We start from the raw sequence: 61,670 nt of genomic DNA, 5'->3' as shown, positions 1-61,670 counted from the left end.
CGTGCTTAACAGTAACATTGGCAAAGCAGAAATAAGTATATAGGCCTACCAAAATATTGTTCATATTTCCATAATAGTCCCTCTACTGGCTATATTTCTTCGTGGATTCTTTTCAATGTTATTTTGTAGGACCCCTATTGACGTTGATCGAATACCTTTTTCGTTCCAGTACCAGGTCGTACGTAGATGCATTTTTGTCATTTGTTCGTTTTATTAATTTGGCAAACCGAAGCCACTGGAAATCCTTCCTTGACCGCTCACGGGGGTCTATTGGTGCCAGTCGTTAATTTAGTGATTTACCTCATATTATTATTATGTTAAAGATCCACTCTGCAATACAATTATGAACAAGTGTTTGGCTATGAAAACTATGGTAAATGAAAAAAAAAACAAGAATGTCAACATTTTCTACGCTGTGGAAGCCTTTTTAACGAACGCGATGGAAACCTTTATTAATGAGATATTTTAATGGTCGTATTATTAGAAACTTCAGTGATGGGGTTTCAATGGATTCTTTCATTACGCCTATAGGCTTCCAAAGAAAAAGTCACAGCATATATTGCCATAAATGAGTCATTATTTATTGTAATATTATGACAGTACATATTATGATTTGGGTTTTTGTATAATCTAATTGGAAACAAGTTTCTAAAAAAACAACAATTTTCTTTCATAAATATACAAAAAAAAAAAAAAAAAAATGTGCATAAACAAATTTCATTTTTTTCCACGAAGCTGTGTATTCTGACAGCCGATCCAACTGAAGTTAGCCTGATAGGCCGACCCCACTTTTGATTTTCATTTCTTAAAATCGCCAACCAAAATTCGTGACCTTGACCTGCTTGGGGCACTGGAAATAGTTCGGTTTTAGCCCACTGATCTATGGACTGGATAACCTGCTCTAAATGACGTCAGGCTGGTTCATACGTCACTACGCTTAGACTGGATAACCTGCTCTAATACGTCAGACTCGCTCCTACGTCACTCCTTTTCTGACAGCGCTATTCTGACTTCAATAGCGCAGTGACGTAGGAACAAGCCTGACGTCATTTAGTCTACACTGGGCTATTCTGCAAGTCAGAAAAGGAGTGACGTAGGAGCACTGATCTTTATAATAATTTTTACGCGACATAACGACATTTAATGTCGTAGTGTCGGGTTAAAATGTCGTTTGTCGTGATGTCGGGTTGTCGTAGTGTCGGGTTAAAATGTCGTGATGACTTCGGGCAGCGGCGAACGGCAAAAATAGCATTGTGGCACAATGCTAAAATATTCACTAAAGTAAAATGAATTGATTTCTGCAAAATAGACTGGTATTATTATTTTTATAGCTAAACATTACATTTTGTTTGAATGTTTTACGTTTTTTTTTTTTTTTTTGTTTTGTTTGTTTTGTTTTGTTTTTTTTTGTTTTTCAGTTTAATTGATGTAGGCTATTAATTTTGTTACGTGTGCTTTTATGTATGGAATCTGTATATTGTTTAATAAAAACCTTAAATCACTGCATGTGCCTATATCCTATTTTCCTCTTTTAAAAAACCTACTAATGTTATAGGCCTATATCATATTCTTTAAATATACTACTTATATTATAGGCCTGCATCCCATTTTCTCCTTTACAATTCCTATGTTTCAGTGTTAATTTCAGAGAAAATTGCACAAATTTGTCTTTTTTAAAATATAGGATTATATTATATAACTCTATTTTACAAGCCTATATCCCACATTCTTCTTTACAATTTAAAATTCTGTATTTCAATGTTAAATAAATACAAAACTGTCCAAATTTATTCTTTAAAATATATAGGCCTTACTCTGTTTTAAGAGGAAATAAATCAAGATGTGTCGTCGAGTAGTTTTTGTTTCTTTCGTCTTGTGGTCAGTATAATCTGTAATTTTAAAGTCTTTATTTTATTTTATTTTTTTAAAAAGGGCTATTCACATATAGGCCTTTATTTGCATCCAATTTCTATTAATTTTAGAAAAGTTCAAAGATATATAAGTAAATTTTTTTGTGGGGTCTTATATTATTTTCCTTTAATTTTGGAGTCTTTATATTGTTTAATAAACACCTGTCATTGCATAGGCCTAAATCCTTTTTTCTTCTTTAAAAAAAAGCTACTTATATTATAGGCTATAGGCCTATATTATATATATTTTTTAAATCCCTATAGTATGGGCCTATATCCTATTTTCAGAGAGAAAAAAGCACAAATTTATTTGTAAAAAGAATATAGGGTTTACATTATATAACTATATTTTATAGGCCTATATCCAAATTTTAAATTCTGTATTTTAAATACAAAATAGTCAAAAAAATTTCGTTCACATATATATAGGCCTACATTATATATATATATTATAGGCTTTATACCTTTCTCCTTCCTCCCGCTATGATGTGAAAGGTTTCTTTAAAATAATAGGCCCGATTTACGTCTATTATAGTATTATTAGTATTATCATGCGACCTTATGCCATGGTTATGAATGCCAAGAAAGACCAAGGCATGTCCAAGTAAACGGCAATGTTCACGTTTTATTTTTTTTTTTATTTTCATAAACTGTCGCACATTTCATGCAGAATTACATTTATTTAATTTTGAAAATTTATGATTATTTTAAAATTTATAACGGCATTACTTTATCGATGTTTACCTTGAGGTAAATACAACTACGTCAACCACACAACCCAATGTTTTGCGAGTGGTAACATGGCGGAATTCGTACTTCCGGTGACTTCACACTTCTCAGCCAATGAGCTATCCAGTTATTATGAGGGGCGGATCTAGGAATTTTGAAAGGGGGGGGGGGAGGCGCCGCAAAATGAGGACACTGACCGCGGAGACGGTCCAAGAGCTATTTGGCTCATATTTTCGTCTAAGTAAACGTTCGGAAATCGTTGAAAAAGCCTTAAAATCGAGCAAAAAAGCCAGTTGAACATGCGACTCGAAAATTGTCAAGGCGAGCGAAGCATTATGGTGGGAAAAAAGACGAATCTATTCCCTAGCCACTTCACTATTAAGCCTTGTAACTTGTAATGTGTACTGTCCACACATGAAACAATGCTACATCAAGTTGCACTCATGCGCGTCGGTGATGGGCATGAGTGTATGTGATACGCCGCCGATTCCACAAGATGCTATCATTGATGTCTGTCTATAGTCACTCTATATGATTAGGGCAACGTCAGCTAAACAAGAATTCGTTTGAAAGTGGTAGCATTAATTAGACCAGACTGGTGTGTTTGAGTCGATGGTTTGAGGCATGGGATCCCTGCCACGGGTTGGGAACGGACATATTTGGGTCTGAGAAAAGGCACTTTCTGCAGTAAAAAAGGGCACTGTCGAAAATTAGCCCCCCCCCCCCCCGGATCCGCCTCTGATTATATAGATCAGTGTTTTAGTAGCCACTGACGTCTAGTATACGTCATTGGTTTTAGCCAGTAGCGGTCCACGAAATTCCTCCACGGCCACTGAACCATAACCCTCGGACCTGTCATCGCGGCCTGGGTGACCCAGGTAGGTAAGGTCATCTGAATCTGAAACGTGATAACGTTACGACCAATATAATTACATTTTTTTGACTGAGTAGGCCTGAGTGTTGTATTCTGTTAAGTGTTGCGTTAGGTGCTTCTAATGAAAAATCTCATTAAGAGGAGGTTAAGTATTATGCCTAAAGTCAATAGGCCTAACGTTCATATTCATAAGCGAGATTATCAAATTCAGGGGCAAATTACTCGTAAAATAGATTCGATGGAACCAGGTTCCGGTTATTTTTGTGCTTTAAACGTCAAAAATAACAGATGATGGAGACACACCAGGTTAAGGATTTGCGTGAAAGAAAATTAGTCTGATCTTGACCAGTCATTGTCGAACTGGCAACACTTATTTCATGAGGTTTGCATCAAATTTTGAGCTTTGTAGTTATCAGCCCCTGATTGCGGTTGTTTATTGCAGACGCCTTCAATACGCATACCAGCAGCAAAGTCGTCCGTGCTGGCTATAAAATTAGTTACGGTATTTCGTTTACAAGATGTAAAATGTCGAAATGTACGATCCGAAAATTGTATAATTCGACTGGGTTTCTTGTATACTTGACTGAACATTCCCATCAAGTAAAATCTGCAATTTTGCGTCTAAAAACTTCTGAATTTCGATCAAATGAATAATCCCTGCTAATATGAAAACAATTCGACAAAAACTGAAGTCAGTGAAGTATTTATAAGAAAAGTTGGGCGGGCCACGGACAGCGGATTAACAGACACGTAATCAACGCAACCTATTCGAAATATCTTACATCCACAAATAACGTGTTATGTATGCGTAACGCCGTAAAACATAATATTCAAACATCCATTTATTAGGTTAATGAAACTGAAACAGTAGTTATATGTCTCTCAAATACGAAATTAAATTTGGCCGACGAATTAAAAGCTTTACTTATTTGAATTTCCATTTTCTATATGTTATACATTTTCAACGTACAGGGTATTTTTATTGAATAATCTATGTCAGTATATTTGCTAATTTCATTTTGCTCCATATAGGCCTACGTATGAAATGTCGTAGATATTTTATTTAAAGGTATGTTGTGATAATGGTGCCTGTAACTCTAGGGATGGTAGTTCTTTATAAAATCCATCCTTTCCAACCAGGAAGAAAGTTGATATTGTACCTTTACCCTGAAAGTATTAATTGTACAAACATGTCATTATTTATTTCCTCCTTGTAATACTAGCCTATATAAAACATATAACGAGTCTAAGGATATACCCAACCAATAATAAACTTTCCAAAACAAGTGCCTGACGTGGACTTAATCGCACTATATTGGGTAAACAATCTGACCCAGGTTTCAAGTTTTCTGACGATGTTATTATTGTCATATTCTTGGTTACTTACAGCAAACGGCCAATGGAAACACAATAAAGTTTGGTTAGCCGTCTAAACAGTGACCTGACAACACAGTTACACTTGGCATATTTAAATTAGCTCGCATGACAGAGTTGAGATAAATTTGCCTTGCCATTGCTGGCATTAAATGAGATTAAAATATGCCACGTTTAGCTTTTTGGCCCAAGTCGTGAAGTGGAGAAACGGGAATGTGTCTTTAGAAAATGGTAATCAAGAAGATATTGTTTCCGGAACGGAGAATATGATTTGATTATGCAGAATAAACATAATAAATGTTTACCTTCATTGTAACTTCTCCCCTACTCTCTAAATGAAATCCACCTAATTCATCCAATACCCCTTTACATTCTGGACTGACGTGGATACGTAAAGCTATACAAACAAACGGCACAATAATCAAAGGAATACAAGCATTTCTAAATATTAATAAATACATGTTACAAGAACTTCTGTTATTATTTTAATCATAGAATAGGCCAATATTGTAGGTTTTTAAAATGGTGATTGCATCAGGACCAGGTGGCCAGATAATCCTCCTAAAAAACAAGCACCCAGTTTTTGATGACCTTGAGTGTGTGGGAGCAATCCACATGTTAAGGTAAGCGTTGGATCAGGAAGGCACAGTCAAAACATGTACGTTTATTTGGATTTGATTCCGTCACATTGCATATTCCTGGAGTAGTGTGAATTAAAATTCATAATTTGTATATTAGGCAACAATATTTTTTAGTTCCTACAATATGATTATCATGTCGACAATACAAATTGACTTACCTAGACCAGAAGATTCCATTCTGCTAGCATAATTAACAGTATCACCAAATAAACAATATCTAGGCATTTTCTGACCTACAACCCCGGCTGCTACGGGACCTAAAAACAACATGTAAGGAACACGCCTTTATAAATGTCTAAATTAAGGGGGACTTTTCACTTAATTATATATTTTAACAGTAGAGAGACAGCTACTATAATAGTAAGTCGAGGAGGACCGCACTACACGCAAAACGAAGAATCAACTTTTAAAAACTTTCTGGATGCCCCCTTTTAACTGTTGAAACTAAACTAACAGTTAAGTCAATTTCGATTGATAAACGCACCGCTATGCCCGTTTTCTGGCACATTTGACCAATTTCCCAAAATCGGGTCGCAGCTCACCAACTAAAATTTTTTCCAGGCAATCTGGCAACAGGGCTGCCAGGTGTGGCTATTTTCGGGTATTAATCAATTACAATTGTGAAGTAAAGCATAGCTGGCCTTAAATATGAATGAATACAAGCCTAGTTAAAGTTATTCATATCCTGCAATGTATTCATATTCTGTAACATGATCCCCGCATCTACAACCAGCTCTGTGCACTACCATCTATGTGCAGCTGTAATGTCTTTTGACATATTAGATGTGAAAATGACTAACATTGATGCTACTAGTCTACTCTTGGATTCAGGGTCGGAGGTAAAATTAGAACAACGCCTATCTAAATGATCACACTACTAAGCAAACTATTTGGTTGTCTAATCATATTAAAATCAGCTGTCAACGACGTTTCGTTTAGCTTTATCGTTCTAAACTCTATTGTCTATTGACATGTTTTGGTTACATGAAGTGACTGACCAATAAAAGTGTCTTTGCGGGCATTTTATGTTGCATGGGGTTAGGTGGAATTATGGGGATTTTTAACGAGTCTTAATCTAATTTTAAATTGTATGTATATCTTGATGTAGGCCTACGTCACTGGCTCAGCGAGTAAGACGTTGGCACGCTAACCTGGAGGTCTCGTGTTCGATCCCAATATTGGCTGAGGAAGTTCATCGGAATTTTGCGGCATTGTTACCCGTGGTGCAGTACGGATGGTCGTTCTTGTGGGACGGAAAACCGAGGTTCAGTGTACACAATGACGTGCACGTAAAAGAGCCTTTGACTGTTGGAATTCGAAATAAAAGTAGGCCGTAGTGCCGTTGTCTGGGCAACATAGCGTATTCCCGTCTTCATTAGCCCAGTCGGTGCAGAAGGGTAGCACGTTAAAGTTTTAAAAAGAGGTCCTATGGATAGGACGCGCGGCGGCTTTTTGTGTTACCTGAATGCATGCCAGTTCTAAGTTGTAGAGTTTTATCTGGTCGATGTTTGATAGTAAATATAGACATAGAAGCTAGTAAATCTAACGCCATTGTTGCTATTTCACCAGCATGTCGGTTACCATTACGTACCGGAAGTCCACTAGCCACCATATAAGCATCGCCTATTGTTTCAACCTGCCAATAAAAGTAGGCGAAGGTATTATGTAAATTATTACATACATGTATTATGCATATTTGTAACTGCTTATTATTTAGCATTACACCGTAATAGCATATGTTTTTGAGGGTGTTTTCCTTCTTCCCAACATTAATTTTATTATATTTTGCTTAAAACTAAAAACTAAATATGACCATATCACTATTTTAAAGCTTAATTATTTAATGAGTGTTACTTTTCCAACTTATTACCGTACTGCTATATATTTTTGAAATAAAGGTTTTTAATGGTGTCGTGGCTCGTTGAGTAAGCCACTTGCTCGCTAACCAGGAGGTGTCGATTTCGATCCCAGAACGACGGGCCGCGTAAAGAACCGTGTCCAGTCGTTCGGGTGGGACGAAAAACCGAGGTACAGTGTAAACGTTGGCATGCATGTAAAGGAAGCCATGACAATTTGAATTCGAACCAAGAGAAGGCGGTAGAGCTGCTGCCTGGGAACAATCTACCTCATAACACACCGTGTGCCTGTCTTCATTAACCCGGATGGGGTAGAAAAGTTGGACGTTAAACCTCATTTCATCGATAATATATAATTATTGCTTTAACTGTGTTCATATTTAAGCAGATTTCAAGATACCATAACGACAAAAATAAATATTTTGTATATTGTAAGCGTCATATAATTAAATAACTTGTAGATGTGATCATAATTATAATATATTTGTAATCTATAATAGTTAAATATATTCTACCTTATATACGTCATATAAATCTATAATGGTATCGAAACACGTGTACAGATCATTTAAGAATTCAACAATCTAAAAGAAAAAGAAAAATTAATATGCAAATAACTCTTTATAAAAAGTGGTAATACACCCACACAGCAGCTATGTCTAAAAAGAACGTAGCTATAGACAGCAGCTGATCCGAAAGGAATACTTGAATGTCATCAATATGATATGAATGTTTTATGGCTTCAGGAACTATCTCTGGAACAGAAATTCCTAGAATACTGATAATCAACACGGTTAATCCTCTCCGATACAATCCCAATTCTTCACGTCAAATAATGCATTAAACCCTAGCTTCTATCATGTTCACAATGTTTTCGGAACGCTGAATTTTGATAGACTTCGTTCTCTCCTGACCCAAATCCTTAAGACCTAATTTGAAAAACGGACAGGGTGACGGCATAATACGCCGGCGTACAAAACAAAAAATAAATGAGGTAAGCAATTTGTAATCACTGAACTAATAGTGTAAAATATTACGTTTAACCAAATGGCATGGGCGCACTTCTCTGAATATACAATTACTTTATGGTTTTTTTAGTAACGCTATGACTAGGTTTTTTTCTGTTTTTATTAAGCAATTAGTGATAAAATACATGATCCACGTATATAAAATTACCTCTAAAGGAGAACTACTTGCTGCTAATGTTGTAAACCCAACGATATCACTAAAGAAGACTGTACAAGCTTCATAATTTTCTGGTTCTACAGTATTTCCTTGCTTTAAATCATTGGCGATTGTTCTGAAATAAATTAAGATATATTCTACCTTATCCTTTTGAGGTAGTATAAATCCATAACTTCACCAATTATAGATCAAAATGTTAAATATTAATTTTCTTAACTCCAATCCAATGCGGTGATATAATTATTAACAATTCTTTTATTACTATATATTTTAAAATGTATAATGCCGTCAAAAATCTACAATTTTTCAACTTACGCGGGAAGCATTCTACACAAGAGTTCGTCTGTTTTTCTCTGTTCGTCTTCTAATTGCTTTGTTCTGTCGGCCACGAGATCTTCTAGATGATCAGCATAATTAGATAGCATATGTATCATCTGATCTATAATATTAGTTGTTCTGAAATAAACATAATTGTATTATAAACTACAAGATCTACATTATCAGCATGTTTAGAACATCTATGACCCCCCAAAAAAGGTCTTTTGAATTTTGAAAATAAAATACATCATATGATCTACTTCCGGTGTATTAATTGTTCTGATATAGACTTATAGACTCTTCCAGATCAGCCGTTCTGAATAACATACGTTGTATATGTAGTAACATTACAGGTTGTATAAACTACAAAATCTGCCAGGCTGTGGGCTCACATTACATTATATATATATCATTAGCAAAAGCTAATTATGACTATTGCAGGTCTTTTTTCCGGCTTCAAATGTTAAATAAACTAAATTATTTATTCACATGAACGCAAGTCCATAAAAAATGCTATAGACTATCCGATATTGAGTTGATTAGACAATGCAAACCATATCTTTGTTAAACAATAAGACTGGCGCGACGAACAGAGATTGACGATTGAGGGATTTAAAATAGGGACTTAAATACTTGACTATCGAAAATATAAACTGCCAATCGGCTATATAATTTAGGCCATTTGTTGTCAAAACTTTAAACATTCATAACTTTGCTCAGAATAAAGTAATTTGATTGAAATTTTCAATAATATATTCATTTTTCATGAACTATTTTTAAACTATTATAGCAAGAACGGCCAACTCTTTATTTAAATAAATCAAAAATAATGCCTATTGCACTCAATTTAATGATCGGTGAAGAATAATTATTTGCCTTACAATTTGAATATATACATATTGAATACAAAATCTAAATATTCATATTGTGAGCTTGTCTTAATTCAAATGATAAATAAATAAATTAGATACTAAGCGTATCCTGGATTTAGAAGTTCGAGAGTTAAACAAAATATAGAAACGAAATAATTATTCACATACTTGCCCTTGTTTACTTTTTTCCTCACAATTTCGCCTATCATCTGAAAACTTGGTCTTGCAGTCGGATTCTCTTCCCAACAGTTTCTCATGATATCTGTTACAACATCTGGCACCAAGCCATTGGGTACATGTGGACGATATGGTGGACATTCTCCGAATTTTACTCTTTCAATGATTTCTGAATTAAAATGAATAACGATGTTGTAAATGTTCCATACTTTGTATTATCACAATATCAAAGTTCATTTCACTTTCAATATCTCAACATTGTCTAGTCACGACTATTCCGGTCTATATATATTGTCTAAGCTTCGATTACACCGAGCATAATAACAAAATAGCAGCCATTGTGTATGGTAACTGACCAGACTTAACGGAAATGTTACTTTAAACAAATACATTTTGTTCATTTAAAATACAAGGTGGTGGTGGTGGGGGGGGGGGGTCATTTCTTCTCTCAATAATCTTAAGACATACGAGTACCTCCGTGCGACCTTTAACACTGTTACAAATCTAGCGGTTTTTGTCCAGTCTATACTCCTTTTACAGGCGATACGTTTCAAGTCAGTAGCTTGAAGCGTATATATGGTATTAGTGTCAGTGGCCTGTGGCACGAAGTAACAGTATATTGTCGCATACATAATATATTATGTCAACGCTTGGGCGATATAATATATTATGTCAACGCTTGGAACTAGGATGGAGGTGACTAGGCATGAACTTGCAACGATAGATTTAATTGGCGCTTTGATAACCAATGAATGCTTTGGAGACATATTTTGGCGGTATTTTCCATCATGGAATCGGTAAGTTTCGATTGTTTTTTTCTTTTCTGTTTTTTCTCTCTTTTCTGTGTCCTAACCCTAACCCTAACCCTAATCCGAAAGAAAAGTGCCCTTTTTTGAAATTCTGACATCACAGGTGCCCTTTTTCTGATAAGGATGCCCTCTTTTATTTACAGGGACACTTTCTATGGCTCTGATGACGCGTACATTCCACTGAGTCTACAGGTCTAATATGCTAACACGCTTGGAGCGTCAACACAATATATTATGTCGCCCAAGCGTTGACATAATATATTATGTATGCGACAATATACTGTTACTTCGTGCCACAAGCCACTGACACTAATACCATATATACGCTTCAAGCTACTGACTTGAAACGTGCAGGGTGCCGTTTATTCGAAGCGAAGAAGACAATATAATATCGCCTGGAATGGGTAAGTCTAAACAATTTATTGATGTCCAAAGAAAGAATGAGTGGTACCGTAGGCAGCAATAATATTTTGCCACAACATTCCTATAGTGGGGACTCACGGTGGATAAGTGAGTAGTGCCGCTGTCCGGGGAAAATTTCCCTCATAGCACACTGTATGGCGTATGCCCGTCTTCATTAGCCCAGTTCGAAGCAGAACAGTAGGACGTTAAACCCCATTTCATTTCTTTCATTTCATTTCATTTCCTATAGTGTGCGCAGGGGAGTTGGGGGAGGGAGGGGGCGGGGTAGATGGCCGAATAGTTAGCGCGTGCGCGCTGTGTCATAAGGTCTGCCATTGGTGTGATTCCCCGGTTGTAATTGACAAGGAGTATGGTTACCTGTCCAACCTCGTGGGTTTTCTCCGGGTCCTCCGGTTTCGTCCCACTGCTAAAGACCCCTATGCGCAAGCGAATTATTGAAATCAAATTGAACCGTATGCAAATCCCGATATGACCTTGTTTGTGACCGAGATGTTTGGTCACATCCAGTTTCTTCATTGCACTATGCCCTCGGGAGCGCAGTAGCGACTAGTCATGTCGCGTACCGGCTTGTTCAGGATTTTTTGTCCACGTAGTGAAAAATGAAACGTGCTGACTGGAGCGAATGAGATAAGGAATATATGTCGCCGTGTTCGTTTGTCGACTGAGTTCTGCCGTTCATTGGCTCGCTCGAGTGGTAACGGTTTTGATGGTTCGCCAAGAGCGACGCCGGTTTTTGGGTTTACCTCGTATTTGATTTTGAGCCCTACCTCGTCCCTGTTAAAAAAAACGAAGAGTGCTTATTATACCCCCTACCTTCCGGATCTGTAGCTTCGTTACCATATGGTCCCGTTCTTAATATAATCTCTTGAAGAATAAGAGCGAAGGAATACACGTCACCTTTCCGAGAACCCCGAATATATGCTTTTGGATCACGTAAAATTTCAGGGGCTGTCCATAATTTCTCTGAAATACACCAGATCAATCCAATAGTTTAGACCAAATCATACAGGACTTTCTCCCTTCTAAATTCGAGACAAGGCTTTACCAAGAAAACAAAATATGTGCACCGATGTATCATATTACATGGGTGTGGCTTATCGATATCTAGTATCATTGTAGATCTGTTCAACCAAAGCTTTCCTGATCACTTTGGTGGCAAATGCGCGTGATAAATAGTTTTTTTTCGGGGCTAATTTGCTTAAAGGCTTTTGATTTTGCCATACTTGGGCAGTGAGACCCAGGTATTAAAATACCAAATCTTATCATTTCGTAAATTTAATTGTATGTTAAATATCCTTTAAATATGTCCCCTTTAAGCATTAAGCAAGTAACCATGTTCAACGAGCATGACACGACAACAGCAACTATCTAAGGTACCATCAAATAAATATAGTACTTACTGCAATTCTGTTGATATTGACCTAAAACCGTCGTACTTTCCGCGGCTCTAAAAAACGGCATCGAAATATCATCTATTTTACAACACCAGTGATTATCTACTAGAACATTTGACGACTTCAATCGACCATGACATTCAACCGGCGAGTCATGTAAAAATGTCATACCCTAAAACAAATTTTTATAACAATAAATGTCTTGACTGAAGATGAGGCATGTAGTATATGATTTTTCATAAGAATAGACGTGTTCTAGGAAATGTATCATAATAGAATAATGTGTAAGAATGTCGTGTTTAGGTATCCATTACTGGATAGCAATCTGTATTTTGAAAAGAGCAAAGTTAGAAACAAATAACAAGACCTAGAATTATGATTATAGAAAACGAAAATTATAGATTTAATCATATAATAAAAATAAGAAAAACTAGTCGTATACAGTTATAAAAATAAGAAAAAACGAGTCGTATACAGTTATAAAAGTAAGAAAAACGAGTGTATACAGTTATACGAAAGCAACAATACGCAAATTAGGATTATCATAGCCCGATATTCATAAAATATTGGTATTTGTGATTTTTTATCACCACGTCATTACTACTTAAATTCGCATTTCTTCTTATTGTTCTTTATTACTTACCCTAACGATATCACTTATAAATGAAACTTTAAAGATCCAATCTAACTTGATATTGTCATTCTGTAATACATCTTGTAAGCTTCCTTTAGCACAGTAAGTGGCTATTAAACTTATTTTCTGTGGCTCCACGCATGCTCCTATCAGCTGGTTTATGGTCTTATATTTTAAATTGCGTATCTATAAGAAAAGGCAATTATTAATTGTTCTATTATCTAACATTTGCTTTAGGGTGGAATAAAAGGTGACAACAATCCTCTCTTCTGTAAAACAATTGCAATAATTCCATTAGTAACACAGCTCTGAATAGCAATTCATGCTTAAAATCATAAATTTGTAAAACTAATTAAGGTCCAAAATCTACTAGTTTGTATAAAATCAAACTTTATTCTTCTGCGGAAGAAAATTCTACGCGAACGTTTACATAATATATTTCTTCCTACCGTCACACCGTTACTATGGTTTCCTTTCAGGTTTCACAAACTCATCTTTATCTCGAGCTTTCCCTGGGATAAATTGCTAATAAATTCAATATAACTTAAAATGAAATGAATTTGGATGTAACGTAATTTTCTGCTCCGACTCGGCTAATGAAGGCGGATATAACTACGAAATGTACCTGATTAATTTCCATAATGACGTCTTTAGTAACAGCTACGCATGCTTTATGTATAGGTTTTATAGCTACTAGCTGTCCGTCTAATACAGCTACTTGTGTAAAGATTTGTCCTGATAATGACAACATTGTACCATTACTGGCGTCAGTCTTTGTTGATATTGCACAACTAGAACCACTTTTACCGCCCTGAAACAGGTAATAAAATTAATATGGACAGGCCTACACTAATGGGATAATCGTTATTAACGTTCCGAGAAGTATCTGTAATCTGGACTGACCGGTAAGTGTTATCTAGTCGCTTGGATGGGACAAAAATAAAGAGGTCCACCCGTGAACACGTAAAAGTACCCCAACAGTTGGAATTCAATGAAGTGCAGGTGTAAATGCCGCGGTTCGGGTAACTGCAAACCTGGCCTTAGAAAAAAAAACATGTTAGTCTCAAAATAAACAAACACCCGTTCCATTTCCAATTAAAAATTCGAAATGAATAATAATTTACGATCCAAATATATTGATAGCCATAGAAACTCTATGAAATTAAAACTTCTTTCGAGAACTCTATCCTGTATCGTGTAACTAAGAAATGAGGAGATAATTCTCAAATATACGGCCGAAAATATTTGACTAAGTAAACAATCCCTACAAATTTGAAAAGAAAATTGAGAAACTTAATCAGTTTATAACTATTTAATTACTGTATCATCCAGATATTCGAGACTAAACACGGCTCCATTACAATCTCTTATAGTACTTCCGGGATGAGGCCAATCGTCTGTCGAGTTAATCACGACTCCAAGTTGGACTATAGCACGCCTGTATTGGTAAAGCTAATTTTAACGGACTGAGAAGATTTTACCGTGGTTGTGATTTAATTCGGATATTTTCCCGAATGAAAGTACACAGGATCTGGATGTAAAATAATTTCAATATCCAACTTGTATTTACCACGACCGTCTTTTAATCATACTTACCAAACTTTTAAAACTTCTATCTGATAATAATTTTAATTCTCTAATTTGCAGTCTACTGGAAGGAATCTTCCAATCCATCCTGTGCAGCAGGTCATTTTCCATTCTGCGTCTATATTGTCCATTCATGTGAAATAAAATATAATAATCGTAAATACATCATCCAACGTGTCATCAATTTTTTGAAAATATTTCAATGAACTAAACACGTTCTACAATATTGAATAAATTGTATTTCATAAAAGGTGTGGTGCATATTTATTTTGATGCTCCTTGCGTGAAAGAGTGCAGAAATGCTTGGCTAGAATTTTTACATTTTAACTGTAAATGAGTAAGTAAACAAAAACAAACACAACTCGCATTGCCCCTTAGCTCATCCTCGGTAAATATAAGTTTATAGGCTTTTTACCATTTGTTTAAAACATTATCAAAAATATTTTAGTTTTGGATTTCTGCTCCTTTCGCTAAAGAAGTCACCAGATTCAAGGAGCGATCCTATGCTACGATACCGTTTTTGCCCTTTTTGAGAACCATCTTACCTTAAAGATACATTATGGGAGATAAGATAACGAGATGGCAGTTCTCGCTATAATAGTTAAAAACTAGATAGTGTAAAGGTAATTTGCTGAAAATTTCAGTCAAATTGATCCACTATGAGCCGAGAAAGAAGCGGGTGAAATTTTGGCATAGTCTCGGTCATCATTACTAAAATCATTAATATAAACAGCTTAGTCTCGATTATCCACTTTTATTGATTTAATTATCAACGGCCGTTAGCGGCATATAAGAATCTAATCCAGCCAACATCGAAGGCTAGCCTTGACATCGAGAGTTTATTATGGTCTGGATAAGTTAATTAATGTCTAATTGATAATTTAGATAACATTTCAGGCCTAAAGAAAAACTTGTAATAAGCAGATTTTGCTCTTGCATAATGCATGTTTAACTAATTGGATGGTTGCGTTATTGAACCATGTAATATTAAATAAACAATACTTATTTTACGATATATAAAAAAAAAATACATTTTGTTTTATTGGCACCTTTAATGGACACTGTGGCCTAATAAACAATGCTTATTTTAGGATTTAAAAAATTACATTTTATTGACACCTTTAATGGACACTGTGGCCTAATAAAGAGAATGAGTTATGTAGTTATATAAATCAGAATACCAACCTTCTATATAAAACGTAAACCACTATTATGAATATTAATAACACAAAAACTAAGCTAACTCCAATAGTTATATAGATATCTGAAAGAAATTAAACTGGCTAAAATATGCATCTATCAATGACAATTATCACAAATATACAGCGAACGTGTTCTTGTTAAGTAAATCGTTGTGTTCAAACATAAATATACTCCGATGGCGTTAATGTTGAAATTAGAGTAACTGTGAAGATGAAGGAATATTCGAAGTTTTATCCAAATGCATTCACTAGAAGTAAAGTTATTGCGTTTCAAAGAATCGTCCAATCAGTTTACCCATACAACTCACGAAGATGGCGTTGATGTTCGAGCTAAGGCGTACCAAACATTTTACCGTGACTCCGGACAACGATATTTTGACTATGGTCGCTCACCTTAATATTTATAGAATTTAAGCTAAAATTCATTTGAGTAATAGCACCTACCACATGCTTAACGGTAAGTGTCTCTAAAGGACTCCCATATTTCTGAATAAATATACCACTTACCATTGTTGTGACACAATGAACCATCCCAGCCACATTCTGGATAACCTGTAGGTATCTTCGTGCCACCACCAGGCCAATATATAGTTACATTAGGGAAGAACTCAAGTTTATCACTACTGAAAATGATTAAACGATAGTGATTAAAGCTATTGTCATTGTTGTGTTACTTATCTGAAACCTTAAAGGAGCACCACCCCCTTGTTTTACTTTTATGTCGAAATAAAATATTAAATTTCGACTTTTAGTTTCATTTTAGACTATCTTAACACGGGCTTCACCTATAGAAGTTAAATTTTCAAACAAAACAGATTACTACCCCACAAAACAAATCAACGGACAAAAAACCAATGAAATCGAACATTTTATTTTTGACCCGAATCAAAGGGGTTTAGTCATTTTAAGTTACAAAGCCAAAGCTGGTTCAGGTCCAGACGAATTACTTGCTATGTAAGTGCTTTTTACATCGATCCAAAGAAGAAAACTAGTCTGTGATATATGAGGATGAACCAATGTCTTAAGCAACCATATTTATGATCATCCTCATCTGAATTATACTTACCCCAAACGACTTCTAGCTATCATGTGGTAAGTTGAATTTCTTATATTATGAAGTAGAAATGGTGTATTACGAATTCCATCGCTCCGTATGTGAATCTCACCAGAAATGCCTTTATAATGTAATAATATAGATTTAGATTGACAGAAAACGAAACACACACATTCCAAAAGGTCTTTGAAAAAGGGGAGCCACGGTGGCTAAGTGGGCAAGACCCTGGCTCGCTAGTCTGGAGGTCGGGTATTCGATGGCTGGGAAAGTTTATCGGGACTTTCCGACGTGGTTTCCCCTTGTCATTGGTGTAGGGCGGAGGGCCTGGCAAAGATAGCTGTCTAGTCGTTAAGATGGGACGAAAGACCGAGGTCCTGTGTATACATTGACATGCACGTAAAAGATCCCTTGGCAGTTGGGATTCTATATAAGAGTAGGCCATAGTGCTGCTGCCCGGGCAAAATTAGCCCAGTCGGAGCAGAACAGTGGGACGTTAAACCCCATTTCATTTCATTTCATTTTATGTTGAAAAAAATTCATAGTGGATACTCTTAACAAGATTATATAGACATACCCATCAGTGCTTCACTTCGCGTGATATTGAATAGAATGTTGCAGAGGATTGTTGACGTTTCAAAATGTGTCTGTTAATAACTTACCTTGTACTCTAGTACCATATAGATGATAAGCTACGTTCTGACCATCATGTGGTGATACATTATTAGCTATTGTAGCGTTCACAGCTACAGCATACAACAAAATGGCGTCAGCTAACAACGCAGCATGAATAAAATGCTTAAATCGAAATATATATATATGTGTTCATTCAATTAAAACATATGCCATATAAGAAGCTGATAAACAAATATCTTTAATAAAATGGCGATCATTAATGTTAAAGAGTTTATTTACATATCCAAATGGTCTATATAAAAAAAAATAGTAACTCACGCTATAATGCTCAATTCTTTATCCGTTATTTTTGTGAGTAAATAAAAGCCCCAGGGGTGACTCAATCTGAGATTATTTTTAAAAATATACAAAACCTAGAACTCGTTCGATTCGATAATTTATAAAAACTTTGTCCAATATGTTTAAAACTAGAATCGATTTATTTTCGATAAGTTATCCTATAAATGACTTACACAGGATAAAACATTTCATCAATAATAATGTTTTTTACTAACTTGATATGACATCAAATAACCATGGGAACCATCATCAAGGGATTTAATATTTCTGATAAATTCTTTATATTCTGGTTGTTCTGGTTTAACATCTATTGAAATGTCTAAAATACCTAATAAATAAAAAAATTAGATCTGATAAATAATCAATTAAAAACCTCATAAAATCGAAATCGCTATAAAAAAAAGTGCGAAACCAGACACAAACACTGCACCTGAATTAGGTTCCGGCTCATAGTTGATAAATTCACTAGCAGAGTTCTCATTGGAAGAACATTTAAATTTTCTGTTAAATCAATTGAAACGGGATATAGGGGCACCAAGGCGTTTAGATTAAGATCCCCATCATCAATGTCATTTGCATTAAGAACGACAGTTGTACCTGACAACGGACGTTTGAAATATATGCGAACAATCTACTCACCACCAAAGATACTAGCTTTGCTCACCCACTCAGATTCATTTAAATTTAGCGTTTGTGCCATATCCAAATAATCTAAGGTGATAAATGCATAATCTCCGTTATTTAAACCAAGTTGATTGACTGCATACATAAACGTTATAACATCATCCCCATAGGCACATAAAATAAACACTGGAATATAAAATAAACACAGGAATATAAAATATATAATGCACACTAAATGTATCATGAATACTAAAATATATACTGAAATATGATATAAAAACTGGAATAAAAAATGAAAAATGAAATATACTCCGACGTAATGAAACAAACACTAAAATGTAAAATATACGCTGATATATAGAATAAACACTGGAATATAAAATAAAAACAAGAATATACTGAATACTCAAATATACTCTTCAAAAAAGTAAGGGATATTGAAATGCAAATACCTATGCAGGTTGTGATATGATAAATAGTCATGGATACTTGACATGCTTTGAGAGTATGTTCACAGATGAAGAACTTATCGCCCCAACAGAACCACCGAGCTGCACATGCGACACGCAATAGCGCCATACACGTGGGAGGGGTTCATTGTCAAATTTGACACTTCAAGGAAGGGTTGATGAAAACTGCCGCGTGCTGGTTTATCTATCCATGTTTATTTTCCTATCGGTTCTTGCATAAGATTTACTGTTTAGTGTATCTTTGCTTTAGTGGGTTGTGTTTAATTTGATCGGGAGACGTGTTCGTCAACCGACAACACTGCAAGAATTGGCCGTGGTACTGCCCCAAATCGTGATTGGACGTGATAGGAGCATGCCACGGCGAATTCCTGAATGTCTGAGGATTGGTGTAGCAATTACTCATTATTAAGACAAAAATCAAAAACGTCCATTTTCACTTTTGACGGTGTATCTCTTTGCGGGTGAAATGGGGCCGTCAGATAAGTCGCCCATATGAACTGTTTATGTTCATGTGAAGGAAATTGGCCTGTTATTAACATACACTGGTTACCTCTAATAAAAACAGTAATGCATTTCCGCAGTTTTGTATTGTTTCTGAATATCCCCTACTTTTTTTTTGAAGAGAATATAATACTGAAATTATGACATAAAAACTGAAAAATAAAATATACACCGAATTTAAAATAAACACTGATATAAAATAAAAACTGAAAACAATAAACACTTAAATATTAAATAAATACTGGAATATAAAATAAAATATACACTAAAATAAAAAAATAAAATAAAATATAAAATAAATTAAACATTAGCATATAAAATAAAAACTGAAAAATATAATATACACAGAAATATAAAATAAACACTGGAGTGTACAATAAAATATACAGGGGAATTTGGGGTAATTCTTCTGAAAGTTGTTCTTTAAACCTGTAGCGGGTTATTCGTCCAGTGTAGATTTTTTTTTCTATAAGAAAACATGATATAGGGTTTTTTTTTACTGGACTTCTGAGATATTTTCATTTTACGTACATGCGAACTTAGACGGTTTATAAGCAAGATAAAGTCCTCGACTTCGGTTATGCTGGGGAAGAAAGACTTCAGAAAAAACCCTCAGTCTCGTGCTTTATCCTACACATAAAACATTGATAATGACCAGTCCTACTAATAACCAACAAGCGCGAGTTGTTCGGGTGTTTTGTCAGTTACGCCCAAAGTGTTAAAAAAAAGTGACCGAAAAGGAAAGATGTGTTATAGATATGCACATTTTCACAACCAATTCCATCATTGTAGCGAATATCCGCGTTTATCAGGTCTAGTCACTCAATGAAAATTTGGAAGTGTGGACTCTAAAAGAGTTAAGTAACCCATGTAAATTGTTTTGGCAATCATTTCCACACAGTTTGAGATTTTGAGAACTAAAATCTTTAGACACGGTGAACATGTGTATACTTGTTTACTTCTCCTATAAGTAGCTTTCTCAAAGGTTAGGTTCGGTGGTATTTGATTGTTTTGAAGACATGAACACTCCCAGGATTTGAGGGGGCGGGGGTTATTTTTTTTAAAAAAAAAGTGTATAAAATTAATATCCACCCCTTGTTAACAGTGCTTCTCGCAACAGTCTGGTTTTAAGAGTAGCATTATTTCTCATAAACCATGCTCTAACATCAATACCAGCTTCAGTAAACATTTCCTGAAAAATAGAATTTAAGGTATTGGTCGGTTGTAGCGCTTAAATGGTGACATACGCTTTCAATTGAAAAATTATCAGGATTTATAAGTTGCTCTGTGTATGTATAACAATTACAGAGTGAATCATGATGATAATTGGTGTAGCACCATGAGTCTTCTGTCTGACGTGGAGAGCGTCTATGGGAAACCGGTCGCCACATCCTACATACAACCCATGCATCTTTTCTTACTACATATTTCTGTAGCCTTGTGATCGTCTAGAATTTGTCTCTAGCTGTCTTTACTTCTGCTTCACGTTGTGTATTTACTTCTCACAGTTTCTTAAGACGTCTGTCTTACCAGGAATAATAATGCATAGTTCGCTTCTACATTTTATATAGCATATAACTGAATACAGGTATACAAGCATAGCACAAATTACAATACTATATAGCTTAAACCACTTCTCCACCCTATCCAGCCTCTCGGCTGTCTAGGAACTCAGATGTACCCTCGATCTCTGGAATCTAATGCTAGTCTGACTTACAGGGTTCCCCGGTTTCTTTTAAAGGTAAGTGAATATCATGCACAATAACGCGTGATCATGGCCCTGAACTTGTGTAATTAACAAAATGATTGGTTACTTTAAATCAAGTGATGCAATTAGAATAATTCCACTCACGTGTAATTCGGTGGTAAATGAGTGACATATGTTTTCGATAAATCGCTCTTTTTTATGTGACAACTATCAATTACAGACTAAGTTGATTTAAGTATTTTAAGTACATATCACATATTATGCGAATATGTTATTTCTCGAGCAAAAATTCTAGCAATATTATTACATTGGCTCCAGCATGTTGAATGCTTAATTACTGTTATGTGTTAGTTTTATTGGCGTTATATCACTTTGTGGTAATGGGAGAAACCACTTCGCCTTTAATATAACACATCGGTTGTGATGTTATGAGAGGAACTGTCAGACACTGTAAACAAATAACGGCATGTGTTAGCAATAACTGTTTGGTTTTCACCGCGTGATGCTAGCATCATACGGGATCCAGTCACCACCAGTGTTCTCTTCGATCATCTTGTGAACCGCAATCAATCGTGAATGGCGGTAATTTTGTAAGCTCGCAGGAAACCATGGAATTGTTCTCATAACGCCATAACTGGCGTGTTAATTGTTTACTGAAGATGAAATTTTTGCATTTCGATTTATTTATGGCGAGCTTAAAGAATCTAATACTTATAAACTCTGAAAAATATTTGAACAACCAGAAACAGAAAATGCTTCCCTGTAACATGGGCGTTTTATGGGTGTGTTGAATGTTCTCGTGTTTAATTATCTAAAATACACGACTACGTTATATCAATTTTACATAAAAATGAAAGTGCCATCGCGTTACCAAGAGTAACCATAACTCTCCTCGCACACAAGACCTATCATTAATACTGTTTTAATACACTCTACTGATAATAAATTGCTTACCTCGAAGGCAGTAACAGCTTCCAGCCACACCTTTTGTTTTCCAGAAACAAACGTGATCCGCGTCCATCCATAGTGTTGAATGATATTCTTCAGAAACGCCGACATGTCTTTAAATGCACCAGTTGTTCGAAGAAAAGTTGGATACAGTTCTCGATCAATAAGCTCATCACTTTCACACCCATAGGTAATCATTGGTATTTTATATCGTCCAGCTAAAAGTCCAACTGTTGTACATACATCATCACAATATGGTCCTGGTCGAAGGGGAAAAAATGGTTTGTAGAAAACTATGATCATCATGTCCAAATGATCATATTATAGATTCGTAAAACATTAATTTTTAGAACTGTGGATCTCTAAATAAGTGAATAGGGCCCCTTGGACAATTGTTTCGCTGTGCGGAGGAGAACGCGGGGCGAGGGACTGTACATGTAAAGTGTGTTCAATTTCTAGCTTTGTACTTCTCTAAATAGACAACTGATTTGATTTTCTAGGAAGATGGGGATACTGTGTTTGGTTTTGGGCGGAGGTGACAGTTTGTAAATTAGTTTCTAGCACTGTGATGTGCTGGATGTCATTTGATAACTATTTTGCGAGGAATCTGGGTGGGGTGTTGGTGTCGATTAATGTAATTTGGGGAAGAAAAATGTGATCTTCGAAATCAGTCTTTATAAAATGATAATCTGCTTTAAGTTTCAATATATGAAATGAAATGGGGTTTAACGTTATACTCCTCTGACTGGACTAATAAAGACGGCACACGCCATAACAGTGTGCTATGAGAGGTAACTTTGCCAGGAGATTATTTTCATTTATTTTAAAAGATCCTTTCTTATCAAGGGATTCATTTAAATTATCGAATTTCGTAACTCGTTTTGGATTCAATAATTTAATGACCCTGCAAAATAAACTAATTATCACCTTAGAATTAGGCAAGATGTAAAAAAAATGCATGAATTACTCCCCATGAAACCAACATTTTATTTTGGCATCGATAATTGTCCAAAGATTTTCCATATACAAGTTGACACCATTTCCAATTATCGCGCATGCAAGATCTGCCAGTGAGATTTATTTTGACAAAGGTCCAGTTTAACATAATCATACAATTTTGCATCGAACTTCCATTTTGCCTTATTGTAAGACGATAAGGACTTTATTACGAAAAATGTTAAAGCTTATCTGAATTCAAAATAAGTTATGAAATTCGATAATTTAAATGGTTCCGTTTGTAAGAAAGGATTTAATACAATCATGTTTTAGGAAAGGTTGTAAAAGATGTTTTGGTTCCTAAAATTACAAACAGTTGTCCAAGTGGCATCATAATCTTATTTTGAGCTGTAGAGTTAAAATAAAATAAAACCAAGTACGAACAATCCAAACCATAAGACAAAATTCGAAGTCCTAAAAAACGTTATAGGCAAAATAGTGTATTCAGGCAAAATAGTGTAATCAGCAAATGGACTGCTCCTCGTGTACAAAATACACGACAAACAGTGGTAACAGGTGTCCGGAAGAATGATAAGATGATTATCATGTATATCAACATTATCACATTTCTCGTACATTAGGCATTGTCCTTAACCATCATTGATATCAACATTATCACATTTCCCGCCACTTTTAGGCATTGCCTTTCCCCCTCCCCCAAAGCAAACCAGTTGTCCAAAGGCATCCAATATACTATGCTAGAGTTAGATTAATGTTTTATTAAATTATAGGGTGATCACCAAGACCAATTTCGAATCACGTAGTTTTGGTCGCAAATACCTTGACTACGTTAACCGACAATTACATGTAAGTCTAAACAATGATCTTGGATCCGTCCCTCAATAGTATCAATATCTGATCATTAGATGTAACAAATGTCTACTGAATGTAAATTATCCTAGTAACTTTGATAACACTAATCCTGGGCCTGATATCTTCGTCGATTCCGATAAAAGATGAAAGATAAGGTACAACTAACCTTTAGAGCCATGCTCATGCTTCCAAAATAAAATATGTAAATTCTTACCTATAATAGCATTAATTCCATCCGAACTTTTTATCATCTCTACAAACTCATATAAGCCTTTCCCTGGTTCACAAGCACTGTTGACCATTACGTAATTAAAAGAATGATTCCCTTCTCTTATGGCTGATAATGTAGGATCGCTGTTTATCATAGCTATAGACAGTTCAACAGCCGTGTAAGCCTCGAAACCCATACGCCTGGGCCCTTCGAGAGGAACATAGATACACAAAGAGAACACCGCACCCACTGCTACTCCAGGTATATTTAAAATTATCATCAAAGAATATGCAATAAAAAGGATTTGCATTGTGCTCAAAATATATATCTACCGATGTTTGTAATGCAACTATGAATTGCCTAAAAATTCTAAAATCTTCTAATGTTTTGATGGATTCTTTGAAATTTCGAAATTCAAACCCCACCGAATAGCAGTTCGCTCAATATTTTGTTCACTGCAATCTCAGTGTTTAATCCGTCTTTATTCTACTATTTTCTCAGGATGGAAATCATCGATTCCGTCTTTGACCAAGTCGTGTCTGATTCTGATTGTAAATGTGCATATTACTTTTCAGGTATGGAATATAATAATCTCACAATTAAGCCACGTAGTTTTAAGTAGAAAGTCATTTTCGGCAGCCAGTACTGACAAAAAGAAATCAGCGATCAATGGCCAGCTTGACACCAGGACGATGCCAACCATGGCTATCGAAAAGAGCGTTTTGGCCGTAACTGACAAACGGCTTTAGCCATCTGCTTTGGTACTTTCTTTTATTTCAATAATGAACATAGAAGCTGTTATCCCATTACATTGTTAAAGCTAAATGGAGCTAATCATCATTATAGCGACAGGCAGTTACATCTTCAGAATTAAAGATTGAATTTCAAACAAAGAAAGCTAGTTGTCATTCGTGGTCTTTTATTCCGAACTGTTATTTGCTTATCTTTACGGTGCCATTTATTGGGTGTTCTAGAAAGATTTTGTCCCAGGTCGTGAACTATTCACAGGTATTGGTAACCGAAATAGCTATAGTGAATGGGTTTCAATCTGAATGAAACATATACAGCCGCCATGTTCAGTCTGATTATCATATATATTTTGTTTGGGGTCGGTGTGTAGCGCATGTGAATTTCTTGACCAATTAATTAATGTCTGCAGCGGTTAGTATGGTAATGAATTATGGGAAAGCTCAGGGGATGACCTGAAAAGTTTAGGGGATATAAATGATTTTAAGCCTTAACTTAAAATCCGTTATCAAAGCGTTGAATTTGAGCGTAGTTATGGTAATTGAATGACGTCGACGTCACGTGGTTGCCGTCTGCGTTCATTTTATGTTTGACGAAGTACATACCAGACAAGTATCGTTTACCAGTTCTTTTAATATTCACAAAACAAAGCTTATAAATGCTAGAGAGGTTTTCTCTTTTACTCTTTAAGTAACCACCAATCTCGGTAAAACGCTGTTAAAACCACCAATTTCGGTAAAACGCTGTTAAAACCACCAATTTCGGTAAAACGCTGTTAAAACCACCAATTTCGGTAAAACGCGGTTAAGAAAATTCAGATCGGTATAATTTTGTGCTATGTTATAATTATATCTGTCTTTGTTGAAATGAATTTTAGTAGTCATCCCATTAAATGAAAAAATGCATGTCGAAAGGTGGATGTTAGTTGCTTGTAGCGTTTTAGTTCCGTGTACACATTGGAGTGTAAAAGTTCCCTTTTACAGTTGGAAGTCAATATAAGGGTAGGCCTAGCGCCGCTGTCCTGGCAAAATTTCCCTATCATTTTAGCACACGATATGACGTATATAAAATGTTCAAATAGCGTAAAAATATGGTATATCAAGGTTGTGGACCCTCTAGAGGTCACAATTTTCTTCTGATTTTGATGAAACTTGAAATATAAGTTTATAACCCAAAGATCATATTTCCTTTCGATATTCGCGCATATCGGATTGTAACTTACTGAATTATGGCCCCTGATTGTACGAAAAAAATCGCATTTTTAGCTTGAGGTCCCTCTAGAGGTCACAATTATTATCCGATTTAAAAGAACGTTTGAATATATCACCTTTACACCCTAAGGTTGGTTGGGTTCGAATTTCGTGAAAATGGCCGCCCCTCGTATTCAAATAGCGTAAAAATATGATATATCAAGGTTTTGGACCCTCTAGGTGTGACAATTTTCTTCTGATTTTGATGAAACTTGAAATGTAAGTTTATAACCCAAAGATCTTGATTCCTGTCGTCGATATTTGCGCATATCGGACCGTAACTTCCCGAAGTATGGCACCGGATTGTACGAAAAATTGCTATTTGTTTAGCTTGTTCTCTATCCATCTCTTGCAAAAAGTGGGCGTATCCTGCCTGGCAGCCTCTGGTTATTGTAATAGTAGAGTAGTTCACGGTTTTTGTTTGTGTTATAAGAGATCTATGATCCAAAGGTTGGACACCTATAAACCTTGCAGTATTAAATGGTTTACTTAATTCCTATCCCAAACATGAAGACTCCGAATTGTTGAGATCAAGTTTCAATGAAGGATTTCGATTAAAATTTCAAGTCCCACATAATCTTAAATCTTCTAAAACACTAGAAGTTGGAGTAAAATTAATTAAAGAAGTTAAGGTTGATAGAATGATTGGACCCTTTTTATTAAAACCAATTTCTTATTTACAAGTTTCCCCGATCGGATTAGTGCCAAAGCTTTCTGGGGGTTATAGGCTTATCGCACATTTGTCTTATCCCCCTGGTGGTAGTAGAAACGATTTTATTGACCCTGAAGATAGCAGTGTATCATACTCTTCTTTTGATAATGTGGTAAACATGATAGCTACTTTGGGCAAGGGTGCACTTTTGGGAAAAATGGACATTAAGTCTGCTTTTCGTTTATTACCTATTTTCCCAGGTGATTTTGATCTACTTGGCATATATTTTCGTGGATTTTATTTTATCGACAAATGTCTCCCAATGGTATGCTCGTTTTTCAGTTTCCTTCAGTGGGTATTGGTAGTTAAGCCTGGCCTTGAATCCGTAGATCATTACCTGAATGACTTCCTATTTGCAGGTCCATCTAATTTAAGCGACTGCCAAACTTTAATGAGCTATTTCGCTGATATTTGTTACTCTCTTGGGGTTCCTCTAGCGGAGGAAAAGACTGTAGGTCCCACAACCCAACTTACCTTTCTGGGGCTTGATATTGACACCAGTATGTTAGAGGTAAAAATCCCTGACGAAACGCAGTTATTAGACATTTTGTCGAAACGCAATGTAAAATTGGCAAATTTAGAATCGGTTACTGATTTGATGTCTTTTTGTGCCAGGGCCATCCCATGTTCTCGGGCCTTCTTCAGACGTTTTTATGACGTTATTGCTGCTTTTAAGCATAAAAACCCAAAACACTATTATACAATCAGGGTAACCTGTACCCTTCGAGAGGACTTTCGGATCTGGCAATTATTTCTTGAAAACTTTAATTGAATTAGCTACATTTCGCACCAAAAATGTTTGTCAAACAACAAGCTACAGTTATTTAACGATAGTTCTGGAAATAAAGAATCGGGTTGTGGGGAATACTTTAATGGTCGATGGATTCAATTTAGCTGGCCTGTCAGTTGGTCAAACAAGGACTTGATTCGGGATATGACATTTTTAGAGCTGATTCCGGTTGTGCTGGCATTCCTGACTTGGAAAATGTATCTAAAACAGAACTGTGTCATATTAAACACTGCTAATTCCGCGCTTGTGTCAATCATCAACAAACAGTCATCGAAATCCCCACGAGTAATGCATCTTTTGCGTCCTATGGTGTTAGAACTCCTGATTAACAATATTTAAGTTAAGGCAAAGAATAACACAGCTCATAGTCTTTCACGTTTTCAGGAACAGTGCTTCCGAGAATTGGTTCCGATGGCACGCAAATTTCCAGATCCTATTCCGGTTTCTTTTCTGGAGGCAATTTCAAAAGTGGAATTGACCAACTCTTAATAAATTCAGTTGCTCATAATACATTAAACACCTATAGTTGTTGCATGAATTCATTTCATGAATTTCGAAGGTCGTTTGGTATTGAAAATTCCTGGCCTCTGACTGTTCAAGAAATAGCTTCCTTTATTGTTTACTTGTTTCGTTTGGGTGTATCCCACTCAACTGCCAAATGCTACGTATCAGGGTTGGGATTTTATAGTAAAATTAATAATTTGGACGACCTTACAACTTCATTTCTGGTAAAGAAAGTCTTAGGGGGCTATAATAGGAGAAAAGGGTTGCTTGACGGTTGGTTGTGGTTTATTATCTATCTATACTGATATTTGTGACTGCCATTTGTCTGTCTGTTCAGGGTTTGCGGTACACTAGGGCTTCCCCGAGACTGAAATTTGGTCTTTAGGGGTAGTTCGGACCTGGGATTAACATAGGTCTGGTCTACCGATTTCGGTTTCGGAGTTCGGAGTTATAGGCACAACCCGTGCAGCTCCAGGTCATCCACTAGTTGTTTATATTTCAAATTACATATATATAGTCCGGGGGCTGAGGGGGGTCCTGTGTGCAATCATATGTCCCCTAATTTTGACTCTTGATCCCTGTAGGGTACCCATAGGAGATTGAAAAAAACTTGGCTAGACATTCCAGATATGGGGCAGAAAGTTGTAATTCAAGATGGCGTCCAAGATGGTCGCCGTACCCTTATACCCGATATAACTCCATCTGGATTTGTCCTAAAGGATTTGGTGTCTTTACCTAGGTTTTGGGGGTCAAGGAATCCATTGAAATCATTTTCAGGGTGAAAAAAGTAGCGGGTAATGGTGAATTCCAAGATGGCCGCCAAAATGGCCGCCACGCCCTTTCGGCTAGCCTGTCAAGGTGCATAATTGAGCGAGGAGAATAAACTTAGTGTCTTTTCTAGAGTTTTAGGGGTCAGGGATTTCACACAGACCATTCACTCTGCCGGAAGAACAATTTATCATTGTTAATTTCAGTATAGGGCAGCCAGTTGATCAGGATACTGGTTTTACTCAACCAAATTGTCAGAAGGATTTGTCTGACTATGTGACAGAGATTGGATACTTTATTAACATCTAGAGATAAACTATCGTATTTTGACAAGTGTTGTTATCTTGAACAATGCTGCACACAATATTCACAAATCTACAAATGTTCATCTTAAATAAGTTGTACAGTTAGGATCACTTTTCTGACTATCATTTTTTTTATGTACCACACCTACTCTGTCAATTTCTCAAAATACCACCATTAGGGTTTTTGCATTGGTTGCACTGACTGTTTGCCTGGCATTTACAGAATATGCAGCAGCGGGCGTTACTCTCTCTACAAGGACAGGGGCGAGTGGCACATTTCACACAGTTACATTTCAAAGACACTTCATCTGGCAAATTACGATGGTATTTCTTTGGGACGAGACATTCGTTTTCCATGGTAAACCCATAGTCTTGTGGGTTCAGTGACAAGTCTCCCAGGCAATTGACTTGGATGTAGGTTGCATAGAATGCCCTCTGAATATGACCTTCTGTAGCATCATAACTGGTTGGGGGAAGGTCAATAATTGTCATTGACTTTCTGTGATGGTACCAGTTGAAACGTAAATTATCCATCGTTTCAATGCCATGGTTCCCTCTGTTTATCACTTGTACCAGGAACTTTTCAGTGTTTTGCACACAATCCTGTACATCCGTATGCGCCCTCCCAAAGTCCTTCAAGTGCAGAACAGGATCGGCCTTGATGCCAGCAGCTTTTGTGCCAAATTTGCTGGTAATGTCACAGCCGGTCAATGCATGTGTCGCAGGGAGGACTTCACACATTGGTTTTCCAACTTTCACAGCTATTACATGAACCGGGATGAATCTTGTCGCCAACTCCCCCTCTGAGCCACAGTTCAACGAGTCCATTCGTTGCCAACACCCACACAGTCGATAAAGAATTTGCCAGATGAAGTGTCTTTGAAATGTAACTGTGTGAAATGTGCCACTCGCTCCTGTCCTTGTAGAGAAAGTAACGTCCGCTGCTGCATATTCTGCAAATGCCAGGCAAACAGTTAGTGCAACCAATGCAAAAACCCTAATGGTGGTATTTTGAGAAATTGACAGAGTAAGTGTAGTTCATAAAAAAATGATAGTCAGAAAAGTGATCCTTGTACAACTTATTTAAGGTGAACATTTGTAGATTTGTGAATACTGTGTACAGCATTGTTCAAGATAACAACGCTTGTCAAAATACGATAGTTTATCTCTAGATGTTAATAAAGTATCCAATCTCTGTCACATAGTCAGACAAATCCTTCTGACAATTTGGTTGAGTAAAACCAGTATCCTGATCAACTGGCTGCCCTACACTGAAATTAACAATGATAAATTTTTCTTCCGGCAGAGTGAATGGTCTGTGTGAAATCCCTGACCCCTAAAACCCTAGAAAAGACACCAAGTTTATTCTCCTCGCTCAATTATGCACCTTGACAGGCTAGCCGAAAGGACATAGCGGCCATTTTGGCGGCCATCTTGGAATTCACCATTACCCGCTACTTTTTTCACCCTGAAAATGATTTCAATGGATTCCTTGACCCCAAAACCTAGGTAAAGACACCAAATTCATCACTTTAGGACAAATCCAGATGGAGTTATATCGGGTATAAGGGTACGGCGACCATCTTGGACGCCATCTTGAATTACACCTTTCTGCCCCATATCTGGAATGTCTACCCAAGTTTTTTTCAATCTCCTATGGGTACCCTACAGGGATCAAGAGCCAAAATTAGGGGACATATGATTGCACACAGGACCCCCCTCAGCCCCAGGACTAATATGGAGGCACCAAAACGTTGTAAGTGCTCAGGGCCTCTATGGGTCTTAACCCGGCCCTGATTCCGCCCTATGTTTTTCCAGTTCAATTTACTTTACAATTTGTCCAAAACTGATACTTTTTGTTTGTACTTCAAAAATTCGCAGACAATCGATTGAAAATTGAAAGTGGATTCTTGCTCTCAAATGACATCGACATCTTCTGTGGGTATCACGTAACCTGTCAATCGATTGGTGTCGCAAGTAACTGGATATATTTCGTGACATAAATTAAGGCAATCAAACACAGTAATTGACAAATAAAGGCATGCAATTAAACACATTTATTATGATTTAGATATCTATAAAGAAAGAATTGACAGATGGCCCTAGACCAAATTTATTCAAAGTATCAAATGCTCGTTGATTCAAATGCAATTATTTCTCTTTTCATTAATGCTTCTTCATACATCGATATGATACCTAGACTGTAGTAGTCGACTTCTCTTTACCTGATGGGTAAAAATAATATCCATTAATTAAGTAACTCGACAAGCATACGCTTTGATCACCCGCCCAATATTTTATCAACTGGGATTTTGCAAGCTAGGATAGATTGCAACGAACGCAATAACCACCTAATTCAAATAACACACTTTTATGGAATAGCAATTACTATGGTTTATTTCACTGCGACATTCCAGTTACTAAATGCCATTCAAAGAATAAACACCTAATTCGTCGATGATATCGATATCGTGCCCAGTGGTTGGTATTAGGAAGATATAGTCATATTTTAGTTGAAATTTGTTCACAGGGTTTCATACTTTCAATGTAGGCTAATTATTACGCACAAATTTTGATCAACCAATCATATTACAGGATGTTTATTAATAAATATGCCCATAAAAGTTTCTCAAATGTGATCACCTTAAGAACTGAATAGTACTGAATAGTACTAAAATTCTTGATTCTTGATTGCCAATTCAATCGCCGCGTTGCCGGAAATATTATTGATTAAGTCAGATTGTCAAATCCACTCAATATCTAAGCCCTCCGATGTCCTAGAGAGTTGATTATGGTCCTGTCATGTGAATAATTAATAATTTATATAACATTTGAAGACCTTGCATAATGCCTCTTAAATAATGTGGTCTCATTAGCACAATGTATGACGTATGTCCATCTTCATTAGCCAAGTCGGTGCAGAAAGGTAGACCGTTAAACCCCATTTCAGTTCATTTCTATTTCTTTCTTTCATAGAAATCAAGTTATTCCGCTCAAACTATCGAGCAATCGAACTACAACATACTTATTGAATATGCCACCATAGATTACTGCACATTTTTAGAAATCGGAAAGCATATTTTATTTAGACCTGGTGCGTAGTCACAATAAATTGTGGGCGAAGGCAAGCCGGGCGGACGGATGTGACGACAATAACCGTCCACATTAACTGTCGGCTTATAAAGCGAAAGTGTTCATTTGTGTTTTACTTTATTTACATTTATACATTAAACATATACAAATATCATTTTAATTAAAAAAAAATATTACACTAAACAACCGGTTCTACACATAAATGGTTTAATCTCACTGAGGCTTAAAGGAGCTAACCCACCAACTCAATAATCCATAGTCTTCGACATTAAAACCACGAATATCCAACATTTAATACACAATTAACATCTTTAAATCAGTTCCCAGCGTCAGGTTCTGTGTAATCTCATTTGTAATGGGAAGGCTTGATGAATAATTTATAAAGCAAAACATATTCCACAAACTCAACGAAGTAATCAAAAACAGCTGGTCCACAAACAACAAAAACATTTTTTTTAAAGATGCCTTCCCATATACATACCCGGACATGATTAACTATTCCGAATTCATTCAATTGTTTCTGCTGCACACACAAGACAGTCAGATCAGCAATCACAGAGCGAAACAATATTTAGAACAGGTCCAATCTGTACCCAGCAGGCATTTGGGCACAAGAGAGTTAGTATTTCATGTATATTTTTATTGTTCTTATTCTAATGTACTACTACTAGAAGCTCAACTGTGCCGAAGCTTTATCTAATCAATTCTGGGCCAACGTTATTTTAAATAAAATACTTTCTGATGTAAAATTAACGGCTACACCTCATTCACAGACATTATATACTAGAATTATTTGCAACATATGTAAATTCACACATTCCACTGAATTAAGCATTCTCGTCATAGTTTATTATACTATATGGCTAACCGTTGATGTGTTCTTAACTGTCCACATGCATCCTCTGGATTTATTTGATTGTATAAACTATTATTTAAAGTTATGTTCTGATAATGGTGCCTGTAAGTAGAGTGGTGGCAAATCTTTATTGAAGCCATCTTTTCCTATGAGAAAGAAAGTCGCTATGCTACCTTTGCCCTGAAAGATTATGTTAATTTGTGGTTAATTTGATTTATATAAACATAACAACAGATAATCCCATCCCAGTCCCTTCACAGACTTTAATTTACTAATGTAATTTTTGTCATTAAATCACACAAATGACTACTGCCTGATTACAAACAATATTAACTAACCGATAAACATTATGCATATTATATGACGACTTTGATCTGTTTTTTTGTTCATAAGTCAACAGGCGGACTCGATTTCATTGATGGCATACTAAAATAAATGTTGTATTAATTATATATCGAATTCACCTTCATTATAACTTCTCCCCTACTCTCTAAATGGAATCCACCTAGTTCATCCAATACTCCTTTACATTCTGGACTGACGTGGATACGTAAAGCTATACAAACAAAAGAAAACATAAATAAACGAACAGGCTTAGCCTATGTAAAACCCCTCTCCCTAGATAATATACATACATAGTATTAAAAAGGAAAAAAATGGGAGTATATACACAGTTAAAATGACAAACACATACATATATGAGTGTAAATACATATATAATGAGACGGATTGGAATATACAATATATACTGTAGGCTACATTGTTAAGTAGATTTAAAATTAATATTGTAAATTAAACCACTAGTAAGCAAGATTAAAATCTGTTTGACATATCGATAAAATTGAGGACTTGGTTAAAAATATTGTTGTTTACATCGATACAGTGGGTTGAGGACCCGGACGGGAGACAGTTAATGTTTTGAGATCGTATTGTAGTTTGTCTATGGTTTCCTTTGGTGGATTTGAATATAAAGAGCATTTTTTTTTAAACCATATATTTATTCAGGTTGACTGAATGGGATTGGGGAACAGGCTTAGCCTATGTAAAACCCCTCTCCCTGAGCATTGCAAGAAGTAGTGATCAGGGTCTTCAAAAAAGTGACCACACAGGCATGCGGGGCTGTCAGCAACATGTCTGAGGTATTTGTGGCCCTGTAGGTCAGAACATCGGAGTCTAAGTTTACTATGAATTATCTGGAGTTTCCGCTGACCGTTATAATAAAAAGATGGAAATTTTATATCTGATTTGGAGAGATGATCGGAGAATATTTTAAGAGTTCTTGAGTTTCTTACAGGAGGGGCTGATTTTATTCCACTCTCTTATGCTGGATGGGATAAATGATTTGGAAAATATTTCTGTACGACATCGAATTTCTTTTATTTTATATGCGTTTCGAAATGAATATGTATTTGTTGGTTCTAGATTTGTGAGGTTCTTAAGTTAAGGAGGTGTAAGGTTATTTATAATTTTGTATAGTAATTTTACTTTGTGTCGACTTCGTCGTTCTTTGAGTGGAATAAACCCAGTTTCCGCGTAGAGGGAAGCATGGCTAGTACGCTTAACTGCCCCACAAATAGTGTGTAGTGCATCAAGCTGAAGGGATTCGAGATTATTAGATAAGTAATCTGTGCATCCGTCCCAAATAACATCGGCATAGTCATAGTGCGGCAGAATGAATGAAGAATATAAGGTATAAACGATATTTCAAGGAGCGTAGGCAGTTTACTAATTTTGATACTTTACTAATGATACTATCAATGTGGCTGTTCCATTTACAATTGGCTTGAAAAGTAAGTCCAAGATGTTTATGTTCAGTTACTTCCTTTATTTCATAATGTTGCGTTTAGTCGTGAGTGTTAAAGTTTCTGTCTTGAGGGGGTTAAATGTCACTAGCCACGTTTCCGCCCATATATTGATTGTTTCGAGATCTTTGTTTATGGTAGCTGTGCATGCCTCTGGGTCATCTATTTTTAAGTATAGAGAGGTGTCATCAGCAAATAGTCTGATGTTTGATTGTATATCATTTACAATGTCGTTGATATATAATAAAAATAATAGTGGTCCCAATACACTGCCCTGTGGGACACCATCGGGGATGCCCCTTGAGTCCGAGGAGGTTCCATGTATTACGACGCATTGGTTTCGATTGTCTAAATAGTTCTTGAACGACAATAATAACCCTCCCCGCACTCCAGCAGCGTCCAGCTTGTGACAGAGTCCAGCATGCCAGACTCTGTCAAAAGCCTTGCTTATGTCACAAAAGACGATCCTGGTATATTTGTTATGATCAATGGCTTGACAAAAAAAGTGATTTAGATTTATTAGTTGGAATACAGTAGAACCACCTGGTAGGAAACCACTTTGCAGTGTTGTTAGTATTGAATTGTTCTTGAAGAAGTTAAAGACGAGCTTATATATTATTTTCTCAAATATTTTTATAATAATGCTAAGGAGAGAAATAGGTCTGTAATTGCTGCATTCGTTTGGGTGCCCTTTTTTGAAAATAGCCATGACATTTGCAAATTTCCATAAATTTTGAACGATGTGTGTTTCTAGTGAGAATCGAAAGAGTTGGCACAGAGGATTACTAATTTCATTTACAATAAATTTTAAAATTTTCGAGCATACTCCGTCCGGTCCGGAGGCTTTAGTTGTATCTAGGCTATTAATTACGTCTTTAATTTCTCCAGGTGTTGGTAAAATCTTGTCTAGACAGTTAGTATTCATTTTGAGGGGTGGAAGAGATTTATTAGTACTTGGTAGTTGGTAAAATCTTGTCTAGACAGTTAGTATTCATTTTGAGGGGTGGAAGAGATTTATTAGTACTTGGTAGTTCAGTTTGCTGTATGAAATAATTATTAAGGGCATTGGCTTTGTCAGTGAGCGTAAACAATGTATCGTTCTCAACTGTTAGTGGAGGAGGCTCGTTTGAGGATGCAACATTTGTCTTGGTATACGCGTTTATTAGATTCCACCATTTTTTTGTGCCAAAGATTTCTCTGTCATTAATTTTTGCATCAATTTTCTCAAAGTATTCTTTTTTACATTTCCTTATCAAGTTAATATAGTCATTTCTTATTTAAAGAAAGGTTTGCCAATCAGTTTCCAAATTTCGTTTTACTGCTCTTTTATGTATTTTGTTTTTCTTCTTTTTCATTCTTCTAATGCTATTATTCATCCAAATTTTGTCATTTTGTCTAATTGTTACAAATTTATTTGGTATATTGTTTTTTGCTATTGTAATCAATTTGCTAGTGAATTGAACACATGATGCATCAATATCAGATGGATCGACAAGATTATACCAGTTAGTATTTAACGTTGAAAATATAAACCATCTTACCCAGACCAGAAGATTCCATTCTGCTAGCATAATTAACAGTATCACCAAATAAACAATATCTAGGCATTTTCTGACCTACAACCCCGGCTGCTACGGGACCTATAGGGAAGAAAACGAGAGAAGTGAAAATGTAAACGTAAAACTACAACCAATATTTTTAGTTGTATCAAATTACCAAAAAAGTGGTAGAAAACATGTATTATTACATTTTAGACAGTTTTATTACAAATAGCGCTCTTTCCTTCAGTCAGCAGCAACTGCAGTGAGACACGTTGCCGCACCACGCTTACACTGCTAGACATTAATCACGACACGCTTGAAACAGCCAAAACACTGGTTAACAGAACATTGCCTCTGGACTATGTCTAGATTATTTCTGATATAGAAGCATTTATATGTGTATAATTTATTACAGGGCTAGTTACCTGAATGCATGCCAGTTCTAAGTTGTAGAGTTCTATCTGGTCGATGTTTGATAGTAAATATGGACATAGAAGCTAGTAAATCTAAAGCCATTGTTGCTATTTCACCAGCATGTCGGTTACCATTACGTACCGGAAGTCCACTAGCCACCATATAGGCATCGCCTATTGTTTCAACCTGCCAATTCACAAGTTATACATTCACAAATCATTCATTTCTTCGGTCATGTACTTTAATAATTGATGATTTTTTGCATTTAAATGTATATTATGAATTATCCTAATTACTTTAAGTATATTATCAACGGGAAACATGACAAAACAGATCTTCAGTGATGGCAGGCGTTCAAACCATGGATGCTGCTTCGCCCGTATATGCCGGGCATATCTTAAACAACTTGGCAAATATGCCCAATCCAGACCCTCCCCGGTTCTCGCAGACCATTATTTTGTTCCTCCTACAATCATCGAAATAACGCCTAACAAACAAACGTGCGAAGCATTGCCGCCGTTTTGGCATCACCTCAATCTAATCCTATACGTGTATGCTCCCAAATGAGCAAAAATAATCTTTAAGGGCTTCTGATTTTATAAAATTCTCGGGCAATCCCTAAGAAGACCTCAAGTGAGACTTCTCGTTGTCTGCACCTTGGACCCCTTATGACGACCATAAAACGTTTTAAATGCAGATTAGCCAAATAACGTGATTTTTAATTACAAATATATTACAAAATATCGTGGGCGAGGAGTTGCCAAACAAACGGTTGCCGTGCAAGATACTCGAACATTTAGTAAGAAATGGACAGAAACAGGGAAAATTGTAGCATCTATCGCGTTCATAAGGCTTTGGGAAAGGGGATTGGGGTAACTCCAGAACGGAAGGTAATGGAACAATGGGGTTCGTCGTCTAATGTCCCCGTTGCTTCAAAATAAATGCGAACCATCTGTTAAAACTAAAGCTTCTATCACGTTCAAGGGAATCGCGGTGGCTTAATGAGCAAAACGTTTTACTCACTAATCATTTTCCGGCGTGGTTCCCCCTTGTCAGTGGTGCAGGACAGAGAGCATGGCAACGGACAAAGTATAATCTTACCGATTGGACGAAAAACCGAGGTATTGTGTACACATTAGCACGCACTTAAAACATCCTGGACGGTTAGAATTCGATATAAGAGTAGGCGGTAGTGCCGCTGTCAGGACAAAATTTTCCTCATATAACATACTGTATGGCGTATACCCGTCTTCATTAGCCCAATCGGAGCAGAACAATGGAACCTAGTTCTATCGCTTTCACGAGACTTTTGGAAAAGGGAGCAGAAGCAAGGCTCGATCCACATTCGCATCTTTTTTATCCTTAACATAGAATTTAAGTTACATTTAAGTCAGACAAAAATTATTGGCTTTAAAAAGTCCACAAACTTTGTACCGTACGTATTTTACATTTTACGTAAAAGGCAGGGTCAGTCCGATGCGCCCAAAAATCGAACTCATCCAAGATCTTTTAATCTTCAACATATGACGCCTGGAGGGTCCACAACCTTGGTACATATATATTACATGTTTTGCCGCTATTTGCGAAAAGGGCGGGCCGGTTAAACGCGAAGTTCCGGTCCTATGTTCTGTAATAAACACATATTTGAAAGGCATTTAATATCGAATAAAAATTGTGACGTGTTTAGGGTTCAAAAGCTATTATCGCGGTTTTCGTACAATCATTGGTAATAGTCCAGGAAGTTATGGTCGAGATATTCGGGATATAAACATGAATTTTAAGTTTTCTAAAATAGGGTAAAAATTGTGACTTCTAAGGGTAAACAAGCTAATCACACATAATACATCCACGTGAAAATGAAGTCGTACAATAATGAAAAATGTTTGATAGTCGGGGAAAAAAAATTTCATCACTCTGAAATAGTATATTAATGATGGAACAATTTAGTGGAACAATTTGTTAGACCAATCAGCGCAAGCCAAAATATCACGTGATCTCAGGAAATTTTCATTTGTCACGTGATTGGCGGTGTCACACGTTGTTCTGAAAAAATGTTAACACAATGGGGAATGAGAGAGAGAGAGAGAGAGAGAGAGAGAGATGGGGTTTAACGTCCACTCGACACAAACTAGGTAATTTCGGGACTAACATATAGTTTAATTTTATTTCAATAATTCTCTTGTGCGTAGGGGTCTTTAGCAGTGGGAGGAAACCGGAGGACCCGGATTAAACCCACGAGGTTGGACAGGCGACCCTACTCCTTGTCACGTACAACCGGAGAATCGAAACCACGCCAGTTGACTCAATGACAGACTTTATGATACAGCGCGCACACACGCTCACCATTCAGCCATCCACCCCCATGGGGAATGATATACTTAAGCATATGAATGGCAGTCAAAAATTCATAAGTAAAATTCCCAATAATCTTTTATATCCACTAGCATGTATAGTACTGAATAAGGTCCATATTTCAGCAATAAATATCCTACACAAGCGATGCAACCGTAACGGTAAGTCCATTAAAAAAAATCGACATAATCTATAATAAACATCATTAATCTTACCTTATATACGTCATATAAATCTATGATATTATCAAAAGTGGTGTACAGATCATTTAGGAATTCAACTATCTGAAATAAAACAAAGCTACATTTACATTTTATACACTATTATGAAACTAAATAAATTGGGGTTTAACGTCCTACTTTTCTGCTCCATCCGGTCTGATGTGGACGGACATACGCCATACAGGATGCTACCGGGGGAATTTTATCCGAACAACAGTGCTTTCAAGAGTTATATTATTGCGTGCACAGAAACGTGTACATGGGACCTCGGTTTTTCGTACCATCCGAACGACTAGATTCTATTCCTTGCCCGGCACCCATCCCTGCACCACGCCTGGAAATATGGGGCTCGAAAACTAAATTTCCAGGTTAGCCATCCAAAACTTAAAGCCTCAATACCACTCTTGTTGTAACTGAATAATATGTCCCAATCTTTATTCTGGTCAACAAATTGCACTATTTTACAATATTACAATTAATTGATGATACAATTTTCATCTTAACACACCTAATTTAAAAAATTGGAAAAATCCAACTAAATGATTTGAAAAGACTGACGTAAAGCTTTTCAAATGTGACTTGGATTTAAAAATATTTTTGAACCCTTTGGACAAGTAAAATAGGATTTAATGGATAATTTACGCAACAGGTAGGACACTAACACATCTAGTACTTAGAATAAGGCTATTTTTTATTTTCTGGAGCTGTCAAGACAGCAAGAGTGTTATTGTCCCTTTAAGTCTAATTACTATAGCTTACCTCTAAAGGAGTACTATTGGCTGCTAATCTTGTAAAACCCACAATGTCGCTGAAAAAGACCGTACAGGCCTCAAAATAATCTGGTTCTACAGTTTTACCACGTTTTAAATCATTGGCTATTGTTCTGAAATACAAAATCAATGCAGGTAAAATAATTAGAATATAACCCGTTTTACTGATGTAATAAATACTTTTCACAAGAAAACAAAATACGGCTGTTTTCTAAATTGTGAAAACGATATTAATGTTTTTGCATTTGAGATTCGATTTAACGAATCTTGTTTTGACTTAAAGCAGGCTATGGGATAAGATTTAACTTAACCTTACGTTGGAAGCATTCTGCACAAGAGTTCGTCTGTTTTTCTTTGTTCTTCTTCTAATTGCCGTGTTCTATCAGCAACAAGATCTTCTAAATGATCAGCATATTTAGATAGCATATGTATCATCTGATCTATAATATTAGTTGTTCTGAAATATACATAATTGTATTATAATCTACAAGATCTACATTATCAGCATGTTTAGAACATCTGATCAATTATATTAGTTGTTCTGAAATAGCATAATTATATGATTTGTATTATAATCTACAAGATCTACATTATCAGCATGTTTAGAACATCTGATCAATTATATTAGTTGTTCTGAAATAGCATAATTATATGATTTGTATTATAAACTAATAGATCACCTACTATAGAATATTAATATATTATACACTTAATTCGAATGCTAATTAAACATTATATAAAATGAATAAATTTCCAATAACATATATACGTACTTTCCCTTGTTCACTTTTCTTAAGCTTTCTCCTATCAGTGAAAAGGGTGGTCTTTGTAGTGGGTTCTCCTCCCAACACGACCTCATGATATCTGTTATAGCATCTGCTACCAAACCACTGGGAACAGAAGGGCGGTAGGGCGGACATTCTCCGGTAATTACTCTTTCAATGATTTCTGACAAAAGATAATATTTAGATTTAAACAAGACTGTTAACCTACTGGGTTAATAAACATATTTTATTGTATGTATTTACTATAATGGATACTTTGATGGCACACTAAGTATTGTGCTAACTGACTAAAGAGGTGGGAAAAGGTTCAATCCGGGTAAAGAAGGTTACTCGGGGTTATCCAGTCTCCATTTGTCAGGGTTGCAGGACGAAGGGCCTGGTAAGGACAAACTAAGGTCCCCCCTAACAGTTTGAAATGGACGAATAGGCGCCGGAGCCGGGCATTGCGTATGACTGTCTTACCGTCCGGATCTGTAGCTTCGTTACCATATGGTCCTGTTCTTAATATAATCTCTTGGAGAATAATAGCAAAAGAATAAACGTCGCCTTTTTTATTCCCACGAATATGCGTTGTTGGATCACGCAAAATTTCTGGTGCTGTCCATAATTTATCTGAAATGATATAAAAAACAATAACAATTTAGAAGATATTTGTTAACATTTGATAACAACATGTAATGGGTAGAGGAGGAAGAGACAGCATTTCGTTTAGCTTTTTCAAATTTAACAATGTGTTATATATATATATCACATATAGAAATGGAAACTAAAAATAACAAATAACATAATGGGCACAAGGACAGTCTATAATGAAATATTGGTATTTACTCTTTTAAAAAATACAATAAAAGGAAAGGGGTAATTTGAATTTACAATTAGGTATTAATCACTTAGCAACACACAGTTGTATGATCCTTCATTTATCTTGTAGTGCCCATGTCAAATAGTAAGTGCCGTTGATCCGCACTATACAGGCAAAGTAAAACCGACGAGACAAAGCTGCGGACAGGACAAACTACATAGCACATTGCAAGAAATAAAGAACAAATATCAAATCAAGTGAATGGACCCGCGGGCCAACGTCAGTAATGATACAGACTTCATTCAAAATAGAAAAAAGAATAATTAATGATTTAACACAAAGACGCAATACAAATAATTATACCGGTCTTGACGGTGGTTGTCCCCTGAATGGCGATAGTTAGCCATGGGTTAGATTTAGAACGTCAACAAAATTTAGAAACCATTCCAGTTCTTTACAGCAAAGGGGGTACATTTATATATTTATCATTTAAATAGTAATACAATTTTCTTCGATAAATATCAAACTTACTGCAGTTCTGTTGATGTTGTCCTAAAACAGATGTCCTTTCGCCAGCTCTAAATAAGGGCATTAAAACATCGCCTACTTTACAACACCAGTGATTATCTACAAGAATATTTGATGACTTCAATCGACCATGACATTCAACTTGTGAGTCGTGTAAAAATGTCATACCCTAAAACAGAAATCAAATCACAATAAATGTCTTCATGGTTTCAAAATGACCAATAATCCGATCCACGTGATAACGGTAACCTATAGTTTGGTAGAGGAGAGCATACGTTAAGACCTTGCGATCGCCAGCCACAAAAATCCCTGGCGCATGAAAACAGTAACGTATTCTATCATCACAAATCAAAATTAATTCATTACTTACCCTAACGATATCACTTATAAATGAAACTTTAAAGATCCAATCTAACTTGATATTTTCATTCTGTAATACGTCTTGTAAGCTGCCTTTGCCACAGTAGGCCCAAATTAAACAGATCTTCTGTGGCTCCACGCATGCTCCTATCAATTGGTTTATGGTCTTATATTTCAAACTGCGTATCTGAAATAAATGAAACGATAACCTGTTTAATGATTGTATCGCAAACAAATAGCAGAAGGTCATGTCTGTATGGCTGCAGTCAGTGCAATCCCGAACTTTCAAATACAGTGAAATATTAAGATGGTCGTAATTGTAGGAGCGTCTTAATAGCCTAGATTTGATATAAGATATTATACTCAATGTAGTGCCGAGTAATAAGGTAAATTAGCATGCTATACATGTATATTCATATTTCGGGAACATTTTTAAATGAAAGGTTTATTCAGGAAAGAAAATTCAGTTTACTGAAAGCAATTTTCGTATGCAAATGAGGTTCTAGTAGTTTCCATATAAGGTATATGTTCTATTATGCAAAGTCCCAAATATATTTGCCTATAATGCAGAGTACAGAATGGAGAAGTGTAATGTGCAAAATAACTGACACATTACTCCCTTTTATAGGCTACTGTATATTGTATTATTGATAAGTGTATTCTGTATTTTAACGGGGGGGGGGGGGGGGGGGTAACGCTTGTGCGTGTGATGTAGTAAAATTGGTAGAATTTTTGCTCTTTAAATTAAAAGCATTGTATTAATAATATATATTTGGCTAATTATTAAATTCACACATTATATAGAAGTCATGTCTCATATACACTAAAAATGACTGATTATCTGGTTCCGTGGGAATGAAAATATCATGTTTAACACGTGATTGGAAATTTACTGATTGCATCATTTGGCTTGAGTAACCAATCACTATAATTAATGTGACCAATTAGATAATTGAAGATCCAAAAACCCAAAGATACAAGACCATCATATTTATGGCCATTCGTCAGACAACAGCTTGATTTCAGAAGGAAAAGATGTAGCAATCTCAATCAGCAGACTCGCCCCAGCGAGACTTGCTGGATGGGGTTTTGAGAGAATGACTTATTGTAATCTATTATGCATTGTACCGTATGTAAACAGCTTGATATATAAAATGTAAAAACGAACTGTTGCATTGTTATTCCTGGTAAGACAAACGTCTTAACTAATGAGAAGACAAACGTCGTGCACAACATGACGGGGAAGCAAAGGCGACAAGTGAAAATACTAGACGATCACAAGACTATTAAGATCTGTAATAAGAAAAGATACATATGGGTTATACGCCGGATGTGGCGATCGGTCTTAAGTATTTTCCGCTTTCCAGACACACGTCTGACAAAAGACAACGATCATAAGGTCTGTCTTTGAGTCAAGTGGTGTGGTTTAAATTCTCCGCTTGTACGTACCAAAAATTATAGTGTCGGATTTTCTCCGGAACCTAAGGTTTCCTACCCCCCCCCCCCCCTGCTAAGGATCCCTACGCGCTCGCCAATTCTTAAAATAAAAATCAAACATGTTTTCTCCAAAATGAACTAGTTTGTGTGTGTGTGTGTGTGTGTGTGTGTATGTCTCTCTCTCTCTCTCTCTCTCTCTCTCTGTTCCTTAACATTGTGCACATCAATTGTGGAGATTACTGATTGAAACAGCCGCGTTTTCACAGGCCTCACAGGCTGCTATCACCACACGAGCAAGAGCACGGCACAGTGATAAGTAAAATTCAGTGCGTTAAAAAATAACATTTGGAACAAAAAAAGGAAAGAAAGCGAAAAACAAACTGAAAAACGTCTATATTTAAAAGCTTATACTTACACGATTGACTTCCACAATGACATCTGTTGTAACAGCTAGGAAAGGTTTCAGTATAGGTTTTATAGCTACTAGTTGTCCGTCTAATACAGCTACTTGTGTAAAGATTTGTCCTGATAATGATAACATTGTGTCATTACTGTTACCGGTTTTCATCGATGATCCACAGTTAGAGACACTTTTATCGCCCTTATAAAATAAACAAAAGATAGGTTCAAAAATTGATCGACTGTCAAATTTTGAAGTGAGAGACCTGGTGTAGGTCTACTATTTCAGTCAGACAGTAAATAAATGTTTTATTGACGATAAATTATATGTAAATAGTTGCATGTAAATTGCCATGTTTGACTTCAATAGAGATACAAATGCGAATACGCCCCTGCTGCAGTTGTCTGGGAAAATAAACCGACAGCCACAGACAGCTGCTAATCCGAAAGGAAAACTTTATTGTTGACCATACTTGTTAAGGATATAATATACTATTCAAAAAAAGTAGGGGATATTTGATTTTGGGGGCATAATACTAAAATATGCAAATGACTACGAAAAAAGTCACTATAGAACCTAACAGAAGAAACATTTCCAGTTACATGTGACGCCCAAACGCACCAATAGCTACCGCATGGAATGCAGGTGATGCTTGGGATCATCATGGGGGTCCAACCCAAGATTTGCACGACTCTGACTTTGAATGTTACAGTCATTGTGGCATTGAATTCCAGGGTGGAAACATCAGTTTAATTGTTTTAGTGACCAGAAAACAAATTTTGATATGCGTCGGCTTACCCAAAATGAAAGGTTACGTGCCCTTGGCATGCTACAGATCGGCACAACACAGGCGGTTGTGGCGCGGACGATGAATGTTTCTCAGTCTGTCATAAGCAGGCTATGGTCCAGATACCGTGATACACAATCTGTACAGGACAGACCACGCTCAGGTCGACCAAGGGCGACAACTCAAGCCCAGGATCGATTTATCCGTACCTTGGCCTTGAGAAATCGTGTCATCACAGCAAATCAGATCAGCGCTCGTCTTCAAACAGACACTGGTGTGAGAGTGAGTGGCCAGACGATTCGGAATCGACTGCATAAGGGTCACCTTCGCGCCCGACGTCCTCGCGTGATCCCTTGTTTGAGAGATCATCACAATCAGGCAAGACGTCGTTGGTGTAGGGATCGTCAACACTGGGATAATCGACGCTGGAGCAATGTGATGTTTTCAGATGAGTCAAGGTTCACTGTTGATTTTTTGGACAGACGTAGGAGGGTGTGGCGTCGTCGAAACGAGCGCTTCCAAGACGTTAACGTCATCAGACATGATCGATTTGGGGGTGGTTCTGTTATGGTGTGGGGAGGCATCACTGTTGCTGGAAGAACGGCTTTACATGTTGTTGCAGGGCGTGTCACAGGCCAGTACTACCGGGACAACATCTTGGCAGTCCATGTTGTGCCGTTCGCACGACGTCATGGCCGCCGTTTCATCTTCCAGGATGACAACGCAAGATGTCACAGGGCCAGGATCGTTACAGGTTACCTCCAACAACAGAACATCACCACATTACCTTGGCCAGCACTGAGTCCCGACCTCTCCCCCATCGAGCATGTCTGGGACATGCTTGGACAGAGGTAACGTCAACGTCAACAACGTCCTGCCAATGTCTAAGAACTTGCTGCTGCGTTGCAACAGGAATGGGACAATCTGGACCAAAATGACCTTAGACGTCTCATTAGGAGTATGCCACGTCGGATTAATGCTTGTTTGGCAAACAGAGGAGGATTTACCCGTTACTGACTTGGTTGTGATGCTGTGGTAACTTTGCTGTTTGACCCCGGGTATCATTTTACCCTTATAATGGTCAGTCTGTGCCTTACTTAGTCTAACGATCATTTGGAATAAATCGATGAATGTGAACTTCATTTCATTTTGTCATTTGTTTCTTCGTGAGTTTCATAAGGTGACTTTAATAACACTTAAAAATCAAATATCCCCTACTTTTTTTGAATAGTATATATACCTTCCCGAAATATGACCTCTATCGTTTTCTCAGGGCATGTAATATCAACAGGGTGTATCCCCTTCTGTTAGAAGCTGTAGCCTCTCTCGCGTTTATAAACTTTTCGAAGACTGCTGAACATAAACAAGGTTCGCCCTCTCATAACCCCAATGTTTCACACCAAATGTGAAAAGTGAAAATAAAATCTGTTAACCTCTATTGAATTCTTTAGATTTTCGGAAGAAGAAAAAATGTGGGGTGCTAACTTTGGACCAGAAGATCGCGGAACACTGAAAATCGCGGAACACTGAAAATCGATTGGGATTTTCTTCTCATAATCTTTAGAAATTGTAGTCTTTATCACTTTCACATGATGTCGGGAAAGGGTGCATAACTCTGGAACAGAAGGTTGCGGAACCCTGAATATCGATAGTGGGTCGTCCTAGTTGAAGAAAAAATCCATTAAAAACCGTAGCCTCTATAGCGACCACAAGCCATTTTTTGACGGACGGACATGGGTGGCGACAAAATACGTCCCCACTAAAATGTGGGCTAATAAAATTAAATTTTGCTGGTTCGAGTGCGCGGCATGAATTACATCAAAACTAACCCGAGGATACACTTCTTAAACATTAAATAGTATTGATAAACAAAACCGTATACATAAAACCGAAATCTAAAGCTTTTTGAAAGCCGATATTACTTACAGAACTCTTAAAACTGGCTTGAGATAGCCGATTTAATTCTCGAACCTGTAGTCTGTTAAAGGCAATCTTCCAATCCATTCGATATAATCTGTCTTTCTCTAATTTGCGTCTACGTTGTTCATCCATGTTAAAGAGAATACACTTCATTCTTGAATTTATTTAGGAAGGCATTGCCAACTGATACGACAGTGGCTCGAACATATCAAAAAATAAGTTTATTTTCAATTAGAATTTTACTTTATTATTTCTAAAGCCGGGTTAATAGTAAAACCAACGGCGAATCCTTTATAATTTCAACAAATAATTATTCTCAACAATATCTATATTCATATAATTCTGAATAAGCATTGTGCAACAGGCACAGTCAGGATCGTGCAGAAAAGTAAACATGAAATTTCCACTGTACTCTCACGGTACACAATATGCGATATATCAATGCAAAGGTATTTTATGTATTTTACCTCATTTTTTGGACCATTCGAACGACAAGACACAGTTTCCCGTTCAGTCCCAAAAGCGCCACCCCTGAAACTGCAAGGAGCAGTGTCTAGTCGTTCGGATGGAACGAAAAACCAAAGTGCCGTGTACGTAAAACAATCCTTGAGAGTTGAATTTCGTAATAAAAGTAGGCCGTAGTGCCTCGTGGCACACTGTATGGCTTATCCCAGTCTTGATTAGTCCAGTCGGAACAGAACATTAAGACGTTAAGCCCCATTTCATGCAGAATACCAACCTTCTATATACCATGAAAACCGCTGTTACGGTGGATATTATCAACACAACAAATAAAGTAACCCCAATAGCTATATACGTTACTGAAATAACAAAAACGAATTAAAACTATGGACTGTGTAAAACGGCGGGTAGCTAAGTCTCTAATTCAATATCATCCAAAGTCTTCGACATTGAAAACATGAATTACTTGTCGATTTAAATCAACATTGATGTTGTGATCTTGCTGGGAAACGATGGGCTTCTGATATCCAATATTTAAGACAAAATAAACATTTTGCCATTCGTACCATAATGCGATAACCTAACATTTCAAGCTTCGACAAAATCGGATCAAAATTGTGACCTCTGGAGTTTCCACAAACAAATTGTGGACGGACAGGGGAGACGACAATATACGCCCACATGAAAATGTGGGCGCATAAGAATGTCCAATGACACCGATGATCAGACGAAGTAAAGACGAAGATGACACGATTTGACAAGATGCCCTCACGGTGGCCGTAAGAGGGACAATGAAACGAAAATGAACCTTCGCAAGATTTTGCCAGCGTCCAATAAGTAGCTGCCGGAACCTGAGAAACTCCACATAGGGAGTCATACGATGGCTTAAAATGACCTCACGATGTTTTTACGATCAGTGCCGTATTTGAACATTTTTACTTTATCATGTGTCCATCTGGTGTCAATTTCGGGACAGTGTGACGCCCGCTTAAAGGCCAGTACGATTTTCATTAGACATTCTAATTACAGATCAGCAGAATGTTCATAAGATGTCCTAATGAAAGATCAGTAATATATTCATGGGATATTCTGGTAAAAGATCAGTAAGATAGTATGCGGTATTCTGGTAAAAGATCAGTAAGATATTCACGAGATGTTCTGGTAAAAGATCAGTAATATATTCACAAGCTGCTCCTAATACACAAAAACACATGCTTATGGAAAACAAACAGCTACTTATTTATTTGGGCGACGTTTCGAAGAGTATTCTCTCGACGTTATCAATATCAAAGGGGAGATATTCTACAAAAACTAATTAACACTAAGGTTGAGTGAAGCCAGATGAAGCCCTTTGTCCCCAGTCCTCAACGAGATCTATATGACTAGTTTTGAAAAGAATGCCCTATTCACTTCACCGGTTCAACCTACAGTTTGACTTCGTAGGGTAGATGATAGTTTGGTCATTCTCAAGCAGAATGAATAAACCCATCCTCCTCCTCAGCCACCTCAACAAGCAAAACAACAGAATAAAATTCGCGATAGAAAAAGAACAAAACCAATACCTCTCGTTCCTGGATGTAGATAAACTGAATACTAGTGTATATAGAAAGTCCACACATACCAAACAGTACATCAATTATAATCACCCGCACAGCGTAAAGAAAGCTACTGTATCCATTTAGCGCGCAGAGCCGTGAACATCTGCGACCAAGAATCCATCAGAGCAGAACTTGATCACATTGAAACATCTCTAACCAACCCCAATAACTACCCCCGACAATTAGTGTAGAAAATCATCAAGGCCACCACTAACCCCCCTACAGATGTAAGCAAACCTAAACCAGATAAACCACCAATGAGAATATCAAAACCATTCCAAGGCAAACTATCATACCACCCCAGAAGACTCGTAACCCCACCAAGTATATCCAGGTAAAGTTTTCAAAAGGAAGAACCCTCAAAGATCTCCCGAAGACCAGTGGCAAACTTCCCCCAACTACGATCCATAAGAACGTGTTTATGAAATCACCTGCACGTGTGACAGCAAATGTATCGGAGAAACTAGACAGCCTTTAGAATCAGTCAGCATAAATCTAAGTCCTCTACCACCAATTCAGCCGTGGCCCAACAAATACAATCCAAAATACAAACTCTGGCAGCCAACCTACCGATAGAAAAACCCCGCAAACTTATTGAGGCCACACATATTAAAAGAAACAGTCCAGATCCGAACTGCAACACAGGGATATTCCTGCCAAGTGCTTATGTTTATTTTGTTTGTTTTGTGACGGGTGGAACATGTGCCCTAAATGTATTCAATTACCTCGACTCCATTGAACACTGAAACTTTTCTATTGATTTAGAGCATTTAGTTTTTAGACTACTTTTTTATACATTTCATCGATATGGTTACTTGTATAGTTGAATTTTACTACAGTATGCTTACATTCGTATTTCTTGTAGCATATGACAGATCATGACTCATGCTGACATTACACAATGATTTCTTTGGGTTGTATTCCTGATAGTTTTCAAATTTGAGTGAAGTCTGTGTCACTACAGGCAGTGGACGCTTACGGCTAGCCCCCGGATCCATTCACTTTATTTTAAATTGTTTGTTTATTTGTGGTTTCTGAGTATGATATCTTGTCCATGTATTTGTTTTTATGTAAATTATGTGTGGTGCAGTCCCCCTGCACTATTAGAGTAGAGTTTTTAACCCTTCGTACTGTAGAATGTTCTCGTTGTCTGGTTTCGCTCCTGTTTACTCACTACATGTTTTTCATCACCATTATCATCATTATTTATTTATTTATATATATTTATCCAATTTTTCAAATATGGTTCTTACTAAAATAAATTTAAGAACCAGTGGGCAGTCCCAACCTGGAGTAGCCTGCCATAGGGCTAGCAACCCTATGAGAAATTTTGTCCCTCTACGCGGAACACCTTAGGTGACTCCGCATGTTAATCTCGCCAATAAGAATCTAGCAGGTAGTTCTGATGAATTGGCTGCGGGGGGAGGAATTTCGACTAATGTGACATCAAATCTTACCCATAAGGGTAACTAACCTAATAATTCAATTGATTCGAATTTAAATTGTGAATTTTTTAGTCTGTCTTTTGGTACTAATAGACAGTGTAAATTATGTGCTGATTACAATGAAGCCCACACGTTTGGTAGCTCGGTTACTGGTAGATGTTACCATATTTCTACAGATCAAAACCTTAATTGTAATACGCAAAATATAGTATATTTATTGACCTGCAATTACTGCAGATTACAATATGTTGGGGAAACAAGTAAATCTTGTAAACCAATGTTTAATTATCATAGATCTGCAGGAAATTCTGAAAATGCACACAGACTACTATATCAACATTTTAAACAAAATCCCTGTAAGGATTTTGGATACAGAATACAAATAATTGAAAAACTTCCCGGTTCAGGACACCTCACTAATGCAAAATTGATCCTGTTGTTACACAAAAAAGAACTAATGCAGAGGAAACTTGGATAATAAAATTACAGACCATTTTCCCTTATAGTCTCAATGATAGATTTAAAAATATCGATTATAACAACCGTGATGAAAACACTTTGATTACAAGAAATTGTTACAAAAAACTTGACCATAATTTTCAAAATAAAAAACGTTCTATAAAAAAATTGAAATTTCAAAAAGACCCGGAAAGTATTTTGAATGAATTGTATTCTGCATGCCAATGCCATACTTCCGATAAATTGTCCTGTGCAGCTTGTGTACTCAACCTAGCCCGACAAGTTGTACACACTTTGAAAAAATCAACAGCTAAGAAACTTGGTGTCCCCATAGAGGAAATCATCTATTCTAATCAACCTAATGAAAGCTTTCTTCCTCAATATTACGATGTTATAACCGATTTGATAAATAGTAAATTTTCAGCTAAGAATTCAATACAGCATCATAAAGTGCATAAGAAAAAACCTGATGTGTTATGTAAAATCCTTTTTACAGATAAACATATACAAGCCATTGGATTGAATAGAATCTTTAGAGACTGATCAGTAATTAAATCTATACCAGATACTATTCCTAAAATTTCACCTACAGCCGTATACAAATTTTTACCTCCAATTCGTAATAAAATATTTAACTACCATGAAACTATTGAAAACCTTAACGTAATACCACATGTCAATGCGCCAACTCTCCCTTTAAAGACAAGTTTCGTGACCATATACTGACAGGAAACTTCGATATTGTTGAAGATAAAAATCTTAAAAACCTTTTTCGCTTTGGACCACAAATTCGAGAACAACCAAGTAAAACTAATTTCAAAAAGTTACATAATAATCTAAAATCTCAAATCAGGAAATGCATAGTAACTTGGTCTGATAAATTTCGTGCACCTTTAGAATATTTTGGAGAATGGAAAAACACTGTTTTTAATCTCTTGTCAAAGAGAATCAAATATATAAAACTTAACCCAAGACACCTGCCACCCGAAGTCCTAAATAATACATCCGCAGTTGAATGTCTTGCTGCTCTTCAAGAAAGTTTTTTTCTAACGCCTGTCGATAAGGCCAGCAATAATATTGCCTTTATCTGTAAAAAATACTATATTAGAAATATTCTTACTGAAGTTGGAATCTGGCCCAATACCAATAATGACACTAATAAATGCATTACGGATTTAACTAAACCAGATATTTAACATAACCAATACACTTTTAACAGGAGTAATGATATTAAAGACAATGTGAAAATCGATGCACTACCATTAGCTAAGACAATCACCAAAGGACTTAAATTATGTCAAACCCAACATGCCATTTGGTGCAAAACAATTCGTGGCTATACTGGAATTAATAGCTTTTTCATAATTGATAAAAATAAACCTATAGTAGACACTATAGATAAAATAAAATAAAAAAGTTGCAAAAGCAATACAAACGTTCGATTTTTCTACTTTGTATACTATTCTTCAACATGCAGAACTTAAAGATAATTTGGATTGGTTTGTAGATAAAGCCTTTAATGGAGCTTTTGGGAAAGGCATATACTCAGAAGATGCTAAATGGATTATAAAACGTCGCAATGCCGACACTGTAGTTCTTGATAAGGAAAAATTTCAAAACATCATACATTTTCTTATTGACAATGCCATATTTGAGGTTGGGGATCAGATAATACAGCAAACTATTGGTTTACCAATGGAACTGACCCCGTCCCATTTATGGCAAATGCACATTTATATAAATATGAATTTTGCTTTCAAGACCATAAAAGAAAAACAGATTACAAAGTAGTTAAAAGTCTAAACTATACCTTCCGATACATTGATGACATAACACCCATCAATGATAACGGAAATTTCAATAAATATAAAAGTGAAATATATTCCCCTGAACTAATGTTAAATAAAGAAAATTCCGGCACTATAAACGCATCTGTTCTTGATCTGGACATCGATATAATTAACATTAAATTTAATGTCGGTATTTTCGACAAAACGGACAAATTTGGTTTTGAAGTAGTAAAATACCCGTCAATCTATAGTAACATACCAGATACCACGCTATATAGTGTTTTCTATTCACAGGCATTACGATTTTTGACAATATGTAACAATAAAGAACTATTTCTTTCCCGAATAAAATCTCTTTATGTTAAGTGCACTACCAAAGGCGGTACACAATTACGTATTTTAAAAGAAATTTCGAAACTTCCATTTCTTCAACATACCAAGTTTGACATTTCTTATAAGTATATAACCGACTACATATTGGATATTGATCCAATTTAATATTTATTTTAAATTTTCTGTAGTTACCTAATCCTGTCTGGAATGGCCTATCGCCCTTATTTTTATGCCTTTATAAATACGCTTACGATTACGATTACGATTTCTTGCATTTCTTGTGTGGGGTATTACATATTATAATTTGTACAATTATATAACTTAATAATTACGATTAGTCGCTAAAACTTATAGTTTTTAAGGTTTTAACGTTATTTCATCTGGATTATCGCCCTTTCTTTGTGAAATTTTCTAAGCTATGACGTCATTTCCAAAATAACGGCATTTTACGTCACGTCATTCAGTCAGCAGACGGCTGTCTTTCGAGACAGTATACCTAATTGCTTCTTTGTTTGTTTTGTGACGGGTGGAACATGTGCCCTAAATGTATTCAATTACCTCGATTCCATTTAGAGCATTTAGTTTTTAGACTACTTTATGGTTACTTGTATAGTTGAATTTTACTACAGCATGCTTACATTCGTAGGCTATTTCTTGTAGCATTATAACAGATCATGAATCATGCTGACATTATACACAATGATTTCTTTGGGTTGTATTCCTGATTGTTTTCAAATTTGAGTGAAGTCTGTGTCACTACAGGTCCGGGACTGTACAGCTCAGTGGGCGCTTACGGCTAGCCCCCGGATCCATTCACTTTTTTTTTAATTGTTTGTTTATTTGTAGTTTCTGAGTATAGGCTATATGTCTTGTCCATGTATTTGTTTTTATGTAGATTATGAGTGGCGCAGTCCCCCTGCACTTACTATTAAATTTAGTGTTTTTCATCACCTCTACTCATTCTTCAGTACTGTGGAAAAGACGACCTTTGTTAAACCTTTTCATGATTATTAATATTATTATTTTTATATTTCATTTTCCAAAGTATTATCTGTATCAACTCAGTCATTTTTAAGATTTATTACAATGATATGGTTTATTTTAGTCTTATTGGACATTTAATCACAAAGATATGATAGTTGTTTTACAGTTAATTACCGTTATCTACTAAACATACCATGGTATATCATACTAATTGTATTGTAGGTGCTATTCCATTCAGTCGGTAGTATCATAGCTACTTAATTGCTTAACTTTATTTAACGGTTTCACTTAACCTTAGTGTTAATTAGTTTTTTGTAAAATATCTCCCCTTTGATCTTGTTGTTGTCCTGTATGGTTTCATGGATTGTTGTTATAGTTTTTCTGTATTATATTGACCTCATAACGAACTGACATTAAGATACTGGACCAAGTTACAGTATCTAGGGGACAGCTGTCCAACATTCAAGTGCACAAAATCATCAAGGAAGAAATTTTAAAAAAATGTGAAATCGGAGACTCAACCGTTCGGTTCTCCAGAGCAAATGATTTATTAAAAGATCTAGGATTAGACCACTATGAAATCAATGACAGGGTATTTTCTCATCGAGCTCCCTGGACTTTACTGAATCCAAACTATGATACAAGCCTAAATAATGTTGTTAGGTAAAAGGAAAATCCGCAACAAGCTTAATGCTCTCGATGAAGCTCTTGAACGAAAAATGGCCGACCATCGCATGTGAAAATATACACGGACGAATCTCACGACCCTAATAAAAACAAAACTGCGTTAGGTGTCAGCATTCCCGAATTCAATATTAATGTTTCAAAAAGGTTACCAGATGGATGTTCCATCTATACAGCAGAATTAAAGGCAATATCGACAGCTCTTGGGTGGCTTGTGTCATGCACCGTTCAAAAAGCAGTCATCGTGTCAGACTACCTTAGCAGTATAGAGTCAATAACACACGACAAAACAAAACCAAGACTAGAAATTGTTCACAACATTCGTGCAAATGTTGACTCTCGGCATAGTAGGAAATGTATTAGCATTGTTAAAAGAAAAATTAAATCAGAATGAAAAAGTGAGTTGGCCAAAGCAAATACTTTTAGATACAAATTAAATAACGACCTTGTTGTAAAAACAGAGATCAATCACCCATCGCGCAATTTCTCCCAAAACATTTCTCGAAATTCATCGAACCATACAATAAGTCACCATACAACAAAGGAGAATCGAACAAACATATACAATAAGAAAAATCGCTTGATGACCGCGACTTTAGTGAAATCGCGTGCGTGTTATCTCTCTCTCTCTCTCTATATATATATATATATATACATTGGTTAATCTGATCTAGCATTAAATAAAATAAATTGAGAGTAGTCTATTTCAGAAATTAGGTTTTGTCTGATAGCATTATACGATAACTGGAATTTCGTATTAAGACGCGTATTTTGACTTTTAAATACCCCCCCCCCCCCTCACTAAATAGAGTTCAGACGATCCAAATTATATCTGCTTTAACAAAGGTACGTAAATATGAATATGTCGGAAAATATTTTAAAATTTTGAAAATGTATTCGGACCTTTTTAATGGTATGCATCCCGAAATCTTGCATTTTGTATTATGGTCCGCGTTTTGACGTTAAATACCCCTTCCCCTTCCCTCCTCATTTAATACATGTTAGTACCATTTCAAATTTGTTCTTTTTTCAAGGTATGTAAATACAAATGTGCAAGAAAATAATTTACATTTTGTAGCAAACAATAAACATACTTTCAGGTGTATATGAACAGATATCGAGAATTTCTTATTAAGATGGTTTTTTTTACTTATCCCTCCCCTCCCCCTATTTAATAAAGCTATTAAGTTAGTGTGGGGGGGGGGGTAAATACGGGTTATTGATTTTAAGATACAAATGTTAATTTTAAGATACAAATTTTAAGACACAAATGTTAATTTTAAGATACAAATTTTAAGATACAAATTTTAAGATACAAATTTTAAGACACAAATGTTAATTTTAAGACACAAATGTTAATTTTAAGATACAAATGTTAATTTTAGTGTGTATAAATACGTCAACAAAGAAATAAGAATTAAAGAGAGAGAGAGAGATAAACTAGGTCATTTCAGGACTAACATATGGTTTCATTTATTTCAATAATTCGCTAGCGCGTAGGGGTCTTTATCAGTGGGAGGAGACCGGACGACCCGGAGAAAACCCACGAGGTTGGACAGGCGACCCTACTCCTTGTAACGTACAACCGGGGATTCGAAACCACGCCAATTTGTATTTAGTGTAATGTACTATTCGTATAAATTGTTCTGTTCTGTGTTGCTGCTGGCTCTTCTTTCCCTTTTCAGGTAACTTTTATCTGGGAAGAGTCACACACAAAGAAAATGTTTAATGGACTGCAGAAAATAAATGATTTTAAAAACCGAAGTTGTGATCTATGTCAAAGGACTTTTTAACCAACTTTTAATATATGTCATCTGTGTCAAAGGACTTTTTTAACTAACTTTTATTATATGGAAAGAACCACGCGGACATTTTTATTTGTAAATACTCCACGGATCCAGCTATGTGTTTTTTTTACTTCGAGAACTTCGCTTTTCCACATTAAGAGAGAGAGAGAGAGAGAGAGAGAGAGAGATGGGGTTTAACGTCCACGCGACACAAACTAGGTCATTTCGGGACTAACATATGGTTTCATTTATTTCAATAATTCGCTTGTGCGTAGGGGTCTTTGGCAGTGGGAGGGAACCGGAGGACACGAGGAAAACCCACAAGGTTGGATAGGCGACCCTACTCCTTGTCACGTACAACCGGGGATTCGAAACCACGCCAGCTGACCCAATGACAGGCTTTATGATACAGCGCGCATGTGCTAACCATTTGCTATCCAACCCCCCCCCCCCTTTTCCACATTAAGCAGCGGACTCTTTTTCCCACAGGGGTTTTTTTTCAATCCGCTGCGATGGCATCAAACAACTGGATTTCCTATTTTGACTTGTTTTCATTATGACAAAGTGAGAAGATTATCCGCCCTCTCTTCATTAGCCCAGTTCGGAGCAAAACAGTAGGATGTTAAATCCCATTTCATTTCATTTCTCTCTTCTCACGACAGCAAATTTAAAACCGTGTTTTAAAGTGATTTTTACTAGAAGAATGCCCGGCTTCGCTCGGGGGTCATAACCCCGAAACCGGAAGTGGTAGACTAACGCCACCTGGTACGAGCTACCCCTATACCCCAAATTTCAGACTCGGGGCAGACCTAGTGTAGCCGCCAACCCTGAACAGACCGACAAACAGACAGACAAACGACAGTCACAAATATTAGTATAGATAACTGTGTGTTAAAGTGACTTTTAGATATACAAGAACATTTTATTATTTAGTGTTTTTATCTATCTTCTATATATTACTCATTCAGATGCAAATAACTTAATTAAATCAACCTGTCCATAATATCATGCATTATGTATTGGACGTTAAATTTGTACTAAACAACAACATTTGTATTACTGTACTAGCTTGATAACGTTGAGAGAATACTCTTCGAAACGTCGTCCAAATAAATTAAGTAGCTGTTTTTCTACAAGTATGTGTTTTTGTGTATTGCTTTATATAAACAACAAAAGTGCTATTAAATCAAATCAATTATTACAAACGGCGTTAAACCGAGTATATTCTGACTTGGTCGTGTTTCCTTATCATTATATGTTTTGGTGACATACAAGTACTATAAATATTTTTGAGTTAACCACCGGGTGTAGCCCTGGTTATGCACTGAACATAATATTTCTTTAAAACACCGAGTTAAACTGGATATATTGTTAAAACGGCGAGGATATTTTATATTCTGTCATATTTCTTTGTATACAAAAACAAATATAGAAGCTATTGTTTTTCAAGACATGAACGGATATAAAGAAAGAAAAGATGCATCATTTCACAACTTTATAGTGTGGTATAATATAAATACTACTTACCATTGTTGTGACACAATGAACCATCCCAGCCACATTCTGGATAACCTGTAGGTATCTTCGTGCCACCACCAGGCCAATATATAGTTACATTAGGGAAGAACTCAAGTTTATCACCACTGGAAGAATGGAATAGCCATTGGATTTTATATGTTGGTTTATTTTATGGGACGATAATCTTATTTTGCTAACAATGTTACACTAGTGTTTGGATATAACTAGTTTTTTGTGGACACAAAGAAGACAAAATTAAAATAAGATTGAAACAAAAATGTAATGCCCAGAGTTCCCATCACTACTGGAAATAACACATATCAGTCAATATTTCATTGGGATTTAAATCAAAGAAAGTTAGTTCCCTTAAGCAGGACCGGATGGCCTTGCATGGGTCCCTGGTTGAAAAAGTCATTGGGGCCCTTGTGTCAATAGTGAAATGTGGTCATATTCCGGCGCATGCCCACTCCTTGCCTTACCGCAGCAGCGAAAATTGTATGTCCCCATGTTAAACTCTGCCGTAAGATAGAAATAATTTGGGGGCCCTTCAATATTGGGGCCCTCGACTGCCGCCCAGTCACCACCCCCTTAATCCAGGCCTGCCCTTAAGGTCAATCAGCAACATTCCGTTATACTTTCGGGGTTTTCTGTTTGTTCTTTTGAAGTGAGTGACAAAATTTTCATCATATTGCCGCATTTTACCATACCCTTTGGTAAATTTTACAAACGGGACTAAATATTTTGTTGCGTTTATCAAGTAAGCTATATAAACAGCCATATTTTTTCAAAACGGCTCAATATTTGAGCTAAAACTTTCAGACAATGTCTTTTATTTCATAAGGATTTATATTTACCCCAAACGACTTCTAGCTATCATGTGGTAAGTTGAATTTCTTATATTATGAAGTAGAAATGGTGTATTTCGACTACCATCTCGCCGTATAACAATCTCACCAGAAATACCTAAAATATATATTTAAACTTAATACACACATTTCCAAATTACTTCATAAACAGTACATTTATATAAATGATTAAACTCATCTCAGTACATCAATAACATCATAAACCAATATCAGTACATCAATATATATTTATTATGATAAACCCATCTCAGCTAATTCAATCTCAGTACATCTATAGAAATGATAAAACAATCTCAGTACACCCATATAGATGATAAATTAATCTCGGTATATCAATATAGATGATAAACCAATCTAAATAGATCTATATAGATGATAAAACTATCTCAGTACATCTATATAGATGTAAACTAATCTCAGTACATCAATCTAAATGATAAACCTATCTCGGTATATCTATATAGATGATAAACTAATTTCAGTACATCAATCTAAATGATAGAACTATCGCAGTAAATCTATATAGATTTTAAACTATTCTCAGTACATCTATGTAGATGATAAACCTATCTCAGTACATCAATCTAAATGATAGAACTATCGCAGTAAATCTATATAGATGTTAAACTAATCTCAGTACATCTATATAGATAAAACCAACGCGTTAACATATCAGTACATATAGATGATAAACCCATCTCAGTACATCTATATATAGATGATAAACCCGTGACAATGCATCTACTATAACAGTACATGTTTATATGTGATAAACCCATCGCAGTATATGTATTGTATATGATACCTCGAAGTACATCTATATAGAAAATAACTAATCTCAGTACATCTATGATAAACCCAGCTCAGTACAACTGATTAACATCTCAGAACATTTATGATAAACCAATCTCAGAACTTCTATAGATGATAAACCTTTAATTCTGAAACGGTTCTTCCGTATTTCTAAGTCAAACAATCCCAAAACGTTTTTGTGATCACATATTTGTTCCATAAAAGCAGAAAAGTAATTATAAAAGATGGGATAATAACCTTAACAGATTACTTCTTCATCCTGAATCTTGGGAACTTACCTTGTACTCTAGTGCCATATAGATGATAAGCTACGTTCTGACCATCATGTGGTGATACATTATTAGCTATTGTAGCGTTTACAGCTACAGCATACAACAAAATGGCATCAGCTAACAAAGCAGCATGGATGGAATGCTAAAAACAGAATAATTATGCGTTCATTTAATTCAGCGTACAGCATGTATATGGACCAGGAACCGATCTTGACGTCTTTGTGGCCATCTAGAAATTGTGACATTATATCCAATATCGCCAATCGATGTACAAATGTCCAAGAAACAAGGCTATCAATATCGCCAATCGATGTACAAATGTCCAAGAAACAAGGCTATTGAGGATATGGCCTGGTAGTGTCGTTTCTGCATACTATTCGTCGAATTTACACTGGCAAGGGTTATTTTACATGTGGGCCAGTGTACACGATGGCTCTCGTCAGGATAGAAAACACACACTGGACTGCACGGCCCTTGCTGCTCGACTACCGCCTCTCTCGGGTAGTTAGGGTTAAAAGTACCCCGCCGCTAAACTTACAAATTCGACAACCGTATGAAAATAAAACATATTACACAAGAGTTTGAGTTCTATAGTGTTGCGCTTGCGGTCGCGGTTTCTAACCCCGATGTGAGCGTATGTGGTTTGGAGATAAGAGCGCCGTTTAACTCCTTGGAGGCATTTCAGTTTCCTCATACGTGTAAAAAAAATAAGACAGCTTGTCTATGACATCACCCTCGGTGGAAGCGGACGCTAAACACTTTATTATAAGAGTCCAGGTGGGGGACGTACAAAAGCATTCAACAGGTTATTGAAGTTTCTTCATCTTACAACTTTATTTTTATAAACAGATCTAGGAAGTATTACGTACCATACTTTGGGGAATCGTTACTGACTTGTTTATTCCATTAAGTATTCTAGGTGAAGCCCAATATTACAATTCAGTATAATCATATAATGGATTTAAATCATTGACAACCGGATATACAAAATAATTTTGATAACAAAATAAATGTCACTTTAAGATTAAATAAATAATCGCTGCTTATACACCATTTATAAAATGTTTACTCGTCTACAGCATAATGCATTTACTTACTTCTTATGGTGCATTTACTTACTTCGTATGATGTCACATAACCATGGGAACCATCATCTAGTGCTTTAATATTACTGATAAATTTTTGATATTCTGGTTCATTTGGTTTCACATCTATTGTTATATCTAATAGACC

General features: G+C 36.2%; 2 protein-coding genes across 3 annotated transcripts; both read right to left on the bottom strand.

Moving 5' to 3' along the window:
- Positions 1–3,384: 3,384 nt before the first annotated feature.
- LOC126821318 (atrial natriuretic peptide receptor 1) lies at positions 3,385–21,405 on the bottom strand. Of its 2 annotated transcripts, XM_050549719.2 has the most exons (21): positions 21,219–21,405; positions 20,699–20,798; positions 18,651–18,821; positions 18,227–18,339; positions 17,699–17,834; positions 17,052–17,160; positions 16,493–16,608; positions 15,969–16,047; positions 14,793–14,901; positions 13,822–14,007; positions 13,206–13,382; positions 12,569–12,734; positions 11,982–12,131; positions 9,928–10,105; positions 8,885–9,025; positions 8,561–8,684; positions 7,900–7,968; positions 6,990–7,164; positions 5,687–5,785; positions 5,193–5,284; positions 3,385–4,680 (listed from the first exon to the last, which is right to left on the bottom strand). In XM_050549719.2, exons 2-21 carry the CDS (start codon positions 20,793–20,795, stop codon positions 4,573–4,575), a joined length of 2,595 nt encoding a protein of 864 aa, XP_050405676.2. In that variant the 5' UTR covers positions 20,796–20,798; positions 21,219–21,405; the 3' UTR covers positions 3,385–4,572. The 2 variants fall into 2 exon arrangements, with proteins under 2 accessions (XP_050405676.2, XP_050405679.2); XM_050549722.2 differs by lacking the exons at positions 15,969–16,047; positions 16,493–16,608; positions 17,052–17,160; ... (3 more) ...; positions 20,699–20,798; positions 21,219–21,405 and having other exon boundaries at positions 14,793–14,908.
- Positions 21,406–32,649: 11,244 nt separating this feature from the next.
- Positions 32,650–47,545, bottom strand: LOC130013026 (atrial natriuretic peptide receptor 1-like). Its single transcript, XM_056101404.1, has 13 exons — positions 47,433–47,545; positions 44,735–44,920; positions 42,893–43,069; positions 42,526–42,691; positions 41,655–41,804; positions 41,181–41,355; positions 40,724–40,864; positions 40,397–40,520; positions 39,632–39,700; positions 37,076–37,250; positions 36,651–36,749; positions 33,772–33,863; positions 32,650–33,487 (listed from the first exon to the last, which is right to left on the bottom strand). The coding sequence occupies exons 1-13, from the start codon at positions 47,508–47,510 to the stop codon at positions 33,380–33,382; spliced, it is 1,740 nt and encodes a 579-aa protein (XP_055957379.1). The 5' UTR covers positions 47,511–47,545; the 3' UTR covers positions 32,650–33,379.
- Positions 47,546–61,670: the final 14,125 nt, after the last annotated feature.

Source organism: Patella vulgata, chromosome 5, assembly GCF_932274485.2.
Source record: "Patella vulgata chromosome 5, xgPatVulg1.2, whole genome shotgun sequence".
NCBI classification, from domain to species: Eukaryota; Metazoa; Mollusca; class Gastropoda; family Patellidae; genus Patella; species Patella vulgata.
Note: the sequence above shows the minus strand (reverse complement) of the source record. Positions and strands in the feature narration are given on the sequence as shown.

Excerpts from the sequence above, each read along its gene's own strand:
- LOC126821318 (XM_050549719.2), bottom strand. The coding sequence starts at position 20,795 with ATGTTTACTGAAGCTGGTATTGATGTTAGAGCATGGTTTATGAGAAAT. Across the intron at positions 10,106-11,981 it reads CGAAGCTACAGATCCGGAAG|AAATCATTGAAAGAGTAAAA; the intron begins GTAGGGGGTATA and ends ATTTTAATTCAG. Across the intron at positions 4,681-5,192 it reads GGGGAGAAGTTACAATGAAG|GGTAAAGGTACAATATCAAC; the intron begins GTAAACATTTAT and ends TAATACTTTCAG.
- LOC130013026 (XM_056101404.1), bottom strand. The coding sequence starts at position 47,510 with ATGGATTGGAAGATTGCCTTTAACAGACTACAGGTTCGAGAATTAAAT. Across the intron at positions 43,070-44,734 it reads TCATTGTGGAAGTCAATCGT|ATACGCAGTTTGAAATATAA; the intron begins GTAAGTATAAGC and ends CATTTATTTCAG. Across the intron at positions 41,356-41,654 it reads CGAAGCTACAGATCCGGACG|AAATCATTGAAAGAGTAATT; the intron begins GTAAGACAGTCA and ends ATCTTTTGTCAG.